Below are 69,281 nucleotides of genomic sequence, written 5' to 3' on the forward strand. Positions count from 1 at the left end.
GGTGTAGCCCCTAAGCCCCCGGGTGATTCGGTAGAATTATCTGGGGGTTCTTCGTGTTGCCAGTGGGGGAATTTTTTGTTTTGATAGCGGGTGCGCACGAGCGCACCCGCGGGTGTAGCGCCCGAGCCCCTAGGTGATTCGGGCAGAATCGCCTAGGGGGTTTTGTCAACGGGTGTGAGTGTGCGCGCCTTGGTGGGCGTAGTTTCTTCTTCCAAATTTTTGACCCGTCATTTCTAGGAGCATGGTCCTAGGTGTTTGGCCGTGGCCGAGGGACTAGGCGAGACAGAGCCGTAAACTAGGGCGTCTGGCATGCCGATGGTTCAAGCAGGTTGGAGTCACAGATCCAGGGATCGGGTGAGTTGGTGTTGCCAACTAAGGCATCGGGCATAGCTAAGGGATAGCCATGGGCAACGTGGGATCGGGCGAGATGGAGTCACGAATCTAGGTGTCGGACGCAATGTAGGATCTGGTGAGATGGAGTCATAGATCCAGACATCGGGCGCAATAAGGGATCGGGCAAGATGGAGTCATGGATCTAGGCGTTGGGCGCAACGAGGAATCGGGCAAGATGGAGCCACAGACCCAGGCGCTAGGCCCAACGTGGGATCGGGTGAGATGGAGTCGTTGATCCAGGTGCTGGGCATAATGAGGTATCAAGCCAGTCAGAGTCACGGATCTAGGCGTTGGGCATAACACGGGATCGGGCGAGACGGAGTCATGGACCTAGGTGCTAGGCACAATGTGGGATCAGGCAAGATGGAGTCATGGATCTAGGCGTTGCACGCAACGAGGGATCGGGCAAGATGGAGTCATGGATCCAAGCGTAGCCAAGGTCATGTCGAGGTGTTGGGCGTCCTGAGCCCCTGAGCCTTATTGGGCTTGATAGGGGTTGGTTGAGTTTCATGCATTACCCCATCCACGGTTTCCACAACCTAAGGGGATGAGCTAACATCGCTTGCCTTGATGGCTCGAGTGATGGCTCGGTGAGCTCGCTAACAGGCACGTTTGAGTGAAATCTGGGTCCATCATTCATGATGGGGTTGGCATAGCCCTCATGTGGTATTCCACTACTCCTTAACCCATGTCCTGGTAGATGCTTGGGTCATTTTGAAGGCCGACCCAGGTGGCCCCGTTGGCCTCCCGTCGATGGAAATTCTATGGGCATGGCTCAAGGTTAGGATCTAACGAGAAGGTTGAGACGACCCTATCTTCTTCAGAGCAGATTGGGTGAGGGCTGCTCGGGGCTCATTTGTGTTTTCTCCCCTAGCTCCGTTTGACGTGAGGTGGCCTCGAGCCCTTCGTGGGCCGGCCTTCAAACCCTGGTCGGTCGTTGCTCATGTTGAATAAGGCAACTACCGCTTCGTGACATAACACAGAGTGTTGTGATGCATTTAACTACATATGCAATGCTTCGGATGTATGGGATGAATGAATGTGTGAATGCGTGCACGAATGTATGAATGACAGCAGATGAATGAATGATCGTACAAAGAAATAGTAGGGTTTGGTAATGTTACCTTGATGACTCAAGTGATGGGGTTTGAGGAGCTCCTATTGGATATGTCCGACTAGGATCTAGGCTCGTCATTCATGATAGACTCAACATGGCCCACATGAGGTGTCCCTATGCTCCTTACCTATCTCTCAATGTTCACCTAAGCCATCCGATCAACTCAGGAAGCCCGTTGGTCTCTCTTGGGCAGAGATCCCATTGTTTAGGCCCTTCCAAGTCTTGCCTAGGAAGGCCAAGGGCTGCCTACGTGCAGTTGTGCCTTGTTTCTCGCGATCGGCGTGCGGTAGTGGTGGTTCATGCCTAGGCCATGTCCTATCTAACCAGGCACTGTATCATTGGGCAAGGCATGTCCCATCAGTCAGGACATGTCCCTTTGTATCCCATCCGCATTGAATGGGGGAAGAGAGAGGTTTTTTGCCCCAACCCCTTGCCTTTCCCCAACTATTGCGCCTTCTCCTTAAATAGGGGAAGGGAGAGCTCATCTATTCCCTATTTGCCACCTCTCTTCCTTCTTCCTTCTCACCAAGAGTGCTTGTATGTTGCAGTGGTTCCTTAGTGAGAGAGAGGGTAAGTGAGGGGAGAACTCACAGATCTATTCATGAATCCAGAGCGCAATGTTGAGCTGGAGGCCATCTGAGGTGGTTCTGGCCGCCTTTGCCAAGAAAGGGTGGCTTCTACCAAAAGAAGTGGCATACTGGATCCTACATGGGCTCCGAGATGAGTGGGGCCTAGAGTTGTAGCACCTTAATCCGACTAGGGTGTTGCACATCGCTGGTTTCATCACTATCTACGAGGCCTTCTTTGGGATGGAGCCATACGTGGACTCTTTCCGATGGATCTTCACCGAGTGATCCTTGTCGGAGGGGAAGCTGTCCAGGACCACGCCGGTGGGGGTTTCATCCCTGTAGCTCCTCAGGTCAGCCAGTTCACAAAGTTTGATGAGATGTTAAAGACATCCTCTAGCCATGGTGGCTAGACTATGACAGACCGCGTCCTTGTCTAGGAGGTGCCCTATCTATATGGGAAAGCCTAGAGCTCCATGTTCTTCTACTGAGCATCTATGGGTATGACACCCTTAAGGTACCCGTTGCGCTCGCCAAAGTCGAGGGAGCAGAACCAGGTGGGGCCCTTGCGGTGATGGAGGCTCATCATGCGAGCATGGCTAGAGGCATGTATCAAGAAGACATCACCCAGCCTATAGATGGAGTGGAGGTCGGGTCAGAAGCTCCGTCCAAGCTAAGCATTGCCCCATTGAAGGGTGAGCAACCTTTATCTTCGATGGTCGTGTCATCAGCCGGTGCTGCCGGGTGGCCAAGGTAGAAGTAGCCAGTAGATGTAATAGTTTAAGTTCATGAGGGAGCCCCCATGTGAATAGTTGTATTGATGAATACATCAATTTTTGTTTTGTGATGAATTACTTCATTCGGAGAAGCTTGTCCCGTCCGTTCCTTATTTTTACCTTAGCATAGCTTTGTTTTTATTATTTTTTTCGCACCTGCATGTTCGTCCTATAGGTTGCAACCTTAAGAGCCTAGGCGTGGCCCATGAGGCTTAGCTCCTCATAACCGTAGGTAGAGGCAGGGTGCGATCGGTCAGAATGTTGAAGTAAAGTGATGTAAGATAATTAAAGGAACGGACTACTCTTTCATTCGGGTAAAAATGTATTTACCATATGATAGTAAAAAAGAGGTGGTATCGCACCCTCGTGGAGCCCCCGAGCGACCCGAGCTAAAAGTGTTTGGGCCAGAGTGCTCTATAGGAGCGAACGTTGAATGAAAGAAAATGGTAAGACCGAATTTTTAAGGGAAGAAACAACGTAACTGTTTGATGTTCCAAGTGTTGGTGAGAATGTCGCCGTTGTCATCCTTTAGTCGGTAGGCGCCTGATCGGATCACTTCGGTCATCGTATAGGGTCCTTCTCATGGCGGACAGAGTTTGTGCTTTTCCTTGGACGATTGGGTCCTTCGAAGCATGAAGTCTCTGACCTGGAGGATCCTTCCTCTGATTTTCCTCTCATGGTACTTGTAGAGAGTCTGCTGGTAGTGAGCAGAGCAGATGATGGTCATCTTGCGGGCCTCCTCAAGCAGGTCAACTGTGTCTTGCTAAGCCTCCATGGCTCGGTCATGGTCGAAAGCCTTCACTCTTGGAGCACCGTGGTCGAGGTCAGAGGGCAGCACTGCTTCAGCTCTGTAGGCCAGGAAGAAGGGTGTAAACTCTATGGATTGGTTTGAGGTCGTTCTTAGGCTCTAGAGGATCGTTGGGACCCCTACAACCCATCGCCTGACATACTTGTTGAGTCGGTCAAAGATGCATGGCTTAAGTCCTTGGAGGACCATGCCATTGGCACGCTTGATCTGACCGTTAGTACGCGGATGTCTGACCAAGGCCTAGTCAATCCTGACGCCATACCCATCACTGAAGTCTAGGAACTTCTTCTCGGTAAAGTTAGTTCTGTGGTCAGTGATGATACAGTTAGGAACGTCGAACCAGTAGATGATGTCGAGGAAGAACTTGACTGCCTCCTCTAAGCGAATTTTGGTGATAGGCTTGGCCTCTATCCACTTGGTGAACTTGTCGACCACCATGAGTAGGTGAGTGAAGCCACCTAGGCCCTTTTTGAGGGGTCCTACCACGTTGAGGCCCTAGATCGCGAATGGCCAGGTGATGGGGATGGTTTGGAGCTCCTGTGCCGGCAAATGAGTTTACCGAGCATAGAACTAGCATCCCTCACACCTGCGGATGACCTCCTCTACATCTCGTAGTGCGATGGGCCAGTAAAAACCTTGGTGAAAGGCTTTTCTAACCAGCAACCTCGAGGCCACGTGATGTCCGCAAATTCTGGCATGGACCTTGAGGAGTTGTTTCCCTTTGTTGGTAGGGATGCACTTCATGAGTACCCCCAACGGACTTCACTTGTAGAGTTCATCTCCAATGGTGACGAACATCTTGGCGCATTGAGAGATCCATCGAGCTTCAGTCCTTTTAGGTGGGAGAACCTCCTTAAGGAGGTAGGTGAGTAGCAGCGCTCGCTAGTCGGTTTGATTGAGTGCTAATACAACGACGTCAGTGGGCGACGTCATCATGGAGGCACTAGGGTCGGTGCCCCCAAGCATGTTGGTGTCGAGGTGTGTCTGGATCGGACCTTCCAAGATGTGGGAGGATGGCTCATCGAGGTCGTTGATAAAGACCCCGCTTGGAGATGGATCTCGCCTAGCGGCCAATTTTGCAAGAAAATCGGCGACATCATTGTCCTTTTAGGGGACGTGATGTAGCTCGATCCCCTAGAATTTGTCCTCGAGCTTGCGCACCTTTTGATAGTATGCTACCATGAGGGGGCTTTTGTAGATGGACTCTTTCATGACCTGGTCGATGACCAGCTCTGAGTCATCGTGAATGTAGAGTCACGTGGCGCCAAGCTCGATGGCAATGCGTAGTCCGTTGATGAGGGCCTCATACTCCGCGGCGTTGTTTGAGGCTAAAAAGTGGAGGCGGATGGTGTAGCGGAGCCTACTCCCATCTAGGGAGATCAGAACCACTTCAACCCCCAAGCCAGGCGTCATGATGGACCTATCGAAGTACATCATCTAGTACTCGTGGATGACATCTGGGGTCGACAGCTAGACCTCTGTCCATTTAATGACAAAATCCATGAGAGCCTAAGACTTAATAGCAGTACAGGGGATATACCTAATGTTGTGGCCCATGAGTTCGAGTACCCACTTGGAGATTCATCCCACGACATCGCGATTGCAAACGATGTCTCCGAGTGGGTATGAAGTGACGACCCCGACTTCATGGTCGGTGAAGTAGTGCAGGAGCTTCTGGGTTGCCATCAGCACAGCGTATATGAGTTTTTGCACCTAGGGGTACCGGACCTTGGGGTCAGTGAGTACCTCTCCGATGAAGTATATGGATCGTTGGACCTCAAGGTGGTGAAGGGTCGAGATGGCGACTAGAGGGGGGGTGAATAGTCTTTTCTAAAACTTAATCACGTCGGCTAACCGATACAAGTGCGGAATTAAAACTATCGGTCTAGCCAAGACTATACCCCACTATGTGTGTTCACTAGCACCTTGCAAAGATAACAATTATGCAACAAAGGTGCCGGGCTAGCTAGAGCTCTCCTAAACAATTCTAGGAGTAAGGTTACACAAACCTATGCCACTAGTACTTTAAGCAACAAGGGAGCTCCTACACATGCTAGTAAGCAAAAGCACAAAGCTAACTAAGCTCACTAGCAATGCTCAATAACAAGGCAACCAATGCCTAATTAGAGAGCGCAAATACTTAGCTACACAAACTAAGCAATGTGACTAACAAGGTTACTAAAACCAAATTAGTCACGCAAGGGAGCTACTTCTATGCTACACAAGCAAGAAGGTAATTAGCAAGCTACACAAGCTATCTAATTACAAGAGCAACTACACAAGCTTAATATGTATAAAAGTAATTGCAAGCTTGTGTAATGGGGATGCAAACCAACAGGAAGAACAAAGTTGACACGATGATTTTTCTCCCGAGGTTCACGTGTTTGCCAACACGCTAGTCCCATTGTGTCGACCGCTCACTTGGTGGTTCGGCGGCTAATTAGCATCACCCGCTAAGCCCGCACGTCGGGCGCCGCAAGAACCTACCCCTTGAGTGAGGGTAGCTCAATGACACGCTTTACTAGAGTTGCTCTTCGCGGCTCCCGCGGGGCGAGCACAATGCCCCTCACAAGCACTTCTCCGGAGCACCGCACAAGCTTCTTGCGTGCTTCGACGGAGACCACCACCAAGCCGTCTAGGAGGTGGCAACCTCCAAGAGTAATAAGCACCACCGGCTTGCAACTCGATCACCTAGTGTCACTCGATGCAACCTCACGATGCAATCGCACTAGAATCGCTCACTCACACAATCGAATGATCACTATCAAGTATATGTGTGATGGAGGGCTCCCAAGCACTCACAAGCATGGACACTAAGTCCCTTGAGGTGCTCCACGCCAACCATGGCCGAAGGCCACTTCTATTTATAGCCCCAAGGGCTAAACTAGCCGTTACCCCTTCACTGGGCAACGGTCGGGCTGACCGGACGCTCCGGTCGTGTTGACCGGACGCTGGACCTCAGCGTCCGGTCGCCCACAGACGACCACGTGTCCCGGTTCCAATGGTCACTTGACCTGACCGGACGCTCTAGCTTCAACTGACCGGACGCTGGACCCTCAGTGTTCGGTCGTTTCCAGTAAGCTCCCAAGCATGACCGGACGCGTCCGGTCGAACGCGATCGGACGCAGCCAGCGTCCGGTCACTCTCCAGCTACTGCATCACCGTACGTCAGCCTAACCGGACGCAGCCTTCCAGCGTCCGGTGCATTCAGATCCAGCGTCCGGTCAGTTGACCGACGCTGGCATCTTCGCGACCAACTCGTTTTCACTTCTAACTTCTTCACCCTTGCTCCAATGTGCTAACCACCAAGAACTTGCATCCGGCACAATAGAAAATAGGCATTCCTTTTTCCTGAAAGCGCCGAATCCCACCGAGCTTGCGAGGCGGGAGGGAGAGAGGGACCCAAAACCCATCTCACCCCTGCAAACACCACCTCCTTTGTAAATGTGCCAACACCACCAAGTGTACACCACAATGTGTATGTGTGTTAGCTTTTCACAATCATTTCCCAAAGGATGTTAGCCACTCAACTTGCCACGCCACTCGATCCTAGCGACAATGCAAAGTTAGATCACTCGAGTGGCACTAGATGACCGATATGCAAACAAGTTTGCCCCTCTTGATAGTACGGCCATCTATCCTAAACCCGGTCATAAACTTCTCTACACACCTATGACCGGTGAAATGAAATGCCCTAGGTTATACCTTTGCCTTGCGCATTCCATTCCATCTCCTCTAATGTTGATGCAACACATGCACCAACACGATCAATAATGATATGATCCACTTCATATCATCACATGATCATATTGGTTCATCGATCTTGACTCTACTCGCTCTTCACCGTTGCCATCGTCCATCGGCGCCAAGTCTTGCTCAAGCTTCACCGCCACGCGGTCCATCACTCAAAAGCCTTCGACTTGCCCTTCACGCTTGCAACCGGTCCATCAAGCCAAGTCTTGTCTTGATCTTCTCCACCTTGATCACATGACTCAATGTCATGTCTCATGTACATTTAAGCTCCTTCATCATCACATGTGTGAGCTTTGCAACATCTCCAAGCCATTTTCACCTTCATAGCATATGTTGCTCACACACATGTACCTATGGACTAATCACCTGTGTATCTCACATAAACACAATTAGTCCACCTAAGTTGTCACTCAATTACCAAAACCAAACAAGGACCTTTCAGGTGGTGTCCTAGCTCCTCCCTTTCAACGACCAGGGCGGCACTCACCACGTGGTTGCTTGCCACGACGTAGAGGAGGAGGGGTTCTCCCCATTCGAGAGCGATGAGGATTGGGGCTAACGTCAGTGATGCTTTGAGGCTCTCCAAAGCCTACTGTGCTTCCTTAGTCTAGACGAACGTGTCTATCCTTTTGAGTAGTTTGTAGAGAGGCATCCCTCACTCATTGAGCCAGGAGATGAACTAGCTTAGGGCGGTCAGACAGCCAATGAGCCTTTGTATGCCCTTGACATTACGTATAGGGCCCATGTTGGAGATGGCCATTATTTTTTTAGGGTTGGCCTCGATACCGCGTTCGGACATGATGTATCCAAGCAGCTTCCCCTTCAAAAACCCGAAAACATATTTTTTGGGATTCAATTTGATGTTGAGCCTTTAGAGGTTCATGAATGTCGTGTCCAAGTTCACGATCAGGTCACAAGCTTGAGCCATTTTTACCACTATGTCATCAACATAGATGATGATTGTTGGTTTCGGCCACTCGACTTGATCAGGCTGATCGAGCGGGTCGATTTGATCGGCGAAACATTGCTGCATGCACCTTTGGTAGGTGGCGCCAGTGTTCTTTGGACCAAAGGGCATAGTTACATAACAGTACGAACCATATGGGGTGATGAACGAGGTTGCAAGCTAATCAGTCTCTTTCATCGTGATCTGGTGATAGCCTGAGTAGGCATCCAAAAAGGAGAGGATCTCACATCCCAAGGTGGAGTCGACTATCTGGTCTATGCGCAGCAAAGGAAAGTGATCCTTTGGACACACTTTATTGAGGCCAGTATAATCAATGCACATTCTTTATTTCTCGGTCTTCTTTTTAACAAGAATAGGATTGGCAAGCTAGTCGGAGTGGAATACCTCTCTGATGAATTCGGCTGCTAGGAGTTTGGCGACCTCCTCGCCTATGGCCCTATGCCTCTTGTTGTCGAAGCGATGTAGGCATTGCTTGGCGAGCTTTGAGCCTGGGACAAGGCGTAGTGTGTGCTCGATGACCCCCCGTGGTATGCCTAGCATGTTAGATGGTTTCCATACGAAGACATTGCTATTGGCGCGCAGGAAGTCAACAAGCTCACATTCCTATTTGGCCAAGAGTTGGGTCTTGATCCGCACCGTCTTGGTTCTGTCAGTGGGGCCGACCCCCACTGCCTTAGTTTCCTCGAGTGGGTGAAAGGCCATCAAGGAGGTTGGTTTGTTGTAGCCTAGGACTACTAGGGTCGATGACTCCTCGAGCCACAGGAGCTTGGATGAGTTGATGACCATAGTGGCAAGCTCAAAATGCTCATGGTCGCACGTGAAGGTGTGTGAGAAGGTGCTACCCACAGTGATGATGCCGTTCGGACCCAGCATCTTCAGCTTCAGGTAGGTGTAGTTAGGGACCACCATGAACTTGGTGTAGTATGGCCGCCCCAAGATGGCATGGTAGGACCCTAAGAAGTCCACCACCTCGAAGGTGAGCACCTCTAAGCGGAAGTTGGCTTGGTCGCCAAATGTGATGGGCAGGTCGATCTACCCGAGCGGGTATGTCTGCGCTCCCGGGATCACACCGTGGAAGAGAGAGCTCGTCGGTCAGAGCTCCTGACCGAGGGATGCACATGGCATCGAGGGTGTCGACGTAGAGGATGTTGAGGTTGCTGCCTCCGTCCATCAGCACCTTGGTGAGGCACTTCTTATAGATGATGGGGTCGACAACGAGTGGGTAGTGCCCTGGTCTAGCGAAGTGGGATGGATGGTCCCTCTGATTAAAAGTGACCGGAGATTCCGACCAGTGAAGGAAGGAGGGGACTACCGTTTCGGTGACGCACGCCTCTCGGTAGTGCACTTTGTGCTAGCGCTTGGAGTAGACGGCATCAGATCCCCCAAAGATCATGATGCATTCCTTGAGGTTAGGGAAGCTATCCCTATCCTTGCCCACCGCGCCTCCTTTCTTAGCTACCGCCTCTTTGCCCTTTCCTTCTTTCAGCCCATCGGCCTATCATAGGAAGCACCTAAGGAGCTCATAGTCCTTGTAGAGGTGTTTGACAGGGTAGGCATGGTTAGTGCATAGGCTATCCATGAGCTTATTGAAGTGGTCAGGTAGGCCCTGCTGAGGCTGCTTGCTCGTGCGATCAGCTTGTTGGCCGTTTGGCGCCGATCCTTCTTGTTCCTCTTGCCCCTCTGCATGGAGGGGCCCTTGTCTTGGTCCTCACACTTGGCCTTGCCCTTATCCCGACCTCTGTTGAAGACTGCTCTGATCGCCTCCTCACTGAAGGCATGGTTTGTGGTGACATCGAGCAGGTCACGGGTGGCATGGGGCTTCAGGCAGCCAAGCTTGTGGATCAGGGACTTATAGGTTGTCCCAGAGAGGAATGCGCTGATGATGTCCGCATCGATGACATCAGGAAGGGAGTTGCACCGCTTTGAGAACCTGTGGATGTAATCCCGCAGGGACTCGTTGGGCTCCTAGTGGTAGCTCTTGAGGTCCTAGGAGTTCCCAGGGTGGACGTACATCCCCTAGAAGTTCTCGACGAAGACCCTCTTAAGGTCCGCCTAGTCGCGGATGCTATCATGTAGGAGGAATTCGAGCCATGCTCAAACATGTTCCCCCATGAGATGGAGAGGTACTGAATGATGAAGTGATCATCATTAACTCCCCTAGCTCAGCGTGCAAGCCAGAAGTCTTCGAGCCATATACCGGGATTTGTCTCTCCGGTATATTTGGCAATGTTGGTCAGTGGTCGGAAGCGTTGTGGGAACGATGCTCTCTGGATGCGCCGGCCAAAGGCCTATGGTCCCAAGCCCTCTAGACTAGGGCTCCAGTCGTTGGGTCAGTGACCACGCCTAGGGTGCATTTCGCTGGTCCCCTCGATGGTCCGGCCAGAGCTCGTGTTGCCTGCTCTCATCGTCGCCCGATGGACGTCATCATCATGCTGGGCCCAATGATGGTTGTTGATGACACTATGAGCGTCTTGGTTCGGCCTAAGGCGTTTGCGCATAGGTGGTCAGTGTGGAGCAGGCGCCGGGTTAGGTTGTGGTGTAGCTACGCCCTCCTGTTCTATGCCTGGTGGCTGTAGTGGCGAGCAGATGGAGCAATGTATCTGGTGCGTCCCTGCCCCCCTGGTGGGGAGAGAGGCTGTGAGTCAGTGTCATGACGTGGAGTTCTTCGCCTGTTGAACGGTGGCGGTCTCCACCATTGCCCAGAGGTTCCGGTGGACCGCCTGTTCCTGTGGGTCGACGGGCTCGGGAAGGCTACATAGAAGCATCGCTGCCATGATGATGTTCTAACCAGCCCAAGTGAACTGTGGGGGTCATTCCCCTATCGATGATGTTGCGCTGAACCTGGTGGGCGTGACCCTAGGCGTCGCTCGCCGGGTTATGCGCACGGGGTGCAACGTGCTGCACCGAGCGCACCATCGTAGGTGGCGGCTGGTTCTGCCACTGTTGTTGTAGCTCCTCATCGTGCGCCTATGCACACATGAGGGCCTCCATGCGAGGGTCTAGAGGGGTGTGGGTCTGAAGAGACTCCACCACCGGCGGCTATCCCAGAGCGTCTGCCATAGCGCACTCCTAGGATAGAGGGTGGCTAGGTGCCACAACATCACCGATGCTAGAGTCGTCGCTCTCAATGTCGTCATCCATGAGGTCATGAAAATAGGCAGGAGCATAGCTCGCCATCCCCACGAATTCAGATGTGAGAGGGGGTGGCGCTAGCATCCTTTGGATCCCCCGGGAGTACGTGTCCATAGGGGACACGAGGCCATAGGGGAACCAGTCACATAGCGGTCGTGGCAGGGACAACGGGGTCCCTCTGAAGAATTGGTGGAAAATAGTAAAAAGCGAGTAAAGAATAGTACGTACATTACTCATAGTGGGGTTTGAGCAGAGCGTATGCTTGGAATGAAGCACAGGCGCCTCATCATTGAAGTCATCGGGTGTCCCAAAGCCGATAGAGGACGTGCCTCCCCCGACGGGTACCAGAACAAGTGCCTCCTCACGGAGGTGCAACACGCTGAGTCGGTCGGCGATGAAGTCCAGGCTTCCAAAGAGGAAGGCCTAGGACGGCTTGAAGACGGGAGGATCCCACATCCCAACATGTGGGAGTGCGGGAAACTCCAGCGAGCCATATCGCTTGAGCCTGCCATGGCGAAGATGGCAGAAAGGTGGGTCTTCCAATGACCAAAAGCATGAACGTACGGCGTCCTCCCCATGGACGGCACCAACTATTGGTGTAGAAAGTGATCAACATGTAAATATTTATAGTTTTGTCGTACGTTATGATTGGATGTGGCCTAGCACTCAATGACATAGGGTTTATACTAGTTCAGGCAACGTGCCCAACGTCTAGTTTGAGTTGGTCGGTGACTTTATTCCTGAGCCCAGGTGCTCGAAGTTTGCTGTGGGGTTACAAACAGAAGGGAGTAAGTTGGGGGTGCAAGAGGTCCGGTCGGACTCCAGACTAAAAGGCCGAGAGCAACGGGAGCTCCTATGTGCGCTAAGTATTCAAGCGAGTGCTCTGTGTTTGTGAGATTGATCGTGAATGGATCCATAAATTGATCTCCCTTTTGGGAGAGAGCGCGTCCCCTTGTATAGATGAAGGGGACGGCCTTTACAAGTGTGAGAGAGTACATATGCTACTAAGTCTTATTGCCCATGCCGTCGGGTACAAGATAATTGTAGGCACCCATAACACTGTTAATGTCAGAGGCATGTGGGAGGTTTCGTCTTCTTCTTCTGGTATGGTAGATGCCGGCGCCTACCATACTGTTGATGCCCAGAGGCATGTGGGGGTTTTTTACCATGTTTGCCTGGTATGGGAGTTGATGGCGCCTACAACACTGTAGGGCAAACGTCGGCGCCCACAACACTGCTGGGGCTCTGACATGCTTGGAAGGTGGCAGAGCACCCTTCTGACATGCCTTGTTGGTACTGTGCTGTAGGTGTACATGGTATGGTCCTTGGTATTGCGGTTGACTTAAGCGCCCTGCCTTTACTTGCTCCGCTCATTTTCTAGGTCCTCACCGGACGGGCGTCCCCAGTCGGTTGGTCCCAGTCGGCTCCAACTGCATAAGTTGGAGAAGAGCTGTAAGCAGAGGTCCGCTGCATCCCTGGTCGGAGATGCGGGTCGGAGTCGGAAGTGAGCCTCGTTCCTCCTCGGTCAGGCCTTTCGGTCGGAGAGGCGGGCCGGAGTTGTAAGCGAGGCCTTCCGGTGGGAGAGGCGGGCCGGAGTCAAAAGCGAGCCTCGTTCCTCCTCGGCCAGGCCTTCCGGTCGGAGAGACGGGTCGGAGTTGGAAGCGAGCGCCGTTCCTCCTTTCCAGGCCTTTCGGTTGGAGAGGTAGGCCAGAGATTTGATCGACCTTTTGGCCTGTTGTTGGGTATTTGGGCTGGCCCAAAAGTTGTGCGTCGTTCACAATGTCGTCTGCTGGACCGAACTTTTGCTGGGAAGCAGGTCCATGAGGGACCCCGGGTTTATGAACCCGACACAACATATTAAAAAAAGGAAAAAAAACATGACTTGTTGCCAACTAGTAGGCAGTTATTACAAAATCCAGCAAACATGACTTGCTGCAAAATTAAACTAAAATCAACAAAAAATAGAACCGAAATTGACAAACAAAAATAGAACTAAAATTAAAAAATAGAAAATAAAACTAAAGTAGACAAAATAAAAAAGACTGAAATTGATAAGCAATAAAACTGAAATTGAGAAACAAAAAATGAAAGAAGACAAAATGGGAAAAAAATAATACAAATAACACTGAAAGTAAATTTACCAAGACAAAACTGAAATTGACAAAAAAATAAATTGACGAATAGAATATGAAAATTAAAGTAGACAGCAAAAAAATTCCAAAGAAAACTAAAACTAAAAGTACAATATACTAGAATTGATAATGACAACAAATAATGAAAACTGAAATTGCCAAATAAGTTGCTACACGCTTAATACATGAGTTGCTACACGCTTAATACATAAGTTGCTACGCATTTGCTAGTATATATTATTTATTGAAAGGTTAATATATATGTTGCTACACGCTTAATACATAAATAGCTATTACATATATAACATAAATTCCTAGTATATCCAAACTATTTTGAAACACATGCATCTAGTCATATTTCATAGATCTCATCACAAGGAGCTCAATAGTACAAACCAGTGAAAAAACCAAAACATAAAATTACCAGTGACTAAAAAAGAAATTAACAACCAGAAAACAAAACAAATAATTGAGAAAAAAAGAATAAATTATTATATAACTAATATGTAGGATTTATGAATGCATTCAAACTAAAAGGGTGACTAAGAACTGAAACTAAAAACACTAAAAAACATGACTAAAAACTGAATTTTTTTAAAAAAACTTGACTGAAAACTAAAACCAGGAGGTAAATTTTTTTGTGGCAACTTATGTGTGCAGTAGCTATCCTTTTGTAACAACTTATACGTTGTAGGTGAGGCAACTAATATGTAGGATTTAGAAAGACATTCAAACATAAAAGGATGACTGAAATCTGAAACTAAAAAAAGACTGAAAATGAAACAAAGAAACAAAAAATAACTATCAATTACGAAAAAACATTTGAACCTGAAACTAAAACTGAGGCACAGAAATAAAAACGTGACTGAAAAGACATGTACAGAAGAACATTTTTATGCGGTTCTGAAACTACCTCACATGCAGACCTAGTATGAAGAAGAAAGACGTAAGAATATGAAGCTACCAAACATACTTTCCAAATTAAAGACTTGTGCGTAGTATCCATGGGTTTGACAAGTTTAGCTGGCCTTGGCAGATCACTAAAAAGAAATCAAATCAGCATCTTTATGCAACTTGCCACAACAAGATTACTGAATTAAATTTAATTTTTAAGTAACTTGCCACAGAAGGATAATCTAACTTGCTGGAAAATATTGGGTACACTCTGTACACTATACTAAAAACAGGAATCTAGGGGATTACAGAATCATCATCAATTTATTAAATCCTGAGCTGAAATCCCATAAGTTAATATCACTAGGACCAGACCAGGGGTGACCAACGACCGAGAATTACGACGCCCATAGATGAATACAGAAACCAGCGTAGTTCCCTCGTGCGAGGGGAATGAGCCTACGGAGATGTAGAAGGAACATCACCAAAAAGCAAAAAGCGTCAGCGCGGAGATGAACTAAATCACCGGACGAGAGAAAAAATAAATCGCAAACACGAATGGAACAGCGACGGCGAGGAGTAGGAAGAGGGGATCACGATGTCGTAAAGCTAGGATGACGCCACTGCAGGTGACCGGCGTGACGAAGTGGAGCTCCCCACGATCACGCGCGCGCGGGGCTAGGGTTTGGTTGCACGGTCCCTTCCCCCCCCCCCCCCCCCCCCCCCCCCCCGCCCCCTTCCATATTCGCACCTGCCGCCACCTCCGTTCGCCAGCTCTACTTCCGACAGCGACGGATTGGGTGCCCGACTGGATAGGAAAGGAATGACGATTTGGAATTTGGTTGCGTTGGGAGAGGGACTTCGGGGGAGGCAAAGGCCACTATTGGACCGGCCCGTCGTGGAGGGGTGTCGCGCACACAGCACGTCGCCAAATAAAGATTGCGATGGCAGATCCTGTGCGGAACTCAACAGGAACGCAGCCCATCGGGCTGGGCCCTTTCTCGTCCTTCTTCGCTGGTTTCACTTGTAGGCCCACTTCAAGACTACACGATAGTTGGCCCAGGCCACCAAACCCCCTAAAAACGGGGCGAGTTCTCATCCTGAGCAGAAGCAGCTACAGATAGATACGATGACCAGTCAGTCCAGCTATATCAGTTGTAATCCCGTTAGCGACGGAAACGGACACCGAAACGGAACGGCACTCGTGGTTGGACGCCCTATCACGCTCGGCCACGCGAGCGCGTATGATTGGCGGACCGGACGCCTCGCTCACCTCCCTCGCCTCGACGCATCGCCGCTGCTCGCTCTACTCGCGGTCGCGGCGCCCTCGCACCCCTGTCACTCCCTCGTCCCCCGCCCCATCCACCGCCGCGTCGCCCTCCGCCTCCAAATAAAGTAAACGCGGGTGGCGGGAGGCCACCACAGCTCGATCCCCTCCGCCTTTTTCGCCGCCGGCCACCTGACCGCACAGCTCCCCGGAGCCGAGAAGGACCCGGCGCCATGGGGTTCTGGGAGGCTTTTCTCAACTGGCTCCGCAGGTACGTCGATGCTCTTCCATTGGTCTGCTTCGTCGGATTGATCTGCTGCGCATTGCGCGGCCGGGGCGCGGGGGATGGCGGGTAGGAGATCTGAAAGTTCTTCTGGTTTTGTCATCAAGATTCGTTAAGATTGTTACGGACGCAGTGAAGTTGCAGCTTGCTTGTGGAAAGCTTCTGGCGTGTAGCAATGTGATTATTACAGCGTGATCCTACTAGGGGGAAAGGATTGGGTTCATGCGGTTGTTTTCCATCAGTAAACTTGAGATTTGGCACCTTTGCTTGTGAACTGCTGTATCACGCGTCGGGCTATCTACTAAACATGCCAATCAGCCTTTTTTAACTACAGAAAAGGCTTTAAGGCTGTAGTCGAACGTGCCGATCAAAACCGACCATTCTTGGGGTCTATGGGAGATTACAAGACATGAAATTCGTGAATATCACTTATTCAAAAGGATAAATGGGTTCATTTATTCTAGGTTGATTATCATGTTTCGCATTGTCTTGTTATCCTGAATACCTGCCAAGCGCCTTTTTGTTGCTCTCTTGGGTTCCATATCATGCAAAAGTATTGATTAGCGCTAGTAAGTTCTTGGTAGTACTCCAGGATTAACCTGTTGCTGGTAGTTATTTGTTGTACTTCATTCATTGGCATCTAGTATAGCTACCAGTATAGACGATTTATTTCATCTCTACCTACCATCCAGGTTGGCTTTTATTTGGTGCATAAAAATACAAAAGTGCCTGCATTCTAAGAATGTCTTGCACATGCACTTGTTGGGTGGCTGAGCATTACTTTGTCATATGTAACACTTGTAAACGGATGAACTGATGTAATCCGCCGTTCATTTTTATTCAAGGAGCTTGTCTGCTTGAATAACAGTTTTCTACTTTTTTACATCTGCAGCCTCTTCTTCAAGCAAGAGATGGAGCTTTCCTTGATAGGGCTCCAAAATGCTGGGAAAACATCACTTGTGAACGTCATTGCTGTAAGTATTAGGCATTCTTTTGGTACCACTCATGTACTGGATATATGATGAAATATATGTATCCTCGATAAACATGTATTTTTGCAGACTGGAGGCTTTAGTGAGGATATGATCCCTACTGTAGGATTCAATATGAGAAAGGTTACCAAAGGAAATGTGACGATAAAATTGTGGGATCTTGGAGGCCAACCAAGATTCCGGAGCATGTGGGAGAGATACTGCCGTGCGGTTTCTGCAATTGTGTATGTATTTCATTCCTAATCTGCCATTTACAGTAGGAATAGCATATGCTCACCAGCTGTCATGCTTAGTTGTGGCTTCTTGCACGTCTATTATTTTGGTAATACAGTGTTCATATCATTCTGATAGTACAATTTATCAATTTATTTACAAATTCTTTCTCAACTATCCTTCTTTTCTAAACGCTTTCTTTAAGGTTATCATAGCCTACTTCTCTTCCTTTTGGTTTATATTTTAGTTGTCTTTGTGGTCAGGATGAGTGTTAGTTTGCTTTATGCCATTTTGTATCTTAGCTGTCATGTGATGTCTTGATTATATGTTTATATGCTTCTGTTGATTTGCTTTTTTAATATATACTAATACTGATGATCCTGTTTATTTGTTGCCCATTTTTTTATTTTGCTTTTTCGTGTATGATGGTGGTGGTGCATTGCTTATTTCTTTCAATCCTTTGCTATTTTTCTTTTATATATATGTAGATAATGATGAAGCATTTTTATCTGTTTTTGACTTTCTGCTATTTTTTTCTGAAACAATGAGCTGGAAGTTGTGCCAGGTGTACAATTTTTTATTCTGATTTACTTCCGCAGGTTTTATATTTTATACGTTATACCTAGCTGCATTGAGACTTGCTGCATGATTTTCTTATTCTGATGAAGGTCTTAGCTGATACAAAATCAGTAGGGAATGAGAACTTCTAGTGTTGGATGTTAAAATTGTTTTGGTTGTGCAGGTATGTTGTTGACGCGGCAGATCGAGAAAACATGGCCATTGCAAAAGGGGAGCTCCATGACCTCTTGAGCAAGCCATCTTTGGCCGGGATCCCATTATTAGTCATTGGCAATAAAATTGACAAGCCTGAAGCTTTCCCTAAGCAAACCTTCACAGAACTAATGTAAGTGCATGCTAAGCTACTACACTCCGTTATGATTTTTTTCTGAAAATATCAGTTTGATACATTGTACTCATGTACTGCCTGGTGAATGGTATTGCAGGGGCCTAAAGACAATCACTGACCGAGAAGTGGCATGCTTCATGATATCATGCAAGAACTCGACCAACATTGATTCTGTCATTGACTGGCTGGTGAAGCACTCGAAAAAGAAGAATTGAACTTAAATCTGTACTAGCTCTTAAAGCGCACTCCAGTCTCCCTCTTTTTGCATATCGCATAGCATTGGAGCTGTAAATTACGCAAGAGGTATTGATCAGGGATGTTGTGTTCATAATTTTGTTAACCTGGTTTGGCAGTATGTTGGTGGACTGCGTCTGGTACTGTGCACGCCCGTGCTCTGTTACAGGAGGCTGCCTTCTGTGTTCCATACTTGGTCAATTTGAGCTGTGCGATTTGTTTCACGTTGTTTACTTTAAATCAGAATGAAGTGTTGTTGATGCAGTAAATGAACGTTGCTGAAAAGCAAGTGCAGTTAAATAACGAAAATGATTATCCCGACATCTAATTGTTTTAAACTGTGAAATACATATACCACGAGAGGTGAGACGGGGAAATTGTTTAGTTGCCTTTTGAAATAGGATATCCTTTGAAATATAGAAACTGTGGAGGAAACTAGAGCATTTGGATCAGAGAAATTATTTCGAGGCTTGATTACATGGCACTTCTTTTTAGCTATGTCTTCTACTTCCTCTGTTCAAAGTTCAAACAGGTTTGTGGAAGTCCAACTTCTCTAGGTTTGACTACATTTTTAGAAAAATAAATTGACATTTTTGAGTTCATTGTACTATCAAGACATTTTACAGAGAATTTAATGGAGCAAATTTGATGTTATATTGATGTGTTAGATATTGTACTTGTTTATTTATGTATTTTCTTTATAAAATTGATCAAAATTAGAAGTCTGACTTAGAACAAAACCAGTGCGGCCTCTTTGTAATAAAGGATTCATGAATGAATCTTGTATAGGATTGTAAACTTATAGGAATTTTTCCTATGTGGCCCTTTGGAACAAAGGCTTGCAAAATTCCTATGGGGTAAGCCCTTGTTTAGTTCGCGAAAACTTTTCCCAAAAAGTGCTACAGTATCCATCACATCGAATTTTGCGATACGTGCATGGAGCATTAAATGTAGACGAAAACAAAAACTAATTGCACAGTTTGGTTGGAAATTACGAGACGAACGTTTTGAGCCTAATTAGTCCATGATTGAACACTAATTGTCAAATAAAAACGAAAGTGCTACAGTAGCCCAAATTCCCAAATTTCGCGAACTAAACAAGGGCTAATCAAAGCTATAGGAATTTTGGAGGAAATCTAACATGGGGTTCAACCTCTTAATAAAGACTTTCATTTGTGTGTCTCTCTCTTTTCTAAGTCATGTGTGTTCTCCTGTGGTGTATCAAATGCTCCATTAGAGAATTTTCCGCGTTTTCAATTTATGTAAAGATTGCAAGTGAGATGCAACTCCAAGGACCTCTTTGGAGCATGGGTATTTCCCCCTGTTTCTACATTTTTCATGTGAAAATGAGCTGATTCTTGTAAATTTCCTGTGTCCCAAATAGGCTCCAATTTTTTTTTTCTCATTTCTATATTTTGGATATCCTATTTTCCAAAGAGGCCCTGACTTATAATTTTGGAACTGAAGGAGTAAGGATTTTTTTTTCCAAGCAATCCATATAAGTGCATTTGGGTTTCCCAGCTTTTGTACCTCTTCTTTTTGTGCTCATATAATTAATATTCTATGCTGCTCTTAGTTTGGTTTAGGCAAATCCTATACTGTTCGAAGTGCTTTCTAAATCTTCAAGGCACAAGGTATTCCACTATTTTGTCAATCCAAAATCTTAAATCCAAGCAAACACACATTACAGGTAAGCAAATAACATATGATTTTAATAATGTTCACATTTTGGAAACTCGGTTCCAACGAAAAAAATGCAAAATTTTGGAAACTCTGTACTGTGGTGGCTGCTGGCCTTGCTGCGTTCTCCCGGTTCAAGTCCAAAGTCCAAACGACCAAACCCCCTGGACCTCAGAGATGGCGGCATCGCTCTCCAAGCACCTCCGCCTCCGCCTGCGCGGCGGCGGCGAGTACTGCCTCCTCCCCTCCCGCGCCTCCACTTCCCACACCTCATCACCAGCACCTCCCCCTCCATCGTGTCCTCCCGCCGCGGCCGCACCGCCGCCCCCAGGTATCCATCTACCCTAACAATCGTCGTCTTCCGAAATGCCTTGCGGATCACCCGCAAATCGTGTCGCGTCCCACTTGCAGGGGCAGGCAAGGAGGCCAGCGCGTGGTCCAAACTCTTCCTCTTCGCTCCCGGTGCCATCACCTTCGGCCTCGGCACATGGCAACTCTTCCGGAGGCAGGAGAAGGTCATACCGCGCACGCGCGCTCATTAGTTCCTGCTTCGTTTTGTTGGCTTTCGAGACCTCACCGTGTGATGTTTCCTGCTCGACCTCAGATAGAGATGCTGGATTACAGGACGCGGAGGCTGGAGATGGATCCCGTGGCGTGGAACGAGGTCGCCTCATCCGCCGCCCTTCGTGATCCGGCAGCAATGGAGTTCCGAAAAATAGTGTGCGAGGGTGACTTCGACGAGGAGAAGTCGGTATTCGTCGGGCCTCGCTCTCGGAGCATCTCGGGTGTGACGGAGAATGGGTATTATGTGATCACTCCATTGATTCCTAGGTCGATTGAGTCTGGCAGGTAAACTATTTGGAACATGCTCAGAATCCCTATCTTTGAACATCAGCATTGCACTCTTGCAAGGAAACTATCACTCTGATTGTCCTTTGTGATGTCCTTTTGCAAAGCTACTACTTTTTTTTAGACACGCAAAGCTATTACATTTCGACAAATATGCATAGAAGCCATGGTTGGCAAATGATGATTTGGTAAAAAAGAATTCAATTAAGAAGAATTCTTCAAGAAGGGTCAAACGAAAAGATGTTTCAAGATCAGATATGATCATGCGAAGCAGCTAGGAAGACATGCGTTACATCGGAGCGAATCCATCACAATTGAATTAGAAAAGATGCACAAGTTAGCAGTGATTTAATGCTTTTGATTCTAAACTGGCCCGGTTTATATGTCCCCTCCATTGCCTTTCTTTGTAAAATGAAATTTTCATTTGGCTATGGATCATTTGAAAAGTTATGTAATTATCTTCATTGAAAATTTACAAAGCTTGCCTAGATTCAAACACTCCTGTTGGTTTATTTCATGTATCGCTAAATGAATTGAAAGTCGAGAGATAACACAGATTGTAAAACCATAGTTGGCAATAATCTTGCATATTTGCAGTTTTATTACAGCTGAAGCGGATGTATGTGCGCATGCATGCACGAGCATCTGTGTGGCATGGATAGGGGTGGGGGTTCAGTTTTAATTTCTAGCTGTCCACAGGGAACGAAATTACTTGTTAAGTATGCATGGAAGGAACCTGTATGGCCACAGTGTGTTTGTGCCTTGTGTAATCTGATAACTTCTTTGTTCTTGGACCAGTACATGCAGATTTATGAGTGACTTGTTTGCTATGCCCCCTTTGACTTTATCTCCCACACATTCCTGTCATAGAAATCTCATAAATTTAGTATTACCACTGTTCTGTACTCCACCGTTCGACCATATATATATTTTTAAAGAGTTTCAGGGATCTCTCCCCAGTCTTAACTGCAACTAGAAGACCGCCGCGCCCTGTTCGCTTGAACTTTACAGCATTCATGGGGTTTCCCAACTTCCGTCGACAGCACCCAAACACCTTGCCTAATACAGAGCACACCTAAAGTTCTCGAAAAGCGCAACACAGATACCACTACTCAAACCAGCAACTAACATAACAGAAACTACTACCTTTCTGCAAACTAAAGTCTATTCCCAGACTGCTCCCAGCTTCAGCTTACGTCAGGTTACTGTTCCATCAGTATGCTTAGATCATGGCAGCAACACTTGAAGTCAATCCACTTACCAGTTTGCACCAACTCCTCAAAACTTCTTTTTTTATAATTACCTCCTCGCAACTTGAAGACTCACTGATCAAATACTTCAGTGCATCTGGTAGCTTGTCTGAACCCCAATCGAAAACCTCCTGCTTCAGGACCACCAGCATCTTCACATCCAGCCCATACTTCAACCATAGAAATTGGGGAGGCTTATCTGATCACTCGGCAATTTTGCCACCTCCCATGCCTTAACTTGTTTATGTCCAGCAGATGGGTGGAGCCGGCACCTCCTCCTCCGGGTGACATTGACTTCCTCCAGGGAGCTTTTGTGCTTTGGGTTTGTGGTGGTTGGGGTGGGCTTAAAGGGATGACCCCCCCACAGCAGATGGACCGGCAGTGGGTGAGTTCGGTGCTGGGAGCTGCTGGAGATGAGGAATAGAGGCAGTGTGGTGAAGACAACGCAGTAGAGATGCTCGCTGGAGTTGAAAAATAAGATGCTGCCATGCTGGGGGTCGGGGTGCGAGGTTGAGGCTCGATAAGTTCATTGATATCGGAGGCAATGCCAGCAAGCTGTGGCAGTGGAGTGTCGGGTCAGATGGTGGCACTGAATGGTGTACAGGGAAGAAGAAAGAAGCTAGGGTTGTGTGGGAGAAAAACTGGACCGTTAGATCTGCTTGATGGACGGCTCAAAATTCGAGTGTATGATGGGCCAAAAATGCCGAAGTGGGCTGTAGAGAGTCCCTAGGAATTTGAAATCAATCATAGTGTTTTACAGGTTATCTTCGTCTTTCTAAGAAATGATTTGTCAGCTTGCAGTCACCTATCCTTGTGAATAGAGGATGGGTTCCTCGTGGATGGCGTGATAAAAATGTTAAGGATCTCCAGATCCTGGATGAAGCTTCAGAGTCCCCAGAAGCTGTGAAAAAGCCAGACGAAAAAGGTTCATGGTGGAAGTTTTGGTCTAACAAGCCTAAATTGTCTCCTGAGGTGATCTTTGTTCCCTATCTTTTGGCATAGTGTACAATCTGTTACCTGAAATTCTAAATGTATCAAACTGTCAAATGCTTGCCACTTTCTCCTCATCAAATTCAGTTGCCACGTGTTTATGTGTGTTGTTATAATGTTATTATCTTTTGTGTGCCATGGTATGTGAACTTCTTGTACATGATAGGGTTGTGAGTTGTGACAACCCTTTTATATCAAATAAGTTCTACTTACTAGACCTGCTATAGATCACTTGTGCCTTCTAGAATGATAATGCTATGGATACTATAGGCTGGTCGTTGGGTGTTTGTGACAATTGAATCAAATAATTAATATTATGCTTCCATAAGTACTTTTCTTGCTTACTATCATTCAAAGTATCCATGTCCCTCTATTTGTATTTGTATTGCTTCAATTAGGCACAAAATTTATGCAAGTTGCCTTTTGCAGATTGAAAAACCTAGGATACCACCTGTAAGAATTATTGGAGTAATCCGAGGAAGTGAGAAGCCAAGCATATTTGTCCCAGCTAATGAGCCCAGTAGTGGCCAGTGGTTTTATGTGGATGTTCCCATGATTGCTCGTGCTTGTGGACTTCCTGAGAATACTGTTTATATAGAAGATATAAATGAAGATGTTTCTCCGACAAACCCTTATCCTGTTCCAAAAGATGTCAACACCTTGATTCGTCACTCAGTGATGCCAGAAGACCATCTTAAATACACGTTTACATGGTATACACTTAACCTGAAGCTCATCGCTCTTTGCAATTGTATTATTTCATCCTCTGTTTTTTTTTTTTTTTTTTTTTTTTTTTTGCTATTGTTACTAGTAGTTTCACTCATCCTGATAGAAACTAGTCTATTACTGCTCTCATCTGGACGTTTGGAGTTTGGACAGTAGTATCTGACTTTATCGGGGTTGATAATAAGTTCATGGCCTCTATGAATGTGAATTCATAATATCTAGAACTTGACTTTGAGTTTGGCAGTTCATCACCAGCAAACCATGATAATCGACATCTTCTCAGCAAGAAATACTTGTGCTGAACATAGAAAACTCCTTTTTGATGTGTGTTATGTGCAAATCTGATACTGGAATGATTAATATATTCAAGAAACTAGCTTCACTTAGGTGGGTCCACCATGTATCATTGTTCAACTAGGCTTTCCCCGCTGAACCATTGCTTGTTGCACACTCATACTGAGAACTATAGCAGTATAATGTTGTGCTGACTTACATATTCGGTGATGTCTGTTGATTATGTAACCGAAGGGATGGGATCTTAAGATAAGGCCATGAAATGCTACTATGGTATGATAAATTGAGTTGTAGAATTCAAGAAAAAAGCAAGGGGATAAGGCTCCGGTGAAGGAAATTCGCAACATATCATGGGGTTCTTGTCCTCAACTTTCTTGAACTGAACTTGCATGCCTGTATGCATGCTCGGCCTATGCTGATGCACAGGCTATTTGTTTTCCAGAATTAGACATCTTTATGGGATGCTGATTCTGTAAATGTGGTATTTGCTTCCCTGTGTGCATCAGTGCATCATATCACCACCTTATGTGTTTGTTTTCTGTTAGGTACACTCTTTCTGCTGCTGTGACTTACATGGCTTCCAAGCGGATAAAGGCAAAGAAGGTCAGGATATAGCAGGAATGGAGTCCAAACTTCCAAATGAACGTCCATTTGCGCATGGTTTCTGCTGCTGCTCTGGAAGATGCCCAAGCTACTGGTTCTTTCGTCTTTGGCTATAAGTATAACATCACACTTTTTGTTCCAAGGTGTTGTACATTGACTGTCGGTATCTGAGAGTTGAGCTCAGAGGATACAGCAATTTTGTTAGCTGATTTCTGATGATTAGAACTTGGAAGGCCTGTAAGGCTGTGGTTTCCTTGTAATATTTTGGCGGGGAGCTTTTAGCTGCTTGTTCTTTTAGCATATTTTTCATGTTGACTGCTCCACCCGAGAAATTGATGTTCTGTCGCGGGCTCGCGTCGAGGACACGAGCCCAAAACAGAGTTTCTGCCCTGATTATTTATCTCCTGATGGGCTGATGGTGCTTGCACCGGCAGCTCTATTCTACTACTAGTTGCTATAATATATGAAAACTGACGTCTGAATTAACTGTGTCTTTATCAGTTTCATTGCATGATTGGACATGGCAGCTGTTTTTTTTTCATTAACGGCTAGTTGCAACTTGCAATGCCTTCTGGAAACAGAGTATTTTGAAAATACTTTGGAGACAGATCTATATGCATGCTCAGATCATTGAGTTCTAAAGCTCAATAACATTTGGTTGTACACACCCCGAAAAGTCAATTAGTACTGCCTCCGTCCTAAAAGAATGCAATTTTAGAACGGTGTCATGTTTTAATATATCAAGTTTGATCAATTATAGATAAAAAAGTATAAATATTTTTAATGTTAAATAAATATTATTATATAAATTATAAAATATATTTTTATAATAAATTAATTTAGAGTCATAAATGTAAATACTATTTACTAAAACTTGTTTAAACATGAAGCACTCTAACTGACACGTAACCCAATGTTGTATCTTTTTTGGGCTCTCTGTCCAACAAAACATGCAACTATAGGCTGTGTGTCAACAAAAGTAGTTTACGTTTAATCAATTTTCTAGTAAATACTATTCATATTTATGACTCCAAATTAATTTATTAAAAAATATATTTCATAATAAATCTAATGGTATTTATTTAATATAGTAAATATTAATATATTTTTTATCTATAATTAATTAAACCAAGACAATGTACTATAATTGCATGTTTTCATGGCCGAGTAGTATTTTGTACCGTGGAGTAATTGTTCATCTCCATTTTGGACAAGATGCCACCAGAGTACTGTAGCATGCGTCGCTTGTGAGCTGTGTGGTGCTGTTTCTAGTTCCACCTGTCCTCGTCTGACCTCTGTTCTTCAGCCTGTTTCTACACGAGAAAAGGCTGAATAGACAGTGAAAATAAGTACGTACTGTATGGCCTGGTAGGCTCGGTCTTGTTTGCCTCCTCTCTCTAGAATTTACTCCCGACCGTTATCATATTAGGGACACCCAAATTAAAAAAAGTTAGCGTCTATGCTGATTTCTTTGAATAGCTCGAGACGTATTAAAATATCTCCCCCGACCCTAAGACCGTTGGCTCTGTCTCACCCGAACTTGAGGTCGCGGGCTCCGTCTCGCCCGACTCCTTGGGTGTGGGCTCCATATTGTCCGATCCCAAGGACGTGGGTTCCGTCTCGCCTGACCCCAAGGACGTGGTTTTCGTCTCGTCCAAGGTCGTGGGCTCCGTCTCGCCCAACCTCGAGGACACGGGTTTCGTCTGTCCGACGGGGACCCATACCGTCGTCAACCACTCTAGGTCCAAACGTATGGGCCTGAGTCAAAACTCTGACGCCAGAAAAGAGGCTGACACACCTCGATGTAACCCGTGGCCATGACGGGCCATACCTGGGGATTCACATCAAGAACAGTGTCGGACGTGCCGGTGCTGTTCTGCCTAATCCTCGTACGAACGCTGACAGACGCGTCAGTTCACCACGACGTCCGTCGGGACGGAGTGGAACGCTATGACCGGTAGATGATGCCTGCGCACGGCGCCAGTGACGAACAGGACCGTGACATGGAGTCGTCCCTATTGACATCTACAGGATCGGCGGGACCCGCATGAAGGAAAAGAAGGACCCGACAGCCCTGTAAGCCTTCTTCTCTTTTTCCACCAGAGACTTGGGATCATCTCTCTCTCGCCTGTTTGTAACTCCTACTGTAAACCAAGTGCCGGTAACACGAGCAGCAACAAATTGGACGTGGGGATGTTCCGCCCGAACCAGTATAAACCATTGTATCCTCCGAGCACACCATCCGAGCCAGACGTGCAAATATAAATTTACTCGTCGGTGGTCCGAAAACACCGACAACTCCCTATCACATCGAAGGTTTGGACACATGCATGGAGTATTAAATATAGACTAAAAATAACTAATTGCACAGATTATGACCAATTTGTGAGACGAATTTTTTAAGCCTAATTAGTCTATGATTTGACAATGTGGTGCTATAGTAATATATGCTAATGATGAATTAAATAGGCTTAATAAATTCATCTCGCGGATTACACAACTTCTATAATTTATTTTATTATTACTATCCGATGTGACAATCCTAGACTTTACTCATTGATTATTTTTCACCACCTGACTGATCCATCCACGTTCCAACAAGTCAGGCGCGAGCATAATTTCCCCTCAAAAGTCAAACCTCAAGAGTAAAGATGGCAACGGGGCCTCAATACCTGATACCTGACGGGTATTTGATCTATTAGAGGACGGAGATGGAATCATATTTTTATCCGCGGGCATCTAAATGGGCAAAAATCCATCCCCGACGGGTATAACGGGTACGAGAACGTTCCCTATTTACCCGTTCCCGTTACCCGTTGAGGAACATGACTATTTGAGCTGTCATGCGAGTATTATGCCCAAAAAAGCTCAACATAGGTATTTTGGCCCAAATTTGAACAATCATATATATAGTTTGCGTGTTCTAGGAACCCTAGTTTAATTTTTCCTCACCATCTCCGTCAGCAGTACAAGCATGCCTACCTCACGAGCGCTCGTGCCCCTCGCTTTCTCAGTTCGGTCTCTCTGCCACATTTGCTCGTCCTCTTCGCAACCTCGCTCCTTCTTCTCGGCATCTCCGAGACTTCGACACTTATACCCAGGTGAAGAAGAAATGTCTCCGATTGCAAAGCTGCGACTCCAAGTGTCATTGTTTATCGGGTATGTAGTACCCGTCGAGTATCTATTACGCGACCGATGTCTGACGGATACGGGGATGAGCAAGAATCTATACTCGAAACAGTTAACAGGATATGAACGGAATGAATTCTCTATAGCGGGGAAGAGAACGTTCCAAGGATACCCGACGGGTATGCCATCCTTATTCAAGAGAAAGGCGTGAGAGTGTGAACGCTGAACGGGAAAGGAAGAAAAGAAGGGCCCGGATGGCTCGTACAGTACGCTACTGTGCGGCCTCTGGCAGTGACAAGGGCGCGTCAGCAATGCGTTGCATGTGACGGTACCTTCCCAATTTGATTGCACGGGCTCAGGCGCTCAGCTCAGTACGCGCCGCGCGGCTTAAATACCCATCCTTTCATTGCGTGGACCTTGCTCGTACGTACGCTTCTGTCCGGGTCTTCTTTATCGTGTCAACCACTCTCTATCGATGCGGCGTGCGTGTGTGCGTCGAAGTGCCTAGCCGCAGGTCGAGCCCCCTTAATGGCACTGCTACCAAACGGTAGAGTACCAGGGACAACCGGACAAATGGACACCGGCATTCGGCCGTTAATCATGGTGATGATGATTAACCTAACCTAGCCTAACTGCTCACGGCGGCCGTGGCCGCTCATCGGATCCTTCTCTTGTTCGTATCGCGATCGCCGATCGCGATGTGTCCATCCCACGAGCAGTAGCTTTCGCGGGGAACAAGAGGTCACATGACGGGCAGTCTCGCTCTCGCAGGAAAAGTCGGGAATAGAGTACGACCCCGGAACATGCCAAGATCGCAGCTGCAGTCTGCACGTTGCTGATTGGGAAATCACTACGGCCCCGCCCCGTCTCTGGCACGGTGCGCCACGCTAGATCGCGCGGTCTGGTTCTTTGTCCTTCGTTCGTTCCACTTTCACTGCCGGCAGTGCGATGGGCAGCAGCTAGCCTAACCAGAGCCAGAGCCAGAGCCAGAGCCCAGAGGCAGCGAGAGGGAAGGAGGGAAAGGGGACAGGCTGGAGAGGGGCTTCGAAATGTCAAGGCCTAGCCGCCCTACGGCCCTGGTGGTGAAGATGGCATGGAACCATGTGGCAGTCTAGCTCGGGCATGGCCAGCTGCCCTTTTCCTTTCCTTTGTCGACAAAGCTGCCCGCGGCCCGCCACTTCAATGGACTTCCGCTCAATCGTTCCCTTTCTTCGGTCCTTTCCTACCTGGTAGGAAAGGGAGGCCAGAAAATGCGCTTTCCTTGTCGAGCCGATGGAACTTGTACCAGTAGTAACAATAACAAACCTTAAACGGCCCATTCGCTCGTTGGTTTCTGGACTGGTTTGGGCTGGCTGGTGCTGATTTGTTGTGAGAGAAAAACACTGTTGACTGATTGGTTTGGCCTGGCTGAAACCAACAAGCGAACAGGCTGAAAAGCGCCCAGCTTTTTTGTATCCAAGCTCCGAATCAACTCCAAATTCGGATATCAGAACATGGAACAGGGCATATTTTGTTCATAAATCTTTTTGAAAGACGAGCAGACACGTAATAATAGTGACACCGCAGCCCGTTCTTCAGGTTTTCAATAATAGTGACACCGCAGCCCGTTCTTCAGGTTTTCTCAGTTACTGGACCACCTTTCTGGCATAGTGGCATTGCATGGCAAGGTCCCCGATCAGATCATTTTTCGCCAAGGATAAACGCGCACAATCATCACCGACATGTGGGGCCTCCCGGGGCCCAAATGGGGCCCGGCCCAGTACGAGCCCTCAAAAGCATCGCCCACACGGCACACCACCTCCCATTCCCATCCGGTTCCCCCTTCACGGCCTCACACCTCAAGTCACACCACACCAGCAGTCCAAGCACCCACCAACCGGCCGCTGCCGAACCCGCAACAGCAACCCGCCTCCAGGCTGCTTCCACCGAGGCGAAGTACCGCACCCGCCAGACACGCACACAACAAAAACACTCCTTCCCTCGTAAGCGTCTCCTATATGCGCTTGCGGTCTCCTCGGCTCGCCGCCTCCTCTGCTGGTGTTGGATTTGGCGAGGCGGGCCGTGGGCGCGTGGACTGGAGCGGGGGATCCATGCGGCATTGGGATCGACTCCTCCTCTTGGTGAGCATCCAACCCTAGCTTTGCCTGGACGGGAACTTTCTACCGCTGTTTTTCGCGATTCTCCTCCGCGTGGTTTTTCCCTGTAGATGTTTCGGCTGCATTGAGCAATCGCGCCCGGAGTTTCGTGTATCTCCGTCGTTCGTTCAGTTCAGGATTTGTTTGCTGTGTCATGGAGGGAGGATCGACATGGTCCTTCCGTTGCTCTGCTCGATGCTTGTTCAGTTCGAGTAGGTTCGTAACCTTCTTCGGAATTCAGTAAGTTCAGTTCCACGCTGCGTGGGACTTGGGATCCGAGGTGGGGGTGTAGTTTGATTTCTGAGATATGATCGGGAGCCCGTCCCCTTGCGTTTTTTTTGGGAAACAGAAGTGCTGCGTTTTCTCGGGAGATGGTACGGGGGCGGGGCGCCAGAATTCTGCTCTGCTGTTTCCTGAGGTGCAAATAGTGGTTGTCTTGTTGCCATGCGATTACTCATGGGCGTATCCAGTTCTCCTTTTGTCCCTAATGATTAATCCAATTTTTCATTGTTCGTTTTCGGGGGTTTGGTTGGTTGAGATATATGGAGGATGGAATTGATCTCTCTACTACTGTCTGCTGCGTAGTGGGCCATTGCTGCTGTTGACACTTGACGCTAGCATTGGGCGTTGCTGTTCTTGGCGTCCTGTGAGATTGGTGTGTGTTAGGTCTGTAGTAGGAGATGATGTCTGTAATCTTACTTGGAGTTAGCAGGAGCGCGAGTGCAAATGGTTGTTAGCCTAGTCACATCCAGTTCTGCTCTACTGTTGTGTGCCAGAAACTCTGAACCTCCCTTGCGGTTGATATTCCTATCCATGGTGCTGTACTTAAAGAAAAAAAAAACGAGACGTCACTCTAACTTGAGAAACTAGGAATAGAGAACTGCTAAATCTGCCATCGCTCATAGGTCTTCTGTTTTTTGTTCTCTCTTTATATGGAGCTTTATGTGTTTGCTCATGATTTTCTTGCTTAGTATCTAATTACTGATATATGCACTGAGCCTCCTTATTTGTCATTGCTAGGTCCTGCAGTCTTGAATTGCGGCTCGACAGAAGATCCTGAGAGCTAGAGCTGTTTTCTTCTACATTAAGTTAAATTATCTGCACAGCCAAAGATGTCCGCGATCATGTTATGTACCTGCAGCGGGGACCAGTCCAAGTTTGAAGATCTTCCTCGATCGCCAGAATCTCTTGCAACACGTGACTTTTCAGCTAATTGCTCATCTTCAAAGATTGCAAGTCGAGAAACAACTCCTGATGATAGCCATGTAAATGAAGTAGAATCAGACCTAAAAGAAACCCTTTCCCTAAATTATGAGGTTTGGCTCAACACCTCCGCTCTTCAAACAAGATAGGCTGTCTTGCAAAGATTTGCTCACTGTCTGATTTACTTGCCAATGTAACAGGAGGCCCGAGCATTGTTAGGTAGACTGGAACATCAGAGAGGGAACTTTGATGCAGCATTGCAAGTTCTTCAGGGGATTGATATAAGAAGCCTGAGACCGCGAATGACCAGTGCTATTGCTGAAAGTATCAAGCCTAGAACGCCCCCACGTTCTTCAAGAAGGAAATCTTCACAAGTGAATGGAATGGTCATGCATATGTCAATGCATTCTGTAAGCTTGCTTCTAGAGGCCATACTGCTTAAAGCAAAATCTCTGGACACTCTTGGTAGAGTAGCAGGTATTAACTGGCTATTTGTTCAATGTGCTTTCTTGTATTGTACTTCAGCATTTTAATCCGAAATCTGTACAGTACCTCCAGAACCATTGCAAATTTGCTGTTGTGTTATGTATGTGGACCTAGTTATTTTGTTTTATAAAAATTAATATAAACTGAACCATATGTATTTCACAAACCAAAGTCTGTTATGATAGTATTAATAACTTCTGCAACTCAAAGAGCTTTGTTGCATCCATCTGAATTTTTCACCTCATGCTAATATGCTATCTTGCCATGGCAGATGCTGCAGAAGAATGCAGAACCATCATAGACATTATAGAGTATGCATGGCCATATGGTGTTCCGGATGGTACTGCTGAAGAGTGTAAGCTAATAGACATATTCCATTTGGCTCTAGAATATCTTCCTAAACTGTGGATGAGGAGTGGTTGTTTTGACGAAGCCATCATTGCATATCGCAGAGCTCTTGCAAAGCCATGGAATCTAGATTCTCAAAGGTCCGCCAAGTTGCAAAAAGATTTGGCAGTGACTCTGCTGTATTGTGGTGTTGAAGTGAAGTTCCCTCAAGAATTTGCTCAGGAAAGGAATCTGGTAACCCCTGGGAACAACTTAGAGGAAGCAATTTTGTTGTTACTCATGCTAATAAGAAAGCTGTCTCTCCGAGAAATACAATGGGATCCTGACCTTGTGAATCATTTGATGTATGCACTCTCATTATCTGGGCACTATGAAGTTTTGGCCAGCCATCTTGAAATGCTGTTGCCTGGAATCTATACCAGATCAGAGAGATGGTATATCCTTGCACTTTGCTACAGTGCAGCTGGCATGGATGATAGTGCGTTAAACATCATAAGGAATGGGTTTTCTGTGCTGGAGAGAAAGGGAAAGCCTCATGTTCCATCTCTTCTTTTAGGAGCAAAACTATGCTGTAAGAACCCAAAGCATGCTTCTGAAGGGATAAAGTTTGCAAATAAAGCTGTCACGTCTTTCAGAAGTCGTGATCTGCATTTCATCAGCACTGCAAAACACTTTCTTGGTGTTTGTTATGGACCTTTTTCTAGGTCCTCCGCCTCACACTTGGAGAAATCGAGATTGGAAGATAATGCACTGAGGCTGCTGCAGGATGCTGCCACAACAGCAAAGTATAATCCTGAAATAATGTATAGCCTCGCTTGGGAAAATGCTATGCAGCGCAAACTCAATGCAGCTGTTGAAAGTGCAACAGAATGTCTTGAGATGGTGATGGGAGGTTCTGTTAGTGCCTGGAAGTTACTAATTCTTGTACTATCTGCACAACAGAATTTGCAAGAAGCCGAAGCAGTAGCAGATTTTGCAATGGATGAAGCTGAGAAAAATGATCAGTTGGATATTTTGAGGCTGAAAGCACAAATTCAGGCTTCCCGTGGACAGTTCAAGTCTGCAGTGGAATCTTTTCGGGTTTTGCTTGCCACTATCCAAGTAAAGAAGGAAGTCTGGAAATCGACCACTTGTAATGAGGTACAGTCCCCTCTTCTTTATTTTGAACTCCAGCAGCAATACCATGTTTCTTCTTTGCTCATTATCCACATAATCTTGGCAGGTTAAATGCCTACAGAAGTTGGAGATGGACTCATGGTTAGATTTGGCATCAATCTACTCAAAGCTTGAGGCATGGCATGACTCAAACATCTGCCTTGACAAAGCTATATCCATTGATTTCTTTTATCCCAAGTGTTGGCATGTCAGAGGTAACTATTGCTGAAACTTGACTCTGCTAGTGTCTGTACAAATATTGAGCTTTCAGTGAATCCTCTTCCACAATTGCTATGATCAAACCACTATGCTCGTTTTATCAAACATTAAGAAAAAATAAAATGAATTCTTGTAATCTTAAACATTTTCTTCTTTAGGTGGACATAGTGTAGAAATTAGTTCTGTACAACAACAACAACAACAAAGCCTTTAAGTCCCAAACAAGTTGGGGTAGGCTAGAGTTGAAACCCAGCAGAAGCAATCAAGGTTCAGGCACGTGAATTTCTTTTATTGCTTCCTATCTAAGGCTAAGTCTTTGGGTATATATTCCATCATTTCAAGTCTCCTTTTATTGCCTCTACCCAAGTCAACTTCGGTTTTCCTGCCTCTCTTCACGTTACTATCCTGGCTTAGGATTCCATTACGCACTTGTACCTCTGGAGGTTTTCGTTGGACATGTCCAAACCATCTCAACTAGTGTTGGACAAGCTTTTCTTCAATTGGCACTACCCCTAATCTATTACGTATATCATCGTTCCGAACTCGATCCCTTCTTGTATGATCGCAAATCCAACGCAACATATGCATTTCCGCGACACTTATCTGTTGAACATGTCGTCTTTTCGTAGGCCAACATTCTGCACCATACAACATAGCAGGTCTAATCACCGTCCTATAAAACTTGCCTTTTAGCTTCTGTGATACCCTTTTGTCACATAGGACACCAGATGCTTATCGCGACTTCATCCACCCTGCTTTGATTCTATGGCTAACATCTTCATCAATATCACCGTCTCTCTGTAGCATTGATCCTAAATATCGAAAAGTATCCTTCCTAGGCACTACTTGACCCTCCAAACTAATATCTTCCTCCTTCCGAGCAGTAGTGCCGAAGTCACATCTCATATACTCAGTTTTAGTTCTACTGAGTCTAAAACCTCTGGACTATAAAGTCTCCCGCCATAACTCCAATTTCTGATTCACTCCTGTCCGGCTTTCATCAACTAGCACTACATTGTCCGCGAAAAGCATACACCAAGGGATGTCTCCTTGTATGTCCCTTGTGACCTCATCGATCACTAAGGCAAACAAATAACGGCTCAAAACTGACCCTTGATGTAGTCCTATCCTAATCGGAAAGTCATCCATGTCTCCATCACTTGTTCGAACTCTAGTCACAACATTGTTGTACATGTCCTTAATGAGCCCGGCGTACTTCGTTGTGACTTTATGTTTGTTCAAAGCCCACCACATAACATTCCTTGGTATTTTATCATAAGCCTTCTTCAAGTCAATAAAAACCATGTGTAGGTCCTTTTTATTCTCCATATACCGCTCCATAACTTGTCTTATTAAGAAAATTGCTTCTATGGTTGACCTTTCGGGCATGAAACCAAATTGGTTCAGAGAGACCCGCGTTATTGCTTTCAAGCGATGCTCGATAACTCTCTCCCATAGCTTCATAGTATGGCTCATCAACTTAATTCCCCGTTAATTAGTACAACTTTAAATATCTCCTTTATTCTTGTAGATTGATACCAATATACTTCTCCTTCACTCATCAGGCGTCTTGTTCGATCGAAGAATATGGTTGAACAGCTTGGTTAGCCATACTATAGCTATGTCCTCGAGGCATCTCCGCACCTTGATTGGGATACCATCCGGTCCCATCGCCTTACCTCCTTTCATCCTTTTCAACACCTCTCTGACTTCATATTCTTGTATTCTCCACATAAAGCGTCTATTGGTGTCATCAAAAGAGTCATCCAACTGAAAGGTTGTGTCCATATTCTCACAATTGAACAATTTGTCAAAATACTCTTGCCATCGATGTCGGATCTCATCCTACTTCACTAAGAGATGCTCTCTTTCATCCTTAATGCACTTAAATTGGTTGGAGTCCCTTGTCTTTCTCTCATGAACCCTAGCCATCCTATAAATGTCCTTCTCTCATTCCTTCGTACTCAAATATTGGTAAAGATCCTCGTACGCTCTACCCTTTGCCACACTTACAACTCGCTTTGCAGTCTTTTTTGTCTATGTTGTCCACACTCCTGTCATGGTACAAGCGTCTATAGCATTCTTTCTTCTCCTTAATAGCCCTTTGGACTTCCTCGTTCTACCACCAAGTATCTTTAGCCTCGCCTCCACTTCCTTTGGTTACTCCACACACCTCTGAGGCCACCTTCCGAATGTTGGTTGCCATCTTCTCCCACATGTTGTTTATGTCCTCTTCTTCCTTCGAGGAGCCCTCTTTGATAACCCTTTCTCTGAATACCTCTGACGTCTCCCATTTTAGTTTCCACCGCTTTGTTTTGTCAATCTTAGCTTGTTTATCCCTACGGACACGCACCTGAAAACGAAAGTCTACCACCAAAAGGTTATGTTGAGAAACAACATACTTCCTTGGTATCACCTTGCAATCTAAGCATGCTCGTTTGTCCTTTCTTCTTGCGAGGACAAAGTCAATCTGGCTAAAGTATTGTTCGCTACTGAAGGTCGCTAGATGAGATTCTCTCTTTCTAAAGAAAGGGTTGGCTATCATCAGGTCAAAAGCTACCGCGAAGTCCAGAACTTCCTCTCCCTCCTGATTCCTACTACCATACCTAAAACCTCCATGAACTACCTTGAAATCTACGCTTGTAGTACATACATGCCCATTAAGATCTTCTCCTATAAAAAGCTTCTCACTACTAGGTACAACTCTAATCAGGCCATCTAAGTCTTCCCAGAACTGTCTCTTAGCACTCTCGTCGAGGCCTACTTGGGGGACATACGCACTAATTATGTTCAAGACTATATCACCAACGACAAGCTTGATTAAGATAATCCTATCTCCTTGTCTTCTCACTTCTACCATACCATTCTTGAGGCTCTTATCAATCAAAACTCCTACTCCATTTCTATTCGCGACTGTCCCTGTGTACCAAAACTTAAAACTTGTATTGTTCACCTCCTTCGCCTTCTGGCCCTTCCATTTAGTCTCTTGAACGCATAATATATTTACACGCCTCCTAGTCGCGGTATCAACTAATTCTCTTAGCTTACCTGTAAGCGACCCTAAATTCCAACTACCTAAACGAATTCTAGTTGGTTCGACTAGCTTCCTTACCCTTCGCACCCGTCGACTCAGATGTGAAGACCCTTGCTCATTTTTCACTACACCCGGGCGCCGATGTAGTGCGCCACTAAGGAAGCGATGACCCGATCCTTGCTCACTTGACACCATGCCCAGATCACGACACGGCGCGTCACCAAGGGGTAGTTCTTGAAACATAATAATATTGTGCTTTTGTGTCCCTAACAGTAGCGAATATCATGTTCCATCAAAATGAAATGCATATCAAGGACTGTTATATTTTATATTACTACTATTATTCGTCTCATGGGTCTAGATTCTTTCCAGGTCTTCTATTGGAGGCTCAATTCTTGCACAAGGAAGCCCTGATGGCGTTCTCTTTCGCCCTCTCAATTGACCCAGATTACGTCCCGAGCATGGTTTGCATGGCAGGAATTCTCCGAAATATTGGAGGGAATTCGCTATCAATTGCAAGAACTTACTTGCGCAATGCCCTCCGTTTAGAGCCTACAAACCACCGAGCCTGGTTGAGTCTTGGGCTTGTCCTGAAAGCTGAAGGATCGCTGCAGGAGGCTGCGGACTGCTTCCAGGCAGCATATGAGCTCAGAGAATTGTCACCAATTCAGGACTTCTCTGAGCAACTCCCGATCATGCTGCATTAGGAACCTATAGCAAAGGATGTTCACAAGTTTTTATGTGGATTTTTTTCCCATGGTTGTCTCAGTTATTAATTTATCGCTTGCAAAGGTAGGAAGCATATATGATTTTGTGAATGTAAATTAATCCACTTATGTTCGTGAGGAAATTTTCCCGCTCTTGAAAACAGCAAAGTTATATATGGTTCTCCAGCAGCATAAAGCTGAACTTTCTTGCACAATGCTCTTCATATAGGCTGCACGCTCCGGACTTCTCCGGAGTGGAGTATTAGCGAGACAATTGGCTTGTCCTAGCAATTGGGCCATCCTACATTTGGAACACAGGACAAGGTTCACAGTTTTCCCAGCAAACTCAGTTTTACCTTTCGCATTCCTTCTGCCGTTACCGCTTGCAATTTGGTTATGCTCCGTTTGGTTGACAGGATTGCAACGGATTAATTGAATTGGAACTCAAATCAAAATCCAGAGAATTGCATTGTTGTCCAACGTTACAGCTTGCAATTTGGTTATGCTCCGTTTGGTAGGCATGATTGCAACGGATTAATTGAATTGGCACTCAAATCCAAATCCAGAGAGAATTGCATTGCCGTCCCATTCTAATTCTATTGTTTGATTGGCACATGAATTGTAATTTGGAAAACAAATGTGATGTTTTTTCTAAAAAAAATCCTATTCATGTTTTGAGCCTTTATTACTCTGGTGTATCTGGAAGGCTAGGGTGAACAGGAACAAGGAAGCACATATCAACAGAACTGCAATGACAATCGGCGTGTTCGCTGGTTGGTTTGGGCTAGCTGGTGCTGATTTATTGTGAGAGGAAAACACTATTGACTGGTTGAATAAGTCTAGCTAAAACCAACAAGCGAAAAGGTAAATATAACATCCACAGGCACATCACGCGGTCGCGGCAGATATCAATGCCATCATAAACACTAAGCAACAGCCACCACTATCCATGTATATGAAAGCAACAATGCCAAGCTCTACCTAAGCAGCAGCCTTGGCACTCGCAGCATCACTCATCTCTGCAATGCACATACAAGCTCCGATCTATCTCACAGACAATCAGCAATTGGTGAATTCCTACAATAGAACAGACCACTCTTCGCCACCTCACTGGAGCATCAAATTTTACACTCAAAAGTTCATCAATCACAACTCTGCAAACAACAAGGTCCTCAACGTCACATGAAGCAAACACTGCGGCACACCTACTAGCAACTCAGGCTCGATATACTACAAACTTGCATTCACATGTACCATCTATAGCCTGCACAAATCAGGCTCATGCAAACAGATGCCCCTTAAGGGAGGCTTTGAACTCTGTATCTTGGGAGAGATTCTCCTTCTTAACAGCTTCTTGCAGTTGAAATAAATTCCGCTTGTTATAAAAAAACAATAAATAAGCAGAGCAGAGCATACGAATGAGATTCTGGATTATCGATAACCAAACAAAAATAAGCACAGAATAGTACAGCAGTAAACACAAACATCACCACGAATATTCTTAAACACTTTTTATGAATAATCTTAAAACAATTGTTTTGAGACAATCTAAAGGCCAGAAGAAAACAGGTAGCCAAGACAATTCTATGAAGTTCACGTCATAAACAACCTCCTGTCCAAAATCATCTAGATATTATAGAAGTAGTAGCAAATAAACTACTCGGCAGCAGCAACCTCCTGCCCAGCCTCATCTCCCTCAACAGGCCTCTCAAGCTTCACACCCACATCCTCTTTGTAGTCACCATGAACCTGAGAAGCAACAAGTATTAGGATGACAACAGGGAGGTTGACTGGAAAAATTATTACTATGGATGTAGCAATTACCTCCATGAGCTTCCCGAGATCAAACTTGGGAGCCTTGAGTATCTTCACCTTGCGGATGAAGACATTTTGAAGTGGGAATATGCTGGAGGTGGACTTCTCAATTTCTTTACCAATAACTTCTGGAATGAACTTTGAAACAAGCTCTTTCAGGTCACATGTAGAAGCCTGGTTGGCCATAATCTCAACCATCTTGCGGCGGATCTGCACACGGTACATGGCCCAAGTATAAAGATAACAGGCAAACATAGTTGGACTGTTTGATGTACAAGAAATTGCTACAGTTTTTGAATTCTGCAATGTGTGCTACAGGGACAGAAATGTATGTTACCTGGCGGATCTGGGATGCCTGTGCGTAGCAGGTTCTCTTGACCTGGTTTGGGCGCCTCTTGGTGAAGCCAATGCAGAACAAGCGCAGCATGTAGTTGTCAGTTGTCTTGACATCAACATGGGCTTCAATGAGTGTCTGCCACTTCCTGACCAGGGATCTGAGTTTATCTGTAGTAAATGACATTCCCTAATAATAGAGAGAACAAGTTAGCAATTGAAAACACAGTAAAAGCACAACATCTGTGAGCAATAGAACGCTGATCATTACCCAAAAGTTTGTGAGCACATTCCTGCCTTGCACATCTTCAGCACGGAGCCTGATTTTCCTGTAAGCCTGATCCTCGTCACCCTGAAGATCAGCTAGGCAAACCTCAAAGACTCTGTGCTTCAGACCCTCAGAAGCAATCTAAAACAACAGAAAAGATACATGAATCAGCAAATTAGATCATCAAGTAGTGTATCTACGAGACCCAGGTACTGGTAAATCATATCAAAATCACATCACTGTTTTATCATATTCAGACAATCAGGATACACAGCTTTATTTGCAAGTCCAATAAGAATGGCCAGGATCCAAAATGAATAATAAATGATAACGTTTATCAATATAATTCAATATGAATCACTTTATCTTGCGACCGGTAAACCATATGAACATCACATCACTGTTTATCATATTCAGAGCACCAGGATACACCAAGGCTGTATGCGCAGGTCCAACCAGAAAGGTCAGGATGAAAAATGAAGATCATATTTATCAATATGAACCACTTCTGGATGATATCCTGTGATCGGAATGCTATTGTGCTACATACAGTCAACAAATTACTATTACCTCTGTTCCAAAATGTGGGTTTTTAGTTCTGTCTTAAGCAAAACTTCTATAACTCTGACCAAGTTTTCAGGAAAATATATTAACACCAACAGTATCAGATAAATTCACCATCAAGGCATTTAAAGTTGGATCTAATGAAATTATTTGATCGTGTAGATATCAGCACATGTTTCTACAAAAACTCGTTCAGAGTTAGAGAACTTTCACTTAGAACAAAAGTAAAATGACCGGTTTTTGGATCAGCGGGAGCACCAAACTATGCATGAACTCAAGAAGTACAACATTTGTCTTATAAACATTTCACTGACAGGTCAAAACATGCCTTTTTTCACATACAACCGACAGGCAAAGAATTTCATCATTAGAGATAGGAAAACAGAGACAATATATGCACAAGTTCACACCACCATAACGTTGGGGAAGTACGAAAAAACGAGAACGAAAGAAAAACATACCCTGGTACCCTGTGTCCTGGACACGAGAGTCTTCCCGATGTTGCGCACACTGAACACCGACGGGGCCTTGATGTCATACCAATCCTTCTTAGAGAAGGGGTCGACGCTGTAAGACAAAAGGAACACAGAACACCACCGCATCAGCAGATGCTAAAGAAACGAAGCAATCCGGAGAAAGATCTCAAGAAAGGGAAGAACAGGCAAGAAACTCACGTCTTCTTCTTCCCACCCTTCTTTCCCTTGGAGATCCTCTTGTTCTTGCCGACTGCCATGGTTGCCGCCGAGTGCGCTAGCCCTGGTTGCCGCCGCGCGGGCTCGCCCTGGCCGCTGGCTGTAACGTAGACGGAGTGGGAGAGATCGAGAAGATAGAGCTCGCGGCAGTGAGGGAAGAGTGGGCGAGTGGCGGCCGGGAGATATAGGGCTGGGGGCGGTGAGGGAGGAGTGCTCAAACCCTAAGTTCCGGTATTTATATGAGAACATCGCTATCGGGCCTTCTAAGGCTCGGCCTTTTTTCCCAGGCGGGTAAAGAGTCCCACCTCCGTTCGGCCCATATGCGTGCTTTGAGAGAAGGCCGCGAGTGCCAAGAAGCAAAAGACTGCACCTCAAAAGGCCGTGCTGGAGAATCAATGGAGAGTTACTACTGTATCTTTCTCAATTCTGTACAATGGAGAGAAATTAGAAAAATTTAAACCTTCCAGGGGAATTAGACAAGGTGATCCAATTTCTCCATATCTTTTCCTTCTTTGTGCTGAAGGCTTGTCATGTCTTTTAAATAACAGTAGGGAACATGATATGGGGATTATAATGGCAAAAAATGCTCTAAAAATAAACCACCTGTTTTTTGCAGATGACAGTATTCTATTCTTCAAGGCGAGAGCAAATGTTGCGGAAGGAGTTCAACCAATGCTTGCAGATTATTGTAATGCATCAGGACAACGAATCAACTATGATAAATCATCAATTTTCTTTAGCAAAAAATGCAGTGAGAACTCAAAGGAGGGGTGAAACAAAAGGTTAATGTGCATAATGAAGCTCTTACTGAACGATACCTGGGATTACCTACTGATGTGGGCAGGTCAAAAAACGGGGCCTTCAAATATTTAAAAAATCAAGTATGGAATAAGGTGCAAGGATGAATGGAACAATGTCTCTCAGCCGGTGGTAAAGAAGTATTGATCAAAGTTGTAGCTCAAGCAGTTCCTACTTATTCTATGGGATGCTTTAGGCTACCAAGAGGACTTTGCCAAGCAATCAATGCAATGATTCGAAGATTTTGGTGGGGTAGTAAGGAAGGGAAGAGGAAAACCTGCTGGGTGTCATGGGAAAAGATAACTCAACCTAAACATCTTGGCGGGGTCGGATTCAGAGATTTTGAGATGTTTAATTTGGCTCTACTTGCTCGGCAGGCTTGGAGGATCATGCAGAACTCTAAATCCCTAAGTGCAAGGTTGCTGAAAGCTTTATACTTTCCTAATAGTAATTTTTTAGATGCAGCCCTGGGAAGTAGACCATCACAAATTTGGAGAGCTATTGTTGATGGACGGGACGTATTCGAACAAGGCTTGATTAGAATAATTGGTAATGGTGAAACTACTAGAATATGGGACCATAATTGGTTACCAAGGGATGGTGGTCTGAAGCCTATTGCAGTTAAAGCATCAAATCCGCCAAAGTATGTTAGTGAGTTAATAGACAACATATCTATGCAGTGGAAGGAGGATGTCATACAGAAGTACTTCTATGAATTTGATGCCCAGGTAATTAAAAACATTCCTTTTAAGTTATTCCCGACAAGATGATTTTTGGGCATGGCATTATGAAAGGAGTGGAGTTTTCTCTGTTAAATCTGCTTACAGAATGCTTATCCATACTAGGAATCAACGACAAGATTGGTTTGACTCTAACGCTGAAAATTCAGACACGGAAGCAACTAGAAAGAGATGGAAATCATTATGGAAGGTCAAGGTACCATCAAAAATTCGTATTTTTGCTTGGAGACTTGCACATAATTCTTTATCCACAGGTGAAGTTCGTAAAGAAAAGGTCCATGAGTGACCAGTGTGGATGCAAAATATGTGGGACCAATATTGACTCATGGAGGCACGCTCTTTTTTATTGCACAATGTCGAGGTGTGTTTGGGCACTGGTAGATGAGGAGCTCACAGAACATATTGCCACATCTGTGATTGATAATCCAAAGCTATGGTTATTTTCTATGCAAGAAACATTATCTATAAAGGATTTTCAAAAACTTTTAATCATTTGTTGGGCAATTTGGGGAGCCCGACGGAAGGCATTACATGAGGATTTATTCCAAAGCCCCCTATCAACATTTACTTTTATTTCAAAATTCATGGATGACATGGAACTAGCTGGGTTCTCTGAAGACAGTAAAACTACAAAAACAATAGGAAACAAGCAACCCACTCCCAAATCGATACCTTCTCCTGAAGGTTTTCTGAAGTTTAATGTTGATGGTGCAGTGGCGCGTTCTGAAAACAAAGGAACTATTGGTGTCATATGTAGAGACAGCTCAGGGAATTATGTTGCTGCCAGTGCAATGGTTATTAATGGTCTTGTCGACCCTCTTTCCCTTGAAGCATTGGCCTGCAATGAAGCAACTCTGCTGGCACTTGATCTGGGTGCAAAGAAATGTGTAATAGCTTCAGACTGTATGGAGGTAATAATGAATATGCAGAAGCAAAGCTTGTGTGCTTACTCCACCGTCTTGAAGGAAATTAATGCTAGAAGGACTTTGTTTCATGAAGTTGTTTTTAAGCATGAGGGTAGAGTCTATAACAATGAGGCACATGTTCTTGCTAAAATTGTTTGTACAATGGCACCAGGGAGACATATTTGGCTCCTTGGGAGACCAGACTTCATCTATGTACCTCAAAACATTATGTTGTCTGAATAAATAAGACTATACCTTCCTCTAAAAAGAAAAGAAAAGGCTGTGCCGGTTAAGAAGCAGCCCCCTCCAAAGAAAGTTGAGAGCAGCAGCTCTGAGGAGGATTCTTAAGATTCTGAGGTGGAGGTGCTATCACGTTCTTTTCTTTTGGCTCATGTTTCCCCTTTTTATTTTAGTTAAAATCATAAGCTATATTTATGCTTGAACTCTGGAGATCGGTTTGCTCCACTATGTCACAATCTCACAATTGATTGTATGATAGTGTTTTCATTGTTACTATATTCTGTGTGCTACCGATTGATTTTATTTAGTTTCTCTGGTACTCTTAGACTCAAGAGCTAACAGTCGCAGTAGAGTCATTACTTATCTATTTGGCGTTGCAATTCCTTTATTGAATATGTGAGACAAGTTTTATGCTATTTTTAAAGCAACCAAATGCATAAAAATGTATTCCATCAAGAAAAAGGCAAAAAAAAAAGGCAGACGGGATGGTAAGTGGCAAAAAAAAAAACAATTGGTGTTTAATGACACTCCTAGCAGCGGGTTATTCTCTATCTTATTTACTGTGCTGTGGTTATTCAGTAGGGGATGCTTTTATGAATTTTTTGCTGTTAGCTGTTACCAATTATTCAGTATGGCCATGATTTTGTCTATTGCTCAGGAAGGACAACGGTTCTTTCAGGAAGTCTGCTCAAAGGTCAGGCAACACTGTGTTTATTAAGGGCTTTGACACGTCTGGTGGAGAGGACCAGGTAATTTGAATTTCCTTTTTTTTTTGGCCACTTACCATTGCGTTTGTGTTCTGTTTCTTGTTACATTATATCTGATGATATTTCTTCGACAGATCCGGAGCGCTCTTCGAGAGCATTTTAGCTAATGTGGAGAGATTACCCGGATTTCAATTCCAAAGGATTATGACACTGGTGTAAGCAAAGGGTTAGTTGGCTTTTGGGCCTTATTTATTTTCAGCAAGATATTCAGGAGGAATGTTGATATTATATTGTTTCTTTTGGAATGTCATCATCTGTAGTAGTCTCCATTGTTGTCCCTGACTCATTGACACAACGGTTTGCTTGGTTTGCAGAATGGCATACATGGATTTCAAGGACCCAGATTCCTTGAATAAAGCATATGAGCTGAATGGAACCGACCTTGGTGGCTACAGCTTGTATGTCGATGAAGCGAAGCCGAGACCCGATAACAACAGGGACGGCGGCTTCAGTGGTGGGCGTGGATTTGGAGGCCGTGGTGGCCGGGGTAGGCCTTTCAGACAGACCGCTGGAACAGATAGTACAGGTAAAACAATTACTTGGGTTAAGAATTGTTTTGCCGCATTAATTTGTATCCAGTTGGAGTTGTGTTTGTTGTGTCCGATTGATTTGGAACTGGGTTCAAACTTTGCAGGAAAGAAGACAGCATTTTGGTGGTGACGACTGAAGATCCATGGCTAGCGATTTATAGTGAAACTCAAACTATATTGTACCTTTCAGACTTCTGAGGTCGGGAACAGGACGGGCTGCGGTGGCTGTGGTAAGAGAAGAGGCGCCGATGCCCGATGCCCGATGCATGCGTCGGCAGCGCCGTCGGGCCGAGTAGCCGTCCCTTGGGCCCTGGGCGGGCGGGAGGATTCCTGAGTTTGTTGGGCTGGGCCGAATGCTCACGTGACGTGGATTGGCTTCTTGACCTGTTGAGTGTTGAGTACTTCACTAGAACTTGGGCTGTAATGGCTGCGCATGCAGAATAAAATGTTTTCTGACTTTTTAAGATCATGTTGTTGGGTCTGTGCGCGGGTTAAGATATTAGATCTGTTGTGAGAAAAAAATAGATCTCGTTGCGAGCGGCGAGTGGATTTTTTCGGTCTTTAAAGCCATATTTGGCGCAAGGATTTGGGATTCGGCCCGAAATGCCTGAAATTCGGTGGTTTTCGTCCATTTCGGACAGGCCCGAGAAAGAATTGAACCGCACAAATTATTTCGGCCCAATTTGAATTTTCGGCCCGACCCAAGGTCCATACCAGCCTGCTGATACCCCCCGTAGCTATAAAAGCACAAACATTACCCTGGAAACCCTAGGGTTTCATATTTCCTCCTCCTCCTCTCTGGTCGGCAGCAGCGGCGGCGGCTCGCCTTGTGCGGGCGCGTGCCCAACGACTAGGACGTGAAGGCGGCGGCGGATCTCCCATTCCAGTCCACTCCTCCCCCATCGTCTCCCCTTCCACTCCTCTCCTCCCCTACAGCCATATCCCAAATCCTCCCTAATCCCCAATCCTCCATTGCTGCTGTAGTCGTTCATTCGGTGGCATCATCGAAACCAAATCACCGAGCTACTGGTACGTATGTCCGTCCATTCGTGATGAATGTTGTGCGATTTCTGCTGTACGTCGTCTCAACTGTTTGGTGTTTTTGAAGCTCATCAGTGCGGGTAGCAGTAGCAGCGGCATCACCCAGATGAGGGCCAGGGGTAGTGCAAGCGTTGGCCTTGGTGGTGCTACAGATGGCCATGCAAGGGCTGCAGCACCACGGGCACCACCACCAGCAGCACCACTGTCGGCAGTAGCTTCTCAAGGTATATGTAAAACAGAGTACCCTGTTTTATAGAGATGGACATCATAACTGCATACCTATGATTTGTATAGATTGATTTATTTGTGGTACAATACAATTCATGAAGCTATAGCTAGCGTGGGGGTTCTGTTAATGTTGTATCATCATATTTAAGCACGCCCCAGTTAGATTTAGTTATTTTGTATCATAAAAAATGAGGTAAATCTCCGGCAGCCATGTTCTAGACTTCTAGTTTCTGCCAAATATGTCTTGTAGGCTGTAATCTTTTGATGAACCTCTTTGTTGTTGTCTTGGACTGGTGCCATGTTCTGTCTAGACTTTCAATTTATGCCAAGTATGTTCTGCAAGCAGTATCCTTGCGATGAAATAATGACTAATGGTCCAATGGACATGTTATTTTGTTAAGTAATTCTTTTATGAAGTGATGACTGATGGTCTGATGAATTAATGAAGTTTATATTTTATCAGGTTCTGTTTTTTCTATTTTTTTTTGGCAAAACTGCTGAGTGGCTTAGCTGCCTATTTAGTATACTGATTGTATATAAATATGTTCTTCAGGTTTATTTTTTTATTAAATGTTTGTGGATTGATGTATGATTGAAAGTAACTTGCATTGCTCTGGACAAAATTTTGAATTTATTACTTAAATTTCCATGTTTTTAATTTCTTATATTTTGCTTCTGGAATGTAGACCATAATGATGGAAACATTAACAAGGTGTGGATGCATGGCTCAAAGCTTGCTGGCTAAGGTTTCAAATGTGGGTACTGTGGGACTACAAACAAAGGTGGAGGTGCAACAAGGTTTAGGGACCATCTTGGCTGTATAGTTGGTGAAGTGAAGTCATGCACCAGTGTGCCTAGAGCTGTGCGGGATGCAATGAGGGAGTTATGAAAGGCATCAATGGAGAATAAAAAAGAAAAAAGGGAATGTATGCTCAGTTTGGAGAGAGATCTCATACAAAGGCTGCAAGGACATGAAGTGATTGACCTTGTAAGTGATGAAGAAGACCAAGTCTGTTTGGATATTAGTAAGTAATTGGGAGATAAGAACCTTTCTCGTGCAATAGAGAGGAGGTGTGGCAGTGGCAGAGGTGTCCGTGTTTCTGTTGGTAAAAAGAGTGTCACTGCCTACTTTGACAAGGATTTGGCACGCAGCAAAGCACCTGTGCAGCCTAGAATTGACACTACACTTCAAGTGGGATCTAGAGAGAAGCTTGGACAAGCATGGGCAAAGTTTTTCCATGCGAATGACATTCCTGGGCTAAAAGCTGATTGCCCGTACTTTTGGAGTGCAATTAGGCTTACTCAACAGCTAGGGACTACAGCACAGATTCCTACATCACATGGAATTGACGGGGAATTCTTGGAAGCAAACTTTGAGGAAGCTGAAAATTCTCTTGAACAATTCAAGCAAGGTTGGAAACAGTATGGTGTGACTATCATGTGTGACTCATGGACAGGACCTACTGGTATGGCCATCATCAACTTCATGGTGTATTGTAATGCACGCATGTTCTTCCTGAAGTCAATTGATGTATCTGGCCACAAGCAAAGTGCTGGTAAGTTGTTATTCTCATTTATTTTCTTCCATCTCTCCTTTAAGTTTTTTCCCATGTTGTTAAGCTGAATGTGTTTACTGTTAGTAACATGCAGTTAATTTTTACTACTAAGCTATTAGTTTAGATGGGCATGTACCTACTTTTAAGCTTAATGTGTTTACTGTTAGTAACATGCAGTTGATTTCTACTATATTTTGGTGCTGTGCAGATTTTATACATCGGGAAATTAGAAAGGTGGTTGAGAAAATTGGCCCTGAATTGGTAGTTTAAATTGTCACAGACAATGGGTCAAATTACAAGAAAGCATGTGAGAAGCTAATTGAGGAATACAAGCATATTTTCTGGCAGCCATGTGCTGCTCACACTATCAACCTCATGTTGAAGGACATTGGCAAGTTCCGAAAGGTTGCTAATGTTGTTGCAAGTGCCAAGCTTATCTGTAGGTTCCTGTACAACCATAACAGGCTACATGATGAGATGAAGAAGAAGATTGGTGGGGAATTGATAAGACCCAATGCTACTCACTTTGGAACTGTATGTATGTTCCTCCAAAGTTTCCTTGACAAGAAAGAATATCTCTGAGCTTGGATGGTTTCACAAGATTGGAAGGATAGTGACTGGAAGGATGATGAGTACTATGAGTACACTGAAGCGTGCCTGACAAGTTTTACATGGTGATCTGCACTGAAGTGGGTAGTAGATGCACTGAAACCACTCTATTTGGTGCTGCGATATGCAGATACACAGAAGTCATGCACACTTTCTGGGTTCAAACCGAGGATGATGGCAGCCATACAAGCAATGGAAGTTCAGCTTGGCATAGGAACAAGACAGTTTGATCGGTTTCTGAGTAAGGTGACAAGGAGGGTTGACAATACGGAAAGAAACACATTAATGGTTGCAGGTATTGATACTACTACTAAATTTCATTGTTACATGTTGTACTGCCATAAATTCTAACTCTTTTCCACCTTATGTAGCTGTTGTTCTTGATCCCGAGATTCATTACAAGCACAACTTTTGCAGCAAACCAGAATATTCTTTAGCACTAACAGATGCAATAGAGAAGATGGCACAAGCTTCTGATGATGCTGTTCAGGCAATCAAGGAAATATCAGTCTTCCAGGAATGCCTTGGGAGGTTCAATCGCCCCATCGCACGTGCTAGAGCATCATCTATGTCCCTAAGTAAGTCTCATCGAGTCTAATAAATTATATGTTGGATGCTTGTTTAAGTTTGGGAGATGAATGTGAGAGATTCAGGTGCTATAATTGAGTAGTGTAATTGTAGAGCATCTCTTGTTTCAACATGTCCCTCAAAATTTTGCAACAATGGCGTTGTTGCTGCAGCTGCACCTTTTTTCTGCAGCAATATGGTGCTGTTGCTGTAGCTGCACCTTTTTTCCTACAGCAATAAGGTGCTGTTGCTGCAGCTGCACCTTTTTTTCTCTCAATTTACTGCAGAACCAGTACACGACAGCAGCAGCTTAATGCACGCATGTGAACAGGCCCAACTAATTCAATATTTTAGTTACATGTCCATTGAATTGTTGAATCTGTGCTTTTTCTTGTGGCTGACTTCCATTCCCATTGTGGCAGCTGATTGGTGGTTCCAGTTTGGAGGAGAAGTGCCTACTTTACAGAAGTATGCATTACGTATTATTTCACAATGTGTGTCATTTAGTGGTTGTGAGAGAAATTAGAGTACTTTTGCACTGGTGCATACAAAGATTAGGAACAAGCTAGGCTATGACAAGTTGCATAAGCTTGTGTATGTCCATTATAACTTGAAGGAGCGTATCCGAGAGGACAGTGGATACCAGCAGAAGGACAAGGAAGTTGATCCATGTTCTATGATGTTGGATGCTGCAATTTTTTATGAGAACAATCCAATATGGGACTGGTTAGATAGATCTATGAATGATGTAGGCCCTAGTTTGGATGACCTATGTCGAAGCCAGCTGGGCAATTCATCTCGTGGAAAGAGGGCTAGGGAGTTTGAGGATGAGGAGATTGAGTTTGAGTTGGGGGAAAGTGATGAAGAACATAATGAGGATGAGTTTGATGATGACTTAGCTGAAGGTGATGATGACAATGATGATGCAGACAATTGTGATGATGATGAGCTTGTGCAAACTGCACTAAGAGTTGAAGAAGACATAGAGGCTTTAGGTAAGGAAGATGATAATCCTAATAGCCGCAGATCTAGAAGACTCCAGCAAAAAAGGATGAGGACTCAAAGCCTCTCTACTCTCTATGAGAGAGAGTAGCATGACTCTTCTGTCAAGGTAATATGCTTTGGTACCTGTATATATAATAATTGCTACTTTTATATTTGATTGTTGTGTATTTCTATGAATGATAAATTTATGTTTGGCTGGAGAGCAATACATAGTTGTTTCATAGTTATCTTTTCATTTGATGTTAATTTACCAATAGTCAATTCTCTGTAATATATTTTACTAATAGAATTGCAATATATATTATCAATAGAACCATCTGAAAATTATGTAGTGGTGAAGTTAAAGTGTGTTGGTTAATTAAAGTTAACTTATAAATATTGTTTTATGAATGTTTTTTAGGTACAGTCCAGCAGCAGCTCTCCAGCAGCAGTTCTGGAAGTAATTTTTTGGTGTGTATATGGTGATGGGTGGATGACTGCCATAAAACACAAAAAGGTGCCAGTGGCAATTGACAATATGTTAGTTGACATTTTCTTTTGAGTTGCTTACTTTTGGGCGACTTAATTCTGTTAATGTACGTATGGCTGGCTGGACTGTAATTTAAGTTGTACTCCTTCGGACTATTTGAGGAGTGATGAACTAGACTTCAAGTGGCCTCTAATTTGGCTTATGTTGTGTACTTAATTTTGACTCTGAACTATTTATGGAGCTATGAACAAACTCCTTAGGACTGTATTGTCTAAATATTGGCTCAATTTATGTGGCTTTCTAGGCTATCGTGAAATTAAATTTGTGCTGGCTGCAGCCTATGTTTGAAAACTATTGAAGTATTTATTGTTTTAAAGCCTTGATCAAAGCATGATACATTGTTTGATCGTTTTTAACTGATTTCTCTGTTGTTTTGTTCTTTATAAAAAAATCGGACTAAATTTGTCAAAATTCGGTTAAATTTCGGTCAAACATGAAATGTTTGACTGGTCAACTTAACTGAAAACCAGTCCGAAAATTCCGAAATTCATCAAATTCGGTGAGCACCGAAATTTTTAGCATTTGGAATCCCAAAACCTTGATTTGGCGAGGGTGTTTGTTTTCTTTGTTGTATTTACATTGCAATCTTCAAGCTCCGGCAGGTATTAGACTTCCAAAAGAAGAAGAGCGATTTGATTTTTGATCTACTCTTATTTTTTAGAGGATATTTTATGTATTTTTATCCATTGTTTGTACTAGCATTTGTTTTTCTTTGAGATATATCACAGGTGAGACACTCTTTTGAGTGTTTTCATCGATAAAAAAAAAACAGACCATGTTAGACCCTATTTACCTCGGATAAAAAAGGTGGCCCGCGCTCATCCAACGTCCTAGGAAGTGTATGGTTTAAAAAATAGCTCGTTATAACTTCTCATAAGGTATGCTATTGTCAATTATTTTGCTATTACTGTTAAAAATATTATAGTTTTGTTAATAATATTTTAGCACCGCTAATCATAACCAAGTATATATTCATTCTTTAGTCTAGAGACTACACTGTCTCTTCTTTAAATACTTTACTTATTATAAATGAGGTAATAAACCATTGCATAATTATTGAACCATTGAATATTTAATGTTGATCGCAGCGGTGAGTATGTTGATTGATATGGCGAATGTCAAGTAAATGACATGGAAATATGTTTCCTAGATCTCGTATATGTATCTGAATATTTGTGTTCCATAATTTTTTGCCAAGTGAGATGTTTTCGTACATAATTAATTAAGAATTTTTCATGTTTTCTATAAAACCGTTAAATGGAATAGCATATGTTATACATTGCTGTGGTTTTTGTTTAGTTTTTGGAAGATGCCAACGCTAAATGTATTTAGTCTGCTATTTGTAACATTGGGTAAGTGGCCTATGATCAGTCGGGACAGTAAAAAGGACAGATCTCTGCATCCTCAGAAAGGAGTAGAATGGAACACACCTTGCTCAATAGAACCATCATACACGGGCATCACTGCCGCTGTACATGTTTTATGCACGGATCACTATCACTATGTACACGAATACCTACAGCTATTACAACGCTTCTGTTCATGGCTAGCAGTTCCAGGTGACTATGCTAGCAGCTCGCCACAATCGATCATGCATCATTGCTTCGCTCGGCACGCAGCTTTACACGCAACTCCTCCAGCTTACCGGCGCAGACGTAAACGGTGCCAGCTGCTCAAGGCGATGGTTGATCTCCTCGCTGACGGGCACCCAGTAGAAAGACGGCGTTCGCTTCGGCCTGATGAGGTCGACCACACCATCAGAAGCATGCGTCCATGAGGCAGCAGCAGCAGATTGCGGCAAAACCTGCACAGCTGCCACCATAAAAAAGATGGTGATAGAACATACTGGACCATAAAAAACGTCATTATATCATGATAACATGCGGCTTTGCCGTTCATAAATAATCATCACGAGTTAAATTTCCTTCTCTGCACGAGTAGCAGGCATGGAAAACCTGACGCTTGTTGGCCTATCGTGTCGGCATATGGCTAGCGACAAGAATCTGGCAGCCGTTGCGACCTTTCTTTCGATTCGGTCTGCATGCATGCATGGCCGGCCTCTGAATGACAGTCCGGTCCGGGGACGTGCCAACGGCCCAACAGCACGGCTGTTGTTCCAAATTTCTATTTGCACTTGCACGCACGAGGAGCGCGGCGACTTCGTCTTTCGGGCACGTACCATCCTTCCGCGAACGACGCGCCGGTCTTCCGGGGAGGCGCAGGCGGCGGTTGCGCGTACGGCGGCGGCTGGGCGTACGGCGACGCGTACACCGGCTGGGCGTATGGCTGCTGGTACATCGGCGGCGGCGGCTGCTGCCCGTACGGCGACGCGTACATCGGCTGCGGCGGAGGCGGCCCGTACTGCTGGTGACAGTGGTGGTGGTGGTGCTCCTCCATCCCGCGCTCCGCGTACGGGTCCATCGGGTACCCTGGCACGTCAGTTCAGGTCAAATTGAAAGACACGTCGGCATCTCTAGAGGAACACGACGATGCGCGAGTGTCGGTCGGTCAACCAGTTGGGGAATTAGGATCTCTGAAAATGAAATGCTGTTGGGTCTGCGAAACGAAGCCGGCGAGATTCCGCTCGCGGAGACAGTCAGATCAGATAGAATAGTATTCGATCGGAGGAGCATGGCGATCACGAGGGATGGTGATTGGTGGAAATGGATAATCTAATCTAGTAACAAGGATATGAAAAAAAAATAGGAGTACGTCGGAGGAGTCGGCGACGGCGAGTTACCTTGGGGCGGCGGCGGGGGCGCGCCGCCATGGCCCTGGGGATTGTAGTAGCTCATCTCCCCCGCTGGAGCAACGACAACAGCATCGGAATTGGAATCGCAGTGGCAATGCTGGTGGTGTTCGCGTAATCGCGTTGGATTTCGAGAAAAACAGAGAAGGAAACGCGAGAGGGCACCGAGGGATCGACACAAGGAGGATTATGCTAATTTGGTCGAAGGCGATCGTTTTCGTCGACAAAGGCTATAGCTAGCTATTCCTGGCAGGCAGGCAATTCGACGGCTCGCTGCGTTGGGCAGGGCTGAGGGCTGACGAGTTGTACTCCTACAGCACAATGGCCAGAAGAAAACGAGACGTTCCCATCAGCATCGACCGGACCGGACCGGACCATTTCAGAGGCGCTATCCGTCATGTTGCCGCACGAATCTTTAGGCCCCGTCTAGATCCAATTTTTTTTTTTTTGGATTTTGGCTACTATAGCACTTTCGTTTGTATTTGATAATTAGTGTCTAGTTATGGACTTATTAGGTTCAAAAGTTTCGTCTCGTGATTTCTCACCCAACTATGTAATTAGTTTTTTTCGTCTATATTTAGTACTCCATGTATGTGCCGCAAGATTCGATGTGACGGGTACTGTGCAAAATTTTTTGGAATCTAAACAGGCCCTTACTCAAGCTCTCCTGTGTGTGTGCAGTTTATGGGCGCTAGCCAGGAACTTCGCCGGGCACCACGCACCAGGCAGGCATCTGCCCGGCTACGAACTGAGGATGCCGCAGGCACTTATCATCAGCTTGTTCGGGAGGCCGTATCGTATCATGGATTTCGGGAGGCTATATCGTATCGTGGATTATTTATTGCTGGCTGGTTTGGCGTGAAAGAAAAACACAGTTACCGACTGAAAATTTACAATCGTTTACAAGCAAGCGAACAGACTGCATGTCGCAAAAAAAAAAAAAAAAAAAAAAAAAAGAGGTAGCTGCGCTGCGCGCGTGCCACAGCCACACCTGTGACCTGTGCCAGCAGCGACCAGGGGAAAACCCATCAGCGGACAGCGGGCCGAGCTCTGGGTCCGTTCAGGTCACCGCTGCAAGCAAAGGACACCTGTGACCTGTGCCTGCAACACGTCTCCCACACGCATGCGCTTCGCGTCTGCTCTGCTCTCTCTGCTGCGAGGATTGACGAAACGAAACACTGCGGTGCGGACGCCACCATCGTCTGGGCATCCGCCATCCGGCATCTCGGCGCGGCCGTGCGCATCGTTGCTTGCGGTTGCAGATGCTGTGCGCCTGTGCCCTGTGCAGTGCAGGCGTTGAGGGGAGTGCTCGCTGCACGGGGCCCGGGCTCGCTCGGGTTGGGAAATCATGAGGTCTATGGCTCCGTTAAGTGTATTCGAGTTCAAGATAGGAGTACTACCAATAGTACTCCCTCCGTCCCATTGAGTTTGCTCTCTCCGTCCCATTGAGTTTGTCGTTGGAAAACCGTGCCGCCCTCACAATCCCACTTCCCGAGCGACAAACTCAATGGGACGGAGGGAGTACGCTGTACGCAGAGTCAGAGAGGCTCGGATCGCTTTCTGCGATGCAACGACAGAGAGTTAGACGCCGGACGGCCCAGCCGACAGGGACGATTCAGGGGCATTCAGAATTCAGGTTTCAAAGAACGCCAAAAATGCAGGCTCCCATTGACCCATTCCATCGATTGGGCACGTTAACATCGTGTAGCTGCGTTATGGCATCTCGATTCGAATCGACGACGACTGCATGTGCTTCGTTTATTAGGAAAGTCTGTCTGGTGTTCGAAAACTACGTCAAATCGAACCATATACGTCGTCCGGCCGCTGTCCATGATGATGATTCAGCTCGCAAAAAAATAGACTAAACATTTTATGCGATACCGTATACTACTACTCGTCTGCCACCTTACAATTACAAACACACCAACCAATCCATAAATACTGCTACTAGTCTACTGCTGCTAGCCAGCTGCTACCGCTAACAATGAACTTGCTTATTTTACATACGCTGTCAGCCTCGCAAGTTGCAATTGACTTTGCACGGAGCTTCGACTGCTCACCGACCGCGACCGAACGCTCGAGCTGGCGCCCTCACCCTTCGGCGATGCTCTGAAGCGCGGGGCTCCATTGCCGGGCGGCTCGGCGGCCGACCAACGCCCCGTGAGGCAGGAGCGCCTCCAGCTCCGCGTCGAGGTCGGCGTCGAACGGCGTGTCGGCGTGCTTGGCGCTGGGGCCCGAGGACGGGCCTGCCTCCGGCCCCAGCTCCTCCTCCGTCTGGCGCATGACCTGGATTGATGGGAACCGGAGTGAATGCGCTGCATAACATAACTACACGGGCCGGCAGGCGGCTTGTCAAACGCGGTACGCGGGACGTGATCAGTGGTTGGAGAATGGAGACTGCAAATGGAAGGACCATGGAGGGGCCCGGCGTACCTTGGCGAGTGACCGCTCGGATGATTCCTTGCGCTCTCCGCCGCGGCCGCCACCGGCGCTGGCCCTGGCGCGACGGCGGCGATGCTTGGACGCCGGCTTCGCGTCCTCGGCTTCGTCCTTGGCCCTGACCGTGACGCGGCTCAGCTTCACCTGCCGCTTCGACGCGAACTCCCTCAGCACCTCTGCGTTCATGTTCATTAGTTGGACCGGCAGCAAAAGCGACATGCGAAAAGAGGAAGGCAGAAACGGAAACAACTGTTTGGAAACGATGGTGAAACCGTGCCGTTCTGGTCCAAATACGGACGCGCGCCATGAAAGGCGCTTGGTAACCTACGGTCCCCTCGTCGTCTTATCCGTGCAAAAACATGACGGCAGGCCTAACACCACCAAGGACGTACTACGAGCTCGTTCGGCGCCAGTGCAGTGCACGACGCACGCACGCACGCACAGTACGTACCTTCGAAGGTGACGAGGCGGTAGACGCGGCCGAGCAGGAGCGTGTCGTCGGGGCGGAGCAGCTTGAGGTGCTTCACGGTCGCGGGGGCGGAGGAGGCTGCTGCTCCGTCTCCTGCGGCCGGCTGCGGCGCGGTGGTGGTGATGACGGCCGCGACGTAGTGGCCCGGGTTGGCCGCCATGACGGCCGCGGCCGAGAGCGCCCAGTAGGCGCGCTCCGTGCGGCCGCCGCCGGGGTGCTGGATCAGCACCGTCGCCACCTCCGCCGCCTGGCACTGGCAGTTGCCCATCGATGCGTGCCTGCCGCGGCGCGCGAGCACGCGCGTTCCTCGTGTTCTTTTTCTGCTTCGGGGAAGGAGGGGAGGGGAGAGCCGGGGAAGCGAGGTGGGCGAGTGAACCGCGGGCGCTAGCGCCTAGCGGCGCCGAATGTTTTATAGGGTGGTTGGCGCGCACCGGCGAGTCCAGCACGATGGTAGCCGACGATGCACGGTAGCTGTCCGACCTGCGCGGTCTCGTCCGATCACACGTGATACGTGGCGGATAAGCAGAGGTTTTCTTTTTGTCAGTGTGGCTGTGGGTCTTCTAAGTTTGGAGATTTATTTATTTTAGTAACTATTAATCTATATCTAATATTAAAGAGATAAAATTTCTATCGGTGCGAAAATATTTATCGTTTTGACGTACGTTATGATCGGATGTGACCTAACACTCAATGACACATGGTTTATACTGCTTCAGGCAACGTGCCCTACGTCTAGTCTAAGTCGATCGGTGACTTTATTCCTGAGTCCAGGTGCTCGAAGTTTGCTGTGGGGTTACAAACGAGTGGGAATAAGATGGAGAACCAGAGGTCCGGTCGGCCTTGGACCGAATGGCGAGAGTGACAGGAGCTCCTATGTGCGCTAAATATTGGAACGTATGCTCTGTGTTGCTTTAGAATGTAAAAAGCTAGTAGAGAGTGAGTCGGAATGATCTGTGTGTTGTCTGTTATTCGTTGAATCGATCTCCTTTTGGGAGAGGACACATCCTCTTTTATAGATGAAGGGAATGGCCTTACAAGTGAGAGAGAGTGAGTGTGTGCTACATAGTCTTGTTGTCCACTCGGGTACGAGACGGTTGGTCGGCGCCTATAATACTGTTGACGCCCTGATGCATGTGGTTGGTTCCATCGTGTTCTTCTAGGATGGCAAATGTCGACGGCTATCATACTGTAGGACAAATATCGACGCCCACAACACTGTTAGTGTCCTGACTGTCAGGAAGGTTGTAAAGTACCCTTCTGACATGGCCTAATAGTACCGTCCTGCAGGTGTACAGGGTACGGTCCTTGGTATTGCGGTTGACTTGTGCGCCATACCTTATCTGCTCCGCTTGATTTCTCGGGTCCTCACTGAGCGAGTGTCCCCGTTCGATCGTTCCCAGTCGGCTCCGACCACGCCGGTCGGAGAAAAAGCCGCAGGCAAAGGTTTGATGTGTTCCTGGTCGGAGACGCGGGTCAGAGTCGGAAGCGAGCGTCGCCCTCCTTGGCCATGCCCTCTGGTCAGAGAGACAGGTCGGAGTCGGAGGCCTTCCGATCGGAGACTGGATCACTCTTTCGACCTATCGTTAGGTATCTAGGCCGGCCTAGGAGTTGCGCGTCGTCCGCAATGTCGTCTATTGGGCCGAGCTTTTTGCTGGGAAACAGGCCCATTAAGGACTTTGGGTTTATGAACCCGACAGAAGCCCCCGAGCCCCCGAGCGATTCAGGTAGAATCGTCCGGGGGATTTCTTCGTTTTGTCAGCGGGTGCGCGCGAGCGCACCCGGTGGGTGTAGCCCCCTAGCTTGTGTCCGACTGGCGAGTCAGTTGGAGGCTGAATATCTTGATACTCTTTCCTGGGGCCGCAGACTCCTATGTTTCTACCGTTTGTGGCGTTTGCCCATATTTGTTTCGTCCACGATTTGCGCGGTTGGTTGTTTTTCCGAGTTGGCGTCGGGCGACCTGAACCCCGTTGGTCTTGGCAGGGGTTGGTCTAGTTTCGTGCGTTACCCCGTCCGTGATTTTCGCAACCGAAGGGGCTGAGCTAACTTTGCTTGCCTCGATGGCTCGAGTGACGCGCTCGGTGAGCTCACTAACGGGCGTGTTCGAGTGGAATCCGGGTCCGTCGTTCGTGATGGGGTTGGCATAGCTCAAGGTTATGATTGAACAAGAAGGTCGAGATAACACTGTCTGCTTCTAGGCAGATCAGACGTGGGCCGCTGGGGCACATCTGCGTTTTCTCCCCTGGCTCTGTTTGACGCGGGGCGGCCTCGAGCCCTTCGTGGGCTGGCCTTCGAACCCCAGTCAGTCGTCGCTCATGTTGAATGAGGCGACTACCGTTTTGTGATGCAACACGAAGCGCTGTGATACATCAATTGCATATGCAATGCTTTGGATGTATGGGATGAATGAATGGTTGCATGGATGAATGTGTGAATGCGTGTATGATTGTATAGATGAATGATCATGCATCAAAAAATAAAGTAAGACGGTTTGGTAAAGTTACCTTGATGACTCGAGTGACGGATTTTGGGGAGCTTTTATCAGAGATGTCCGGATGGGATCCGTGTTTGCCGTTCATGACGGAGATGGCATGGCCCACATGGGGCGTCCCACTACTCCTTACCTGTCTCTCGACAGTCGCCTGAGCTGTCTCATCGACTTAGGAAGCCCGTTGGTCTCTCCTTGATGGGGATCCCATCGTTGGGCCCTTCCAAGTCTGGCTTGGGGAGGCGGAGGGCCGTCTGCATGTGGTTGCGCCTTGTTTCCTATGCCCGGCGTGCGGTAGTGGTCGCCATGCCCAGGCCACGTCCCGTCTAACAAGACGTCATTTCGTTGGACAGGGCGCATCCCACCATATCCCATCCGCATTGAATGGGGGAAGGGAGAGAGTTTTTCACCCTAATCCTTCGTTTTCTCCAACTATCGCGTCTCTTCCTTGAATGGGGGAAGGGAGAGGATTTTTCGCCCCAATCCTTCGCCTTTCTCTAACTGCCACTTCTTCTCCTTAAATAGGGGAAGGGAGAGGGGTTTTGTCCCAATCCTTCGCCTATTCTCCAACTGCTCCTCCTCCTCCTCCTCCTCCTTCCTTTTCGCCAAGCACGTTCGTGTGCCGCGGTGGTTCCTAAGTGATAGAGGGTAAAGCGAGGGAGAGGAGAACTCACATATCCATTCGTGAGTGTGAAGCACGATGTCGAGCTAGAGGCCATCCAATGTGGATGAGGTGGTGCTGGCCACCTTCGCCGAGAAGGGGCTGCTCCCATCGAAGGAGGTGGTGCACTAGAGGGCTCCTGCACTAGGAGAAGCCATTCCACAACCTTGGGCCAACGAGGATGTATCCTTCCTCGCCTTCCATGAGCACGAGCTAGGATATCCCATGTACTGGTTCCTACGCGGGCTCCTCAATGAGTGAGCCTGGAGCTGCAGCACCTCAATCCAACTAGGGTGCTGCACGTTGCTGGCTTTGTCACCATCTGTGAGGCCTTCCTCGGGATGGAGCCACACATGGACGTCTTTCGGCGGATCTTCACTGGACGAGCTTTGTCGAAGGGGAAGCCACCTAGGACCGCGCTGGTGGGGGGTTTCACCCTGTAGAAGAAGTCGAGGCCATTGGGCTCCCATCCCACGTACTCCCCCTGCGACTCCAATCGGGGGTGGCATGGGGAGTGGTTCTATATTAGGAACCCAGCGAAGGCGTTGTTCCCGCCGTTCACCGGAAGGAGGCCGGAGAGGCAGGAGAGTTGGTCATGGGGGCCCTCTAGTCAGCAAAACAAGTTGGAGGTCATTAAGGCAGAGCTCCAGAAGCTGGTGCAGAATGGCCTCGATGGGCTATGGGTGTTCTACACCTTCTTTCGCTGTTGGGTCACCCTATTGACGGAGAGGAGGCAACCGATGTGGATGTACTCCGGCCTGACAAATCCTAACCATGCGTTGCCGGAGGAGCTAAGGAAGGATGAGGTCTGGAGTCAGCTCGACCGGGTGCTGTAGCTGAGGAATAAGGAGTCCCTCGAAGGAAAGCCCAGACCCCTCCACGCCGTGACGTTGTCTAGTCTGGTACGCTCCCTTTTCCTTATTTCGTGTTTTTCCCTTTTGCTCTCCCATATTCTAACTTTGAGCCGTCTATTTTTGTAGGGGCTTGCCAGTTACAAATCTAGGCCGCATCTTCCGAGGGGGCCAGAGGGTGTGGCTTGGCAAGCTATCTAGAAGGAGGCGGCGGACGATAGGAAGAAGAAGAGAGCTGAGAAGGCTCGGTGTTGGCACTAGAAGGAGATGGAGATTGCCCGGTGGGTGTGGGCTGGGGAAAATAGGAGTGATGTGGAGGTGGAGCTTGAGTCGGAGGAGCCCACAAAAATGGGTGGCAACGTGAGCTCCTCCGAGGATGAAGGAGGCCAGATCGTTGTTGCGACCTCAGTGGAGCATCGTGAGCCCACGGCCACATCTATTAGTGGTGGGCAGGACATGGAGAGGCATGACAACGTTACCACATCAAGGAAGTGCATCGCGAGCTTAGATGTCACCGCCAAGTGAGGGGCAAAGCGGACATGGTTGCTGCGGCCTTTAGAGGCATCACTGGCGTCGCCCTCCCCTGCTCCAAGCTTGGCGGGGTAGGCTGGTCGGTTGGAGGAGCAGGATCGCACCCCCACATCTTCAGGGTCGGCGCCGATGCATGACCCACAATAGGGGGACGCCCCACCAGCTGCTCTGGTGGGCATGTCATAGGGCGGCGGTTGCGGTGTCTCACGGGCCGATCGGGAACCGATCGGGTCGACTCCCCCCTCGGTCGACGTGAGGGGGCATGAGTCACAACCCATTAGCGGTCCTCATCTAGCGGGTTCGTTGCCAGTGGGTCTAGGCTTCAGGGCCCTCCCCCTCATGTCTAGGTATGTATCCATGTTTCTTTTCTCTCACAGTTGAGTTTTTTTAGTGTGACTGACCTATACTTTTTCGTTAGTGGCCAGATTCTGACGAGACTGAGCATCGCCCTGCCTCCCATGCGGGAGGAGTGGAGGCTGAGCCTATAGTGAGTTGTGATGAGTGGTGGGGAAAGCATGCTAGCGGTGGTGCATCCTTCCCCTCTAGGGGTTGTGCCCTCCCGCTCGGTCACGGGCTCGGTGGCAGCGACAGCGGTGGTGATGGCGGCAATCCCCATGTCGACGGCAGAGGCTGAGTTGGAGGTGACCCTCGCAATCCCTCCTACACCTACTATGGTGGAAGAGAGGAGGGAGACCGGGCTCCCTATCTTGCCCGACAGAGGGACACATGGCTCGCCCTCCTGGTCAGAGCTGGAGCTATCGAGGGGTGACGCGGCTAGGCCGGAGGTAGAACTTCCACCAATGGGCCATGGGGTCGAGGCAATGGAGATCCCCTCCCTCGATGAGGCAGGTGCTAGGGTGGAGCCATTGGTGATCCCACCATCATAGGAGCTGGTGGTGGTCCGATCATCGACTAGGCCTTCTAGAGGGTCGAAGGTGACCCGCGAGCTAGTGTGGCCCTGCCCTGGTGACCCTAGGAAGGCTTGATCCATCCTTAGGGATGAGGAGGTGGTGCAGCTCTAGGACTTACTTGGGGGGAGAGGACTCATGATGGAGTCCGATCTCGCTCAAACCAAGGCAAGGCTCAAGGAGGCCTTGGAGTGGGTTGAGTCCGTCCATCAAGCGATTACGATGGATCTTGTGGGCACTTGGGCTGGAGGAGTCAAACGCCCGACTGCTTGAGAAGGTCACCCAGCAAGAGGAAGGGCTCTCCATCCTTGAAGGCACCCACCTCGGTATGTATCCATTCTATCTTTGGTTGATGTCTTGGTTTATCCTTTCCCTTGCTTCTAAGCTTGTCGTCCTTCTTCTAGAACTGGGTGGAAGGGTTGGATCGCTAGAGTGGGAGCTAGAGATAGCCAAGGCGATGATTGGTCAGAGTACAAAGGTGCTGGCTAAGTCCCTCAAAGAGCAACATGCTCTCGAGGGAGAGCTCAACCAGATCTACAATGTTGCCCAAGTTGTTGTCTTGGAGGTGTTTGAGGCGACGCCGAGCACCAGCACGCCCGCCATCTAGCTGGCGGAGGTCTCAAACGAGGTTTGGGTGCTCATCTTCGATGGGATGTTCTATGGGATGTCAGGGGTGCTGACCTCAATGGCGACGCACCACCTAGACCTAGACTTCGCCGCCATCTACAGCGGGTACACCGACGGCTAGAGCATGGACGCCATCCATGCGCTCAGGGAAAGCTTGCTGCCACACGCACAGTTGGTGGCCGTGCAAGTCTCTACGTAGTGGGTGATGGAGGCTCACCGTGCGAGCGCGGCTGAAGGCGTGCATCAAGAAGACATCACCTAGCCGCCGGATGGAGTAGAGGCCAGGTCAGAAGCGAGCATCGTCCCGCCTCCGACCAAACCGAATGTCGCCCCGTCGAAGAGCGAGCAGCCCTTATCTTCATCGGTCGAGCAGTCAGCCGATGCCGCCGGGTGGCCATAGTAGTATTTAGAGTAGAAGTAATTTGCATATGTAAAGGATAAGTTCATGGGGAAGCCCCCTGTGTGAACGGTTTGTATTGATGAATACATCAATTTTGTTTTGTGATGAATCACTTCATAAGGGGAAGCTTGTCCCATCTGTTCTTTGTTTTTACCCTAGCACAACTCTATTTTTATCCTTTCTTTTTCACACCATCCTGTTTGACCCATAGGCTACAACCTTAAGAACCCGGGCGTGGCCCCTGAGGCTCAGCTGCTCGTAACCGTAGGTCATGGCGAGGTGTGATTGGTCAGGAATGTAAAACAAAGTTACGTAGGGTAATTAAAGGAACGGACTACCTTTTTGTTCGGGTAAAAAGTATTTACTATATGATAGCAAAAAAGAGAGGTGGTATCGCACCCTCGTGGAGCCCCCGAGTGACCTAGGCCAAAAGTGTTCGAGCAGGGGTGCTTGTAGGAGCAAACGTTAAATGAAAGAAAACGGTATGACCAAATTTTTAAGGGAAGAAACGACGTAACTGTTCGATGTTCCAAGTGTTGGTGAGAATGTTGCCGTTGTCGTCCTTCAGTCGGTAGGTGCCTGATCAGATCACTTCGGTCACCGTATAGGTTCCTTCCCAAGGCAGAGATAGTTTGTGTTTCTCCTTGGTTGATTGGGTTCTTCGGAGCACGAGGTCTTCGACCCCGAGGGTCCTCCCTCTAATCTTTCTTTAATGGTACCTGCAAAGAGTTTGTTGGTTGTGAGTAGAGCGGATGATGGTCATCTCATGAGCCTCCTCGAGTAGGTTGACTGTGTCCTACTAAGCCTCTGCAGCTCAGTCGTGGTCGAAGGCCTTCACTCTTGGGGCACCATGGTCGAGGTTGGAGGAAAACACTGCTTCAGCTCCATAGGCCAAGAAGAAGGGTGTGAACCCTATGGATCGGTTCGGGGTCATTCTTAGGCTCTAGAGGATCGTTGGGACCTCTGCAACCCATCGCTCGACATACTTGTTGAGTCGGTCGAAGATGCATGGCTTGAGTCCTTGGAGGACCATGCCATTGGCTCGCTCGACCTGACCATTAGTACGCGGATGTCTAACCAAGGCCTAGTCGATCCTGATGTCGTATCCATCATAGAAGTCTAGGAACTTATTCCCGATGAAGTTAGTTCTATGGTCAGTGACGGTATAGTTAGGAACATCGAACCGATAGATGGTGTCAAGGAAGAACTTGACCGCCTCTTTCAAACGAATGTTGGTGATGGGCTTTGCCTCTATCCACCTGGTGAATTTGTCCACTGCTACAAGTAGGTGAGTGAAGCCACCCGAGCCCTTTTTGAGGGGTCCTACCATGACGAGGCTCCAGACCGTGAATGGCCAAGTGATGGGGATGGTTTGGAGCTCTTGTGCCGGTAAATGAGTTTGCCAAGCGTAGAACAAGCATCCCTCGCACCTATGGACGACCTCCTATGCATCTTGTAGCATGGTGGGCCAGTAAGAACCTTGGCGAAAGGCTTTTCTGACCAACAACATCGGGGCCGCTGAAAGCTCTAGTTTGGTTTTGGTTAATTGATGAAACCCTAAGTGCTAACCTAGTTTATCAAAGTGATTATGAGATAGGTAGCACTACTCCAAGTGATGAAGCAATGTCGAAGATCATGACGATGGTGATGGCATGGTGATGATCAAATGCTTAAACTTGGAAAAAGAGAAAGAGAAAAACAAAAGGCTCAAGGCAAAGGTAAAATTGTAGGAGCTATTTTGTTTCGATGATCAAGACACTTAGCGAGTGTGATCATATTTAGGATCGATAGCCATACTATTAAGAGGAGTGAAACTCGTATCGAAATGTGGTTATCAAAGTGTCACTAGATGCTCTAATTCATTGCATATGCATTTAGGATCTAGTGGAGTGCTAACACCCTTGAAAACGTTTGTGATAATATGCTAACACGTGTCCACATGGTGATACACTTGGTGGTTGGCGCATTTAAGCAAGGGTGAAGAAGATAGAGTTGAAACAGAGTTAGTCGCGCTGGTTTCAGAGCTACCGGACGTGTCCAGTTTGGTGACCGGACACGTCTGGTATTTGGCGATGTACTCAGTGACCGGACGCGTCTGGTCACCACACCAGACGCATCCAGTGTGAATCAAAAAACACAGTGCTCGGCTGTTCAGTCGATTGGACGCTGGCAGCATCTGGTCCGGTGTGACCGGACGCGTCCGGTCGTCGGTGGATGCTTAATATACTCGATCGGACGCTGAGGCTCAGCGTCCGTTCAGTTTCTTCCAGACGCATCCGGTCGGCCCTAGTGGCTTATTGGACTCGATCGGACTTGGTGGCTCAGCGTCCAGTCAAGTGTGTTTTCGCGTTCGGTCGTCGACGAATGGCAGCAACGGCTAGGCTAGTTTGAATTGGACATGTGGCAGTCTGGGAGCTACCGGACATGTCCGGTAGGCCGACCGGACACGTCTGGTATTCACGACCAGAACGTCCAGTGCTGCGTCTGGTGCACTCTGACCAGAGTGTCCGGTCGATACACAGTCAACAAAATGTTTGAGCCAACGGCTCTATTTCGTGGGGGGCTTCTATTTAAGCCCTATGGCCGGCTCAAGCTCATCTCTTGAACATTTTCATTGACATAGCAACCTTGTGAGCTTAGCCAAAGCCCTCCCACTCATCTTCATCATTGATCCATCATCTTTGTGAGATTGGGAGATAATCCAAGTGCATTGCTTGAGTGATTGCATCTAGAGGCACTTGGTATTCGTGTTGCGCTGCGAATTTTGCTTGTTACTCTTGGTGGTTGACACCACCTAGATGGCTTGGTGCAGCGGTGGAGGATCGGCACGAGTTGGTGATTGTTCGTGGCCGCCTTCGGTGATTGTGAGGGGAGTTGTACCTTCCCTAGCGGAGTGCTGAAAGGTAACTCTAGTAAATTGTTTGTGTCATTGAGTTACCTCACTTGTGGGTAGGTTCTTGTGGTGTCCAATCGTGTGGATGAGGTTTGTGAAACGCATCTTAGCCACCGAACCACCAAGTGTTGGTCGACACAATGGGGACTAGCGTGTTGGCAAGCACGTGAACCTCGAGAGAAAAATTAGTTGTCTCTTGCCATTTGATATTCTCCCGATGATTGGTTTCATAGTCATCTTGTGATTGGTTCATTCCTCTACACGGCGGTATAACCATCCTACTCACTCATTTATATTCTTGCAAACTAGTTGTAGCAAGCTCTTTAGTGTAATTAGATTTAAGAGCTTGCTTTGCTATTTAAGTTTGCTTAGTGGAGCTCTTTAGAGTAGAAAGTTTGAGAGCTCTTAGTGAGTAGTATCATAGCAAGTTGTGTGTCTAGCTATCATTGCAACTAGAATTGTTGAATCGGTGGCTTGCAACCCTTGTAGAGCTAGAGCAAGTTTGCATTTCGCTATTTGTCATACTAATCAAATTGCTCTAGTTCATTTGTAGATTTTTAAATGGGCTATTCACCCCCCCTCTAGCCATATTAGGACCTTTCAAGTGGTATCGGAGCTGTGGTCACCATTTGATTAAAGGCTTAACAACCTCAGTGTCAAATTATGGCTCAAGTTGTGTTCAACCATGTGGGGGGCAAACCATCGTTCTTTGATGGCACATGCTATGATTATTGGAAGAGAAAGATGATGATGTATCTTGGTTCAATTAATGATCAAGTATGGGAAGTGACCAAAAATGATTATGCTATCATTGATCCCAACAATCCCACCAACCAAGATAAGACTAACAAGCAATGCAACACAATGGCCCTCAACACCATATATAATACCATTGATTCCAAAGTGTTTAAGAAAATCAAGGATTGTGAAAGAACAAATAAGGTGTGGACAAGATTGAAGGAAACATATGAGGGCACACCGGCGGTGAAGAGTGCCAAGTTGTACATCCTCAAGGACAAGTTGACAAGTTTCAAGATGAATGATGATGAGAGCATTCCAGAGATGTTCCATCGGCTATAAGTAATTGTCAATGACTTGAAGGCTTTGGGAGAGAAGATCAAGGATGATGATGTCTTTCATCGGTTCTTGATGTGCGTACCTCCAAGATTTGAGATGTTGAGATTACTCATTATAAGAGGAGGATTGAAGGAGATTACCCCCAACCAAGTACTAGGTGATGTCATGACCCAAGAGACATACCGTGTGGAAAGGGAGGGGGATGACAAGGATGACAAGAAGAAAGAAGAAGACAATAAGAAGAAGAGTATAGCATTCAAGGCTAGCTCATCATCATCCAAGAATAAGGGTAAGTCAAAGAAAGAATCAAGTGATGATGATGATCTTAGTGACATTGATGATGAAGCCATGGCTCAATTTGTGCGCAAGATGGGCAAATTCATGATGAAGAAGGGCTATGGTGCAAGAAAGAGAAGAGATCACACCAAGAGCAAAGAGTATGTGAGAAGGTGCTACAATTGCAAGAGCCCTGATCATGTTATAGCAAATTGTCCCTACAATAGTGATAATGATAAAGATAAGAAGAAGAAGTACAAGAAAGATAAGAATGAAAAAAAGGAGAAGAAGGAGAAGAGAACGACCTTCCAAAAGAAGAAGAAGGGTGGAGGCTATGTAGTCACTTGGGATAGTGATGGTTCCTCGGATGGTGATAGCTCTAGTGATGATGACAAGAAATCCATCAAGAGAGCACTAGCAAGCATCGCCATCAACAAGAAGCTCTCCATCTTCGACACTCCATCGATATGCCTCATGGCAAAACCTACCAAGGTAAAATATGATGTGAGTGATGGTGATGAATGTGAAAGTGATGCTTGTAGGAGTGATGATAATAATGAGGAGGAGGAGTACTCCAAGGAGGAGCTCATGGACATGTGTGAGCAAGTGCATACTTGCTTTGAGATGAAGAGAAAGGAGTGCAAGGAATTGAACAAGAAAGTCAAATTTCTTGAGTAATCCCTTGATGAGCTCAATGCCACTCATGAGAGGCTAATAGAAGCCCATGAGAAGCTTGGCAAAGCTCACTCTAAGCTTGAAATGGCTCACTCCTCTCTCATCGAGCAAGTTAAAGTGGAGGAAGCCAAGAAGGAGCAAGTGATCATATCATGTGATGTGGGACTAACATGTGATCTTATTGATGAATCTATTTTTGTTGCTCCCACTAACACTTCTTGTAGCACTACCACTTCCACTTCACCCTTGAGTGATGGTCTCACTTGTAAAAACTCACTAAAAGTGGAAAATGAGACCCTCAAGAAGGAGGTGAATGAGCTCACTCGTGCCTTAGGTAATGCCTATGGTGGAGATGCCTGCTTGCTAAAGTGCTTGGGTAGCCAAAGATTCTCTCTCAACAAAGAGGGATTATGCTATACCCCCAAGAAAGGCAAGACGGCCTTTGTCACTCTCAAAGCTAGCTTTGTGAAGGGCAATGGTCGGTTTTGCAATAGATGCAAGCAAGTTGGGCATATAGAGCAAAATTGCAAGACTAATAAGAACAAGCTACCTAATGTATCCTCAATCAAATTTGATTCTTGTTACATGCTTTTCAAGGGTGCCAATGATGTGAACGCTAAGTTCATTGGTACACCAATTGTGGGCCCAAAGAAAAAGGCCATTTGGGTACCAAAGACCTTGGTAACTAACCTATAAGGACCCAAGCAAGTTTGGGTACCTAAAAAGAATTGATCTTCTTTTGTAGATAAATTATAAAGCTGGAGGAAGGCATTGGGTGCTTAATAGTGGGTGCACACAACACATGATCGGTGATCCAAGAATGTTCAATTCAATCAATGAAAACAAGAGCAATGAGATTGATAGTATCACATTTGGTGACAATGGCAAAGGCAAGGTCAAAGGGCTTGGTAAGATTGCAATATCCAATGACTTGAGCATTTCCAATGTGCTACTAGTAGAGAGCTTGAACTTCAACCTATTATCGGTAGCTCAATTGTATGATCTTGGTTTCAAGTGCATATTTGGTGTGGATGTTGTAGAGATCATAAGTGTAGATGGCTCTAACTTGATATTCAAAGGATTTAGATATGAGAATCTATACTTAGTTGATTTCAATGCTAGAGAAGCTCAATTGTCAACATGTTTGATCACTAAGTCTAGCATGGGTTGGTTATGGCATAGAAGACTTGGTCATGTTGGAATGAAATAATTGAACAAGTTGATTAAGCATGACTTAGTTAGAGGCTTGAAAATGTCATATTCAAGAAGGATAAACTATGTAGTGCATGTCAAGCTAGAAAGTAAGTTGGTAACACACATCCTAAAAAGAGCATGATGAGCACATCTAAGGCATTTGAGTTGATGCATATGAACTTGTTTGGACCAACCACATACACTAGCATTGGTGGAAACAAATATGGATTTGTGATTGTGGATGATTTCACTAGATATACATGGGTGTTCTTTCTTGTTGACAAGAGTAATGTGTTTGCAACATTCAAATCATTTGTCAAAGGCATTCACAATGAGTTTGAAACAATAATCAAGAAAGTTAGAAGTGACAATGGTAGTGAATTCAAGAACACTAGAATTTATGAGTTGTGTGATGAATTTGGAATTAGACATCAATTCTCGGCCAAGTATACTCCTTAATCAAATGGGCTAGTTGAAAGAAAGAATAGAACCTTGATTGATATGGCAAGATCAATGTTGAGTGAGTACAATGTGACTCATTCATTTTGGGCTGAAGCAATCAACATGGCTTGCTATTATAGCAATCGACTCTATTGTTACCCCATGATGGAAAAGAC

At 46.5% G+C, this 69,281-nt stretch overlaps 6 protein-coding genes across 9 annotated transcripts; 3 read left to right on the forward strand and 3 right to left on the reverse strand.

The window, feature by feature from the left end:
• The first annotated feature begins 15,892 nt into the window (after positions 1-15,892).
• Positions 15,893-18,555, forward strand: LOC136540448 (ADP-ribosylation factor-like protein 8a). The gene is made up of 5 exons (XM_066532455.1): positions 15,893-16,076; positions 16,981-17,062; positions 17,150-17,304; positions 18,036-18,197; positions 18,298-18,555. The coding sequence occupies exons 1-5, from the start codon at positions 16,039-16,041 to the stop codon at positions 18,413-18,415; spliced, it is 555 nt and encodes a 184-aa protein (XP_066388552.1). The 5' UTR covers positions 15,893-16,038; the 3' UTR covers positions 18,416-18,555.
• Positions 18,556-20,260: 1,705 nt separating this feature from the next.
• Positions 20,261-25,319, forward strand: LOC136540449 (surfeit locus protein 1-like). Its single transcript, XM_066532457.1, has 6 exons — positions 20,261-20,445; positions 20,526-20,629; positions 20,719-20,963; positions 23,008-23,185; positions 23,633-23,916; positions 24,769-25,319. The coding sequence occupies exons 1-6, from the start codon at positions 20,292-20,294 to the stop codon at positions 24,836-24,838; spliced, it is 1,035 nt and encodes a 344-aa protein (XP_066388554.1). The 5' UTR covers positions 20,261-20,291; the 3' UTR covers positions 24,839-25,319.
• A 4,474-nt stretch (positions 25,320-29,793) lies between these two features.
• Positions 29,794-37,526, forward strand: LOC136535564 (protein NPGR1-like). 3 transcript variants are annotated; one of them, XM_066527859.1, is made up of 6 exons: positions 29,794-30,075; positions 31,111-31,406; positions 31,494-31,770; positions 32,051-33,267; positions 33,350-33,497; positions 36,908-37,525. In XM_066527859.1, exons 2-6 carry the CDS (start codon positions 31,203-31,205, stop codon positions 37,240-37,242), a joined length of 2,181 nt encoding a protein of 726 aa, XP_066383956.1. In that variant the 5' UTR covers positions 29,794-30,075; positions 31,111-31,202; the 3' UTR covers positions 37,243-37,525. The 3 variants fall into 3 exon arrangements, with proteins under 3 accessions (XP_066383956.1, XP_066383958.1, XP_066383957.1); XM_066527861.1 differs by lacking the exon at positions 29,794-30,075 and adding an exon at positions 30,083-30,330 and having other exon boundaries at positions 36,908-37,526; XM_066527860.1 differs by lacking the exon at positions 29,794-30,075 and adding an exon at positions 30,083-30,306 and having other exon boundaries at positions 36,908-37,526.
• Positions 37,527-38,655: 1,129 nt separating this feature from the next.
• LOC136540450 (small ribosomal subunit protein eS1-like) lies at positions 38,656-41,121 on the reverse strand. The gene is made up of 6 exons (XM_066532458.1): positions 40,897-41,121; positions 40,684-40,789; positions 39,662-39,799; positions 39,395-39,580; positions 39,067-39,267; positions 38,656-38,991 (listed from the first exon to the last, which is right to left on the reverse strand). Exons 1-6 carry the CDS (start codon positions 40,953-40,955, stop codon positions 38,899-38,901), a joined length of 783 nt encoding a protein of 260 aa, XP_066388555.1. The 5' UTR covers positions 40,956-41,121; the 3' UTR covers positions 38,656-38,898.
• A 10,729-nt stretch (positions 41,122-51,850) lies between these two features.
• On the reverse strand, positions 51,851-53,413 carry LOC136540451 (cysteine-rich and transmembrane domain-containing protein WIH2-like). Its single transcript, XM_066532459.1, has 3 exons — positions 53,170-53,413; positions 52,609-52,858; positions 51,851-52,241 (listed from the first exon to the last, which is right to left on the reverse strand). The coding sequence occupies exons 1-3, from the start codon at positions 53,222-53,224 to the stop codon at positions 52,187-52,189; spliced, it is 360 nt and encodes a 119-aa protein (XP_066388556.1). The 5' UTR covers positions 53,225-53,413; the 3' UTR covers positions 51,851-52,186.
• A 1,624-nt stretch (positions 53,414-55,037) lies between these two features.
• On the reverse strand, positions 55,038-56,453 carry LOC136540452 (uncharacterized). Of its 2 annotated transcripts, none has more exons than XM_066532461.1 (3): positions 56,069-56,453; positions 55,612-55,793; positions 55,038-55,464 (listed from the first exon to the last, which is right to left on the reverse strand). In XM_066532461.1, the coding sequence occupies exons 1-3, from the start codon at positions 56,352-56,354 to the stop codon at positions 55,270-55,272; spliced, it is 663 nt and encodes a 220-aa protein (XP_066388558.1). In that variant the 5' UTR covers positions 56,355-56,453; the 3' UTR covers positions 55,038-55,269. The 2 variants fall into 2 exon arrangements, with proteins under 2 accessions (XP_066388558.1, XP_066388557.1); XM_066532460.1 differs by having other exon boundaries at positions 55,038-55,506.
• Between the last annotated feature and the right edge of the window lie 12,828 nt (positions 56,454-69,281).

This window comes from Miscanthus floridulus, chromosome 2 (genome assembly GCF_019320115.1).
Source record: "Miscanthus floridulus cultivar M001 chromosome 2, ASM1932011v1, whole genome shotgun sequence".
Taxonomy (NCBI): Eukaryota; Viridiplantae; Streptophyta; class Magnoliopsida; order Poales; family Poaceae; genus Miscanthus; species Miscanthus floridulus.

Bases quoted from the DNA above. Each gene is read 5' to 3' on its own strand.
- LOC136540448 (XM_066532455.1), top strand. From the start codon at position 16,039: ATGGGGTTCTGGGAGGCTTTTCTCAACTGGCTCCGCAG. The intron at 16,077-16,980 runs GTACGTCGATGC...TTACATCTGCAG, and splicing joins TTTCTCAACTGGCTCCGCAG to CCTCTTCTTCAAGCAAGAGA. The intron at 17,305-18,035 runs GTATGTATTTCA...TTGGTTGTGCAG, and splicing joins CGTGCGGTTTCTGCAATTGT to GTATGTTGTTGACGCGGCAG.
- LOC136540449 (XM_066532457.1), top strand. From the start codon at position 20,292: ATGGCGGCATCGCTCTCCAAGCACCTCCGCCTCCGCCTGCGCGGCGGC. The intron at 20,630-20,718 runs GTCATACCGCGC...GCTCGACCTCAG, and splicing joins TCTTCCGGAGGCAGGAGAAG to ATAGAGATGCTGGATTACAG. The intron at 20,964-23,007 runs GTAAACTATTTG...ATGATTTGTCAG, and splicing joins AGGTCGATTGAGTCTGGCAG to CTTGCAGTCACCTATCCTTG.
- LOC136540451 (XM_066532459.1), bottom strand. From the start codon at position 53,224: ATGAGCTACTACAATCCCCAGGGCCATGGCGGCGCGCCCCCGCCGCCG. The intron at 52,859-53,169 runs GTAACTCGCCGT...CTGACGTGCCAG, and splicing joins GCCCCCGCCGCCGCCCCAAG to GGTACCCGATGGACCCGTAC. The intron at 52,242-52,608 runs GTACGTGCCCGA...TTATGGTGGCAG, and splicing joins GCGTCGTTCGCGGAAGGATG to CTGTGCAGGTTTTGCCGCAA.
- LOC136540450 (XM_066532458.1), bottom strand. From the start codon at position 40,955: ATGGCAGTCGGCAAGAACAAGAGGATCTCCAAGGGAAAGAAGGGTGGG. The intron at 39,581-39,661 runs GTAATGATCAGC...CTCTATTATTAG, and splicing joins ATGTGCTCACAAACTTTTGG to GGAATGTCATTTACTACAGA. The intron at 39,268-39,394 runs GTAACATACATT...TACCGTGTGCAG, and splicing joins AGGCATCCCAGATCCGCCAG to ATCCGCCGCAAGATGGTTGA.
- LOC136540452 (XM_066532460.1), bottom strand. From the start codon at position 56,354: ATGGGCAACTGCCAGTGCCAGGCGGCGGAGGTGGCGACGGTGCTGATC. The intron at 55,794-56,068 runs GTACGTACTGTG...ACATGAACGCAG, and splicing joins CCGCCTCGTCACCTTCGAAG to AGGTGCTGAGGGAGTTCGCG. The intron at 55,507-55,611 runs GTACGCCGGGCC...CGGCCCGTGTAG, and splicing joins CCGAGCGGTCACTCGCCAAG to TTATGTTATGCAGCGCATTC.
- LOC136535564 (XM_066527859.1), top strand. From the start codon at position 31,203: ATGTCCGCGATCATGTTATGTACCTGCAGCGGGGACCAGTCCAAGTTT. The intron at 31,407-31,493 runs GTTTGGCTCAAC...CCAATGTAACAG, and splicing joins CCCTTTCCCTAAATTATGAG to GAGGCCCGAGCATTGTTAGG. The intron at 31,771-32,050 runs GTATTAACTGGC...TTGCCATGGCAG, and splicing joins CACTCTTGGTAGAGTAGCAG to ATGCTGCAGAAGAATGCAGA.